This window comes from Myotis daubentonii, chromosome 19 (assembly GCF_963259705.1).
Source record: "Myotis daubentonii chromosome 19, mMyoDau2.1, whole genome shotgun sequence".
In the NCBI taxonomy this organism is placed as follows: Eukaryota; Metazoa; Chordata; class Mammalia; order Chiroptera; family Vespertilionidae; genus Myotis; species Myotis daubentonii.
Window position 1 is genome coordinate 10677243 of NC_081858.1, and position 60948 is coordinate 10738190.

General features: G+C 41.3%; 2 protein-coding genes and 2 pseudogenes across 2 annotated transcripts; all 4 read right to left on the bottom strand.

The window, feature by feature from the left end:
- Window positions 1-623, bottom strand: part of LOC132221751 (disintegrin and metalloproteinase domain-containing protein 1a-like) — a 2466-nt pseudogene extending 1843 nt beyond the window's left edge.
- Window positions 624-19829: 19206 nt separating this feature from the next.
- On the bottom strand, window positions 19830-22273 carry LOC132221850 (disintegrin and metalloproteinase domain-containing protein 1a-like). The gene is given in 3 exon segments (XM_059676358.1): window positions 19830-19960; window positions 20084-22225; window positions 22228-22273. Coding segments are annotated over 3 exon segments (2319 nt in total).
- A 4837-nt stretch (window positions 22274-27110) lies between these two features.
- On the bottom strand, window positions 27111-29610 carry LOC132221822 (disintegrin and metalloproteinase domain-containing protein 1a-like; annotated as a pseudogene).
- A 25519-nt stretch (window positions 29611-55129) lies between these two features.
- On the bottom strand, window positions 55130-58006 carry LOC132221795 (disintegrin and metalloproteinase domain-containing protein 1a-like). The gene has a single exon (XM_059676212.1). It carries the CDS (start codon window positions 57638-57640, stop codon window positions 55130-55132), a length of 2511 nt encoding a protein of 836 aa, XP_059532195.1. The 5' UTR covers window positions 57641-58006.
- Between the last annotated feature and the right edge of the window lie 2942 nt (window positions 58007-60948).

Sequence of the window (60948 nt, forward strand, 5' to 3'; positions counted from 1 at the left end):
ACACTGCAGGAGACTGGTGCTTGATGAGCCATGGTGTACAACACATGTTCAAACCGTCTTGAAGAGCCCATGGGCTCAATGCCATAGGATTTTCCCTCCTTAATCAGGATGCCCCTGAGGCCTGAACACGTGTTGACAGAAACGAAAGAACCTGGGAGTCCTTCTATGTAGCCTTCATAGTGACAGTCATGTGAGATGAAAGGCATTTCTTGTCCCAGAATGCCATTGTGGTAGCTGAAGACTGGAAAGTTCTTGATAAAATAGTCTGTCTTCACTTTCAGGTGAATCAGCTGTTTCTGGCCCTGCATAGATATCACATAAGATGCCTCTTCCCCTGGGTCTTGCCTTCCCTCAACTGTCAGAGCCTTGGGGATGACTATTTCATAGGATGAATAATATACTGATCCCAGGTCACTGCACAAACTTGGCAGGAAAGTCAGTACCAACACCAGCACAATCCCCAACCTGACACGTGAAGATCCTGGCACTAGTACCAGCACCAGGCCCTTCATCTGGGCAGCCCAAGTCTGAAGCACTCTGCTAGTCTCATACATAACCACTTGGTTCTTCTGTAGAGAAGGCAAGGAGGAGGCAGTCTCTCTCACAAAGGCAGCCACTTACATGGCCCCAGTGAATCAGTGGCTGATGTAGGGCCTCTGTCCTTGAGCAGCAGCGCTCCTTGAGGTGCAGACCCTTAGCCACTGGGATTAGTTCCAGGTATATGCTGGCTGCATAAAGGCTGGATACTACTCCTTCTGATAGCAACTGCCTACCTCTGGCTGTGTCTTTTCTAATCTCTCTGACCTCTCTGTGGTCCTTCAGATAGTGTCCATATTGCAGCTTCCTTCCACAATATTAGCTTCAGTGATCCTTGGCTATAGTCCTTTGATAGTGTGGTGATGTAATCACAAAGAAGGACTACAAACTCTAAAATGCAAGATTTTACCTTAAGAAGGAAATAAAACCTTCGTGCCTTCCTCAACTGTGCCACACGGAACACACACACACTCCCCCCTCCCCCCTCCTGTGTCGGTTGCTCGGCCAACTCCTAATGTTCCAGACCAGGGGGCTTGGAGATCATTGGTGGGCACACTCCATTGCCCATTTTGCCTCATCTAAAACTCTTGCTCTGTAACACATGGGTATCAAACTCATGATGTTCTTGATTCTTCAATGAGGCTTTATAGTAATATGCACATGCCTCAGGCCAGTTGGTTAGATAGGCAAGGAGGTGGCTGTCCTGTACCCCAGGGTAGACCCAAGTGGGCTGGAGACCATGAGGCAAGGGACAAAACTCATCAAAATTTAGTCTCTCAAGTTCTGTTTATAACATTGCCAAAAAGGAGATGCCAACAGAGCAGCCTTCACTTATGTGTGATATTCATGGGTATGTTGACTGGTAACTCCAGGCCCTTCTCTGGATGACCGAGACATATCGATACCATAAAATTATGCCAGTTGAAGACTAGGTATCCCCTTTTTTAGAAAGTGACCTACATGTGTCCAGTGCCCTCTTCTGTTTAACCCTTAGATGCCCAGGTTAAAAAGTAGATGAACTAGAATTACTTATTGAATGAATAAATGATTCCCAGGTAAGGGTGCTGTCATGTATCATCTGTTGTAGTTATTTGTTTGTGCTCTCTTCATGCCTGCCCTGAAAGAATCAAAGTGTCTCTAGAAAAACCCACAACTATGTGGACAAATGGCACATTCATGATCTCAAAATGTACTTCCCTCTTCCTACATTTTGCTGGCCAGTTCACTTTCCTAATGTCTCCGTGCCTCATATTTTATTGAGGAAAAATAAAACCAATAAAGAGTACTTTCACATGGAGACGCCACTTGAGTCACTTGTATCTAAATTTTCCTCTGACTCTGGGGGATAAATTGTCCGTACTCCAATCTAAGGCCAATCCTCCTACTTGTGTGTGGGGTCTACTTCCCTTTCAATTTCTCATGGACTTCACTTTTCCAATTGTCCTTTCTTTTTTTTTTTATAAGTTTCTTTAAAATATATATATATATATTATTGATTTTTTTACAGAGAGGAAGGGAGAGGGATAGAGAGAAACATCATTGAGAGAGAAACATTGATCAGCTGCCTCCTGCACAGCCCTTACTGGGATGTGCCCGCAACCAAGGTACATGCCCTTGACTGCAATCAAACCTGGCACCCTTCAGTCCACAGGCTGACGCTCTATTCACTGAGCCAAACTGGTTACGCTTCTGTCTTTTATTTCTGAAACATCTATTTGTCCCTTGGATCCAATCTCATTATATGCAGTAATGTTTCATCTTCATCAAACCATAACTCAGCCCATGTCACTCTCCAGTCACCATCCAAAATCTCCTCTCTGTTTCATATACAATGAAACTCTGGATATATATTCATTCTTATATACATTTCACCCATACTTATTTCTTTTCTGAAATTTAAACTTTGAATCATAGCACAGTCACAAAATGTGAGTAAAACATATTTTTCAATAAATTATTTGGAAGAGAACAGCTCAATCACACACAAAAGGACACATGTGATATGACTAAATTTATATGAGATTCCTCAAGTAATCAAGTTCGTAGAGATAGAAAGTGAAGTGAAGGTTACAGGAGCTGGGAAAAGAGTAATAGGACTGGTTAATTAAGACAGTTTCAGTTTGAGATGATGAAAAAGTTCTGGAAGTGGATGGTGAAGAGGGTTAATTTTATCTTATAAATATTGGAGAGAGGGAAAGAGGAAAGAGAAAGCTGTGTAAGTACAACTCTGATCAAGTAACCAACAGTTTTAGCTCCATAGAAGTCACCCATGTGCCATTGCCAGTCACAAATCCTCCTGCTTCAAAGATAATCATGACCCTTTCTTTTATGGTATCTACTTTGTCACTTTTCTTTCTCAATTTGCTTCCTAAACATGCACTGCAGAATTTTGTATTTTTTTTTATTTTTATTTTTAATCACATCTTTATTGAGATACCATAATTCACATACCTTACATAATTCACATACCTTAACATTCATCCTTTAAAGCAGGGGTCCTCAAACTACGGCCCGCGGGCCACATGTAAATACAAATATTGTATTTGTTCCCGTTTTGTTTTTTTACTTCAAAATAGGATATGTGCAGTGTGCATAGGAATTTGTTCATAGTTTCTTTTTAAACTATAGCCCGGCCCTCCAACGGTCTGAGGGACAGTGAACTGGCCCCCTGTTTAAAAAGTTTGAGGACCCCTTCTTTAAAGTGTACATGTCGGTGGTTTGTACTGTGTTCAGAAACTTTTGTAACTGTCACCAAATCAATTTTAGAACATTTTCTCACCCCCAAGGAAAACTCTAGTATCTATTAGCATTCCTCCCCATTCTCCCCTCCCCACAGCTCATGGCTCCCACTACTCTACTCTCTAGCTCAATGATTTTGTTTATTCTGGACACTTCATAGCAGTGGAATCCTACATGTGGTAATTTTCCGTGACTGGCAAATTTCACCTAGCATAATGTTTCCAAGGATCAGCCATGTGGTAGATTATGTCAAAACTTCCTTTCCTTTGGCCAAATAATGTTCTTTTTGTGTGCATATACCACATTTTTTTATTAGATACATCAGCTGATGAAAATTTTGGTTATTTCTACTTCGGGATTATTGTGAATAATATTGCTATGGACGCCGAAACCGGTTTGGCTCAGTGGATAGAGCGTCGGCCTGCGGACTGAAAGGTCCCAGGTTCGATTCCGGTCAAGGGCATGTACCTGGGTTGCGGGCATATCCCCAGTAGGAGATGTGCATGCAGGAGGCAGCTGATCGATGTTTCTCTCTCATCGATGTTTCTAACTCTCTATCTCTCTCCCTTCCTCTCTGTAAAAAATCAATAAAATATATTTTTTTTAAAAAATATTGCTATGGACATTTGAGTACAAGTTTTTGCATGGACATATGTTTGCATTTCTCTTAGGTAGATACTTAGGAGTGGAATGTTTGGTCATGTGAGAACTCTACATTTATCCTCTGGAGGAATTGGCCAACTATTTCCAAAGCATCTACACAATTTCACATTCCTGCCAGCAATGAGTAAGGATTTCATTTTCTTCTCATCATCACTAATATTTGTACCCCAATCAGGTATCAAACTCGCAACCCTGGGTATGTACTCTGACTGGGAATCAAACCCGGAAGCTTTTTGGTATAAGGGATGATGTTCCAACAAATTGAGTAACCTGGCCAGAGCAAGAAGTACTTCATTTTTTCTTTTAATTTACATTACTGAATTAAATAAATTTTTATAAGATACAAAAGTTATCTATTTTTAAGTGTACACTTAGTGAGTGGCATTAAGTGCATTCATAATGTTGTGCTACCTTCACTGCTAGCCATCTTCAGATGCTTCTTTTTGTAAAACTCAAACTCTGTATTCATTAATCTATAAATCCCCATGGCTTCCTTCTCCCCTACCCTAGGAGCTGCCATTCTACATCTGTCTCTATAATTTTGACTACTCTGAGTACCTCATACAGTGGAATCATATAGAATTGGTCTTCATGTGACTGGCTGATTTCAGTTAGCACAGTGTCCTCAAGGTTCATTCATGTTGTTATATATTGTAAAATTTCCTTTCTTTTAAGTGGTGAAAACATTCCATTGTATGTACATACCATACTTCGCTCCATCCACTCATTTGTCTATGGATACTTTATTGTTTTTGTTTAGTTTTTAAATTAATAAATTTGATAGTTCTATGATTTGATTAATATCCATACTTCCCAAGAAGTTGATATTGACTGTACTAGTATTTGCTTCTATGGAGCAGGCAATTTTTGGAGGATGTTATTTTAACATTTTGGAAGTGATTTTCATTTTACCTCTTACCTTCCTCTGAATCCATCTGGATGTCCTGTTTACATATGACCTCTTTACTCTACCCAGTACTTACATTTACTTACTGATTTTGTGTGCTGCTACATTTCATTCCTTTCCATTGCTCTATACTGTGGATTTATCCAATTTAACATCCATTATATGTGAACACAGGGCTCTTTTCTTTTGCAGTACTTGGAAGATCAGCGATTCTCAACTGGTGGGTCGCGACCCCTTTGGGGGTCAAACGACCCTTTCACAGAGGTTGCCTAAGACCATCGGAAAACACATATATAATTACATATTGTTTTTGTGATTAATCACTATGCTTTAATTATGTTCAATTTGTAACAATGAAAATACATCCTGCATATCAGATATTTACATTATGATTCATAACAGTAGCAAAATTACAGTTATGAAGTAGCAACAAAAATAATTTTATGGTTGGGGGTCACCACAACATGAGGAACTGCATTAAAGGGTCGCGACATTAGGAAGGTTGAGAACCACTGCTGAAGAGGGCTTCAGTGACTATTATTGTCCAGTAGCATGTTACAAATAACTAGACATTTCCATGGGTTTTCTCTAAGACAGGGGTCATGTCTGCAGTATGTATACAGCCCGTGAAATCATTTGGTCTGGTCCTGCCAAAGCATTAGGGGTGAGTTGACTAAATGTTTGACCAAGTATAGCAGGCTAGTTTTAAAGTTGATAATTTTGTATGGCCCGGGATTGTTGTTATAAATATCTAAATGGCCCTTGGCAGAAATCGGGTTCCGCACCCCTGGCCTGAGAGTAAAATAGCTTAGTGATAAGGTACTTGAGACTTTAATTGAACTAGGAAATAAAAAGTGCTGTTTCAAAGTGGCATACCAGTTTGCATTATGAGAGTGCCCACTGTTCCACAGTAATACTTGGAATTATCACTTATATTGCCCATCTTGTGGGTACATAGTGATATGCCCTTGTGGCTATATAACCTTCTTTCCTCTGAATATTCATGAGGTTGAACACCTTCAGAAATGTGTTTTGACTCATCTTTTATATTTTAACTCCGCTAGAATGAGCTTTCATCCCCACCCATCCATCTAACCAGCTCCATTCCGGGTTGCCAATGAATAACCCTCTACTATGAAATCAAGTGATCAACACTTACTCCTCCCTTTATGGATCTACCAGCAACATTGAACAGATAATGGATACATTTTAATTTACCTTTTAAAAGGATCACTCTGCCTGCTGAGTTCAAAAGAGGCCATTGTGGGAGCCAGTGAGGAAGCAGAGACCCCCTTTAAAGAATTCTGCAGTTGTCTACCATGGAGTTGATGGTGACTTGCAGTGCATTGGAGAGTTGGTGGTGGTGAACAGAGGTCACATTCTAGATATATTTGGGAGGTAGAATCAAGAGAATCTGTGGATGGACTGGATTTGAAGTATATAACTCTTCTGAAAACACTTTATTCTCTTGGTTTTCAGGACAACACTCTCTTGGTGGTACTCCAACCACACCGGCCACACTCTGTCTTCCACTTCTTTCCTGAATGCTTCTCATCCCATCAACATCTACACATGGAATGCTATGGAGCTAAGTCCTCACTCCATTCTGGGATCTGTTCCCTTATCTAGCTATACTTGCTGCCTAGGCAGTCTCACCCAGTCCCATGGCTTGGAATGTCATCTATAAGCTGACAACTCTCAAATATACATCTCTAGCTGACTTCTCTCTTACTTCCAGACACAGTCATCATGCTGCATAGCTGAAGAGCCAACTTGAGTATTTAACAGGCATCTCAAACTGAACAGGTTCCATCCCTGCTCTTTCCACATGCATCCCCATCTCAGTAAATGGCAAGGGCATTCATGCAGTTACTCAGAGCATAGCTACTGCAAAGACATCCTTCTTTACTACCTTCCTCTCACACTTTACATCTGTTTCATCAGCAAATCCTTTTAGCTTGACCTCATAATATCCCCAGATCAACCCTGTCTCACCACCAGCACTTCACCTACTCTCCCACAAGCTTCCAGAACACAGCTTGACACATTTCAGGAGGTCTCTGTTTCTGTAGTTGTTCTTGCCTGTTGTTTACTTACTTAGCAGATGGAGGAGTGGTCCTTCAATCCATTTCAGCTCTGGTCACTTCACACCTATTCAGGTCAGGTTTATAATTTTTTAAATTTTCAATGGATCAGAGAGACTTTGTCTTGTTTACTACTATTTCCGTAGAACTAGAACAATTCATAGGTACATACTCATTAGCGGTGGAATGAATAGATGAACGGATGAATGGATGGATAGATGGATGGATGGATGGATGGATGGATGGATGGATGGATGGATGATGAGTGGCAAATGTATCTGTTCATTACTTCACTTAGTCGTCTATAAAAAGCATCAAGCTTAGACAGAAAGGCCTGGAATGTGCAAGACCTGCCCTGAATCATATCCACGTAAGGACTGAAGATATGGTTAGAAGATGGAGAAAGCTAGAATCCTTGATTTAGTGTCCAAAAAAGCATGATTGCTTTTAAAGGCATGGTGGTCTTGAGTCAGGCTTTGAGGAAAAGAATAAAATGCCTCCCAGTCTTACCCATAAGTGGGCCCAAGGCAGTGATTGCCACATTAACCAAATCTTGTTCCTCGTCCCCTAGAGATTTACAATTTAGTAGGAGAAATAGAATATGTTTTCAAATGACCATATGGTAGGTCAGAATGCTATAAGTATAAAGGAAATTCAGTGTTGTGACTTGATTGTAGATAATTGTTATCATCACCAACATGGGTAACATCCAACTGTGAACAAGAAAAGCCACAAGACTGCTGGCTACTGGGGAATCTGGACATAAGAGCACTACCGCAAAATGCTGCTCAGCAAAAGGCAAAAGGCTTCCTGAGCTGTGAGGTGCTGGTAGGAGAGAAACCCACAGTTTCATTGTTGTTTTGTCTTTGCTTTTATTCTCTAAATCCAGCATGCAGGACTTTTCAATTGCAAACATTCACCAGAGGCTTTGGTGCAAGGAGAGAGGCACAGACTGAGGAGAGGCTGGGCAAGGAAGCAAGGCAGGGAGATGTGGCCGGGAGCCCTGCATTGGGACATTCTTAAGCTTCCAAACCTAAGTGGCCATTTCTCCCCAGAAGAACTAGCCTCTCCCAGTAGCCTCAAGACAGGTAATACAGCCTGCCACACCCTGCAGTTTGAGCTTTCCAGAGGAAACAAACTGCAGAGGCCAAGCTTACAGGTCTGAATAGTCCCAAAGAGCCCTCAGGGACTGGATTGGAAGAGGAGCCTATCTGCCCTGTTGTTCTGGGAACCAGACTGATAAAAACTCCAGGTTGCTCCCAACCCCATTGGTCTCCATAAAAAGATCTCTGACCAACCAAGGCTAGAGTAATATTTTGGGCCACTTGCAGAGGAGTAGCTCTGGGTCAGGAAAAGAACACCCATCTTATGCCCTGAAAGCGAAACAGCACCAACTCACCTAAAGCCCTGTCGGAAACAGAGACTTGAGTAATTAAGACTGACAGCTGGCAGGCAGGAAAAGAGGGTTGATTGGCCCCACCTATTTGCAACCAATGCCTGTGGAGACACATAAGCAGAGGACCTGTAGTTCGTTTGGAGCTTCAAGCAGGGTGCCAAAAGCAAAAAGACAGTGCTTGAGAGTGGCCAGCACCTAAGTACCTAACAGGAATCCCAGGATTAGAAGACAGAACAGAGGAGTGGGGTCCTAAACCAGCTCCCATGGGGCATTAAAACTCTGCTGAAGTGAACGACACTTACCTTTTTTATTTTTAAATTTTATTATTTTAAATTTTACTATCAGTTTTTAATGTTATCTTTTTTAATTTTATTGTACCTTTTTCTTCCTCACTTTTTTTTTCTCCCATTTTTCTTATCCTTTCCTTGTCTTAGTTTTCCTCTTTTCTTCCTTTTTCTCCCTTTTCAAAAATGATTTTATCTGCTTTATTGATGTGTTATTACTCTAGTCTATGTTGGTTTATTCATATATCTAATTTCCTCTTCCCTGCTCCTATTCCATTTCCTCTTCTCTTTTTTTCTTTCTTCACTACTCATTTTTTTTCTTTTTATCTTGTTTGTTTCTTCTCCTAATTGTTAAATTTGTTTCACTTCTTAAATTTATGCCTATCTTCTCTCTCCTCTATTCTCCTTTTTTTAAAAAAAAAATTACTTTTATTTATTTATTTTTCTTCTAGTCTTCTCATTTCTTTTCTCCCCTCTATTCTAAATCATGGACCTTCCCCTAGTCTTCCAATCCACTAACCTTATTTTTTTTCTATTTAAGCTCTGCATCTACAGATTCTGTGCCCCCCTTTGTTTTCTGGGTGTTTTTTTGTTTTGTTTGTGCTTTTTATTTTATTTGTTTTTTTTGTTGTTGTTTTCTCCCCATATATTTTTTTTCTTTTTCTTTTTTTGTTTTGTTTGTTTCACTATCATTCTTACACTCCTTTCTCTTTTCTAATTCTTTTTTCTCTGGTGGTCACTTTTATTGGAGTCATAAGTGTCTTATGTACATTCATGTTCTTTTCCTTGTGTTGTGTCTTGTCATATTGTATTTTGTGCTGTCCAGTCAGTGCCTTCACAATGATTGGCACGACATGGGAGGGAGCGAGCCACATAATCAGACACCTGAGAGGAGACTCCACCCACAAATGGGATAATAACATTCAGGACCCAACTATATCAGGAGAACTCAAATATCTCAAGTAGAGGGCCTCCCTAGAACACCCAACCCAGGATACCTGAGAGACCGCACCACTGGGTCCCACAAAACATCTACTACATAAGACCAATTAAAAAAATCTGGATGCCATAGAAGTTTGATCTAATATATAGAAACAATTAAAAAGGAATAGCGAAAATGGGGAGACAAAGAAACAACCCCCAAATGAAAGAAAAGGCGGAATCGCCAGAAAAGGAATTAAATGAAATGGAGGCAAGTAATTTGTCAGAGAAAGAATTCAGAGTAATGGTTATAAGGATGGTCAAATGTCTGGATGAGAAATTCACCATGTGTAAGAATCAAGAGGAAATGAAGAATGACATAGCTGCAGAAAAGAACACAATGGGAAGTTTCAACAGTAGACTAGAAGAAGCTGAGGGGTGAATCAGTGAGTTAGAAGATAAGGCAGAAAAAATACCCAACTGGAAAATAAAATAAAAAAGCAGGATGAGAATCTAAGGGAGGTCTGGGACAACATGAAACAGAACAACATCTGCATAATAGGAGTGTCAGAAGGAGAGGGAGCTGAGCAAGGAATACAAAACCTGTTTGAAGAAATAATGACAGAAAACTTCCCTGACTTTGGGAAGAAAAAAGTCACACAAGTTCAAGGAAGAAGATGAACTCCCAAAGACCAAAACCAAGACACATTGTAATTAAATGGACAAATATCAATGACAAAGTAAGAATCTTAAAGGCTGCCAGAAAGAGACAGAAAGTTACCTACAAGGGATCTCCCATTAGACTATCAAGTGATTTCTCAATAGAAAGACATCAGACCAGAAGGAAATGGAATAAAGTACACAAAGTGATACAAAGCAACAAACTGAACCCAAGAATACTCTAATCAGCAAGGCTATCATTAAAAATTCACAGTGAAATCAGGAGCTTCACAGACAAAAAAAAAAAAAAAAAAAGGCTACTGGAGTTTATTACCACCAAGCCAGCAATGCAAGAAATGCTAAAGGGGCTGTTATAAAAGGAAGAAATAGAAAGGGAAGAAGGAACACAGGCATAAAGAATAAAAATGACAACAAACAAGTACCTATCTCTATATTCAAAAGCCTAAGCGACCATTATGACCGGTCAACCACTTGACTGGTTGCTATGATGCACACTGACCACCAGGGGGCAGAGGCTCAATGCAGGAGCTGCTTCTTGGTGGTTAGAGTGCTCCCACAGCCAACTTCCCATGGTTGCTCCCCCTGGCCGGCTGGCACCAATTGGCCTGATCACAGGCCAGGCCGAAGAACCCCACCCATGCACGAATTCATGCACTGGGCCTCTAGTCAATAATAAACTTAAATGCAAATGGATTAAATGCACCAATCAAAAGACATAGGGTAGCTGAATGGATAAGAAAACATGACCCATATATATGCTGTCTATCAGAGACCTACTTTAGAACAAAGGACTCAGACTGAAAGTGAAGGAATGGGGAAAAAATTTTCAAACAAGTGGAAATGAAACACAAAAGCAGGGACAGCAACACTTATCTCTGACAAAATAGACATCAAAGTGAAGGCCATAACAAGAGATAAAGAAGGCCACTTCATAATACTACAGGGATTAATACAACAAGAGGCTATAACTCTGGTAAACATATATGCACCCAATACAGGAGCATCTAATTATATTAGAAAACTTCTGGAGGATATCAAGGGAGAGATTGACAGCAATACAATCAGAGTAGAGGATTTAATACCCCACTGACGTCACTGGATAAACCTTCTAGACAAAAAATCAACAAAGAAACAGCAATCCTAAATGACACCCTAGAACAGATGGAACTAAATGACATCTTCAGAATATTCCACCCCAAAGCTATGGAATATACATTCTTCTCAAGTGCACATGGGACATTTTCAAAGATAGACCACATGTTAGGACACAAGCCAAGTCTCTACAATTTCAAGAAGATTGAAATGATATCAAGCATCTTCTCAGACCATAATGGCATGAAATTAGAAATCAGCTAAAATAAAAACGGTCAAATATAGGGAGGTTAAGTAGCATGCTATTAAACAATTAATGGGTTACCAAAGAGATCAAAGAAGAAATTAAAAACATCTGGAAACAAATGAAAATAAGCACACAACAATCCAAAACCTACAGGACACAGTGAAAGCAGTCCTGAGAGGGAAGTTAATAGCACTACAGGCCTACCTCAAAAAAACAAGAAAAACTGGTAGTAAGTTATCTAACATTACAACTTAAATAATTAGAAAGAGAATGATAAGAAAAACCCAGAACAGGCAGAAGGAAGGAAATAAGATCAGAGCAGAAATAAATCACATAGAGAACAAAAAGACAATACATAAGATCAGTAACACCAAGAGCTGGTTCTTCAAAAGCATAAATAAGATTGATGGACCTCTAGCCAGGCTCACCAGGAAATAAAAAGAGAGGACCCAAATAAACAAAATCAGCAACAAAAGAGGTGAAGTAACAATGTACCCCATAGAAATACAAAGGATTGTAATAAAATACTATGAATGACTTTATTCCAACAAACGGGACAATCTGGAGGAAATGGACATATTCCTAGAAAAATACAACCTTCCAAAACTCAATCAGGAAGAATCAGAAAACCTACATAGGCTGATAACTACTGATGAAATTGAAGCACTAATAAAACAAAAACAAAAAAACTCCCAACAAACAAAAGCCCTGGTCCAGATGGATTCACAGGGCAGTTTTACCAAATATTCAAAGAAGAACTAACACATCTACTCCTGAAACTATTCCAAAATAATTCAAGAGGAAGGAACTCTTTCTATAAGGCCACTATCATCGTAATTCCAAAACCAGATAAAGACATGACAAAGAAAGGGAACTACAGGCCAATATCCCTGATGAACATAGATGCCAAAATCCTCAACAAAATTTTAGCAAACTGGATCCAGCAATACATTAAAAAGATCATACATCATGACCAAATGGGATTTATTCCAGGGATGCAAGGCTGATACAATATTCACAAATCAATAAATGTGATACAGCACATAAACAGATTGCAAGACAAAAATCACATAATCATATCAATTGACGCAGAAAAAGCATTTGAAAAAATTCAACATCCTTTTTAATAAAAACTCTCAGCAAAGCAGGAATAGGGGGAACATACCTCAACATAATAAAGGCCATATATGACAAAACTACAGCCAACATCATACTCAATGGGCAAAAACTAAAACCATTTCACCTAGAATAGGAACAAGACAGGAATGCCCTTTTTCACCACTCTTGTTCACCATAGTTCTAGAAGTCCTGGCCATAGCAATCAGACAACAAGAAGAAATAAAAGGTATCCGAATTGGAAAGGAGGAAGTAAAACTCTCATTATTCACAGATGACATGATATTGTACATAGAAAACACTAAAGACTCCCTAAAAAAACTACTAAATTGAATAAATGAATTTGGAAACATAGCATGATACAAAATTAACACCCAAAATCCATACATTTTTATACACCAATAGTGAACTCTCAGGAAGAAAAACTTAAAAACAACCCTATTTGTGATTGCAACAAAAAAATTAAAATACTTAGGAATAAACTTAACCAAGATTGTAAAAGACCTGTCCTTGGAAACCTAAAGGACATTGAAAAAAGATAGAGGAAAATATAAACAAGTGGAAGAATATACCATGTCCATAGATTGGTAGAATCAACATCATTAAAATGTCCATGCTACCCAAAGCAATTTATAGATTCAATTTAATCCCTATTAAAATACCAATGGCATATTTCACAGACCTAGAACAAATACTCCAAAAATTGATTTGAAACCAAAAAAGACCCCGAAGAGCTGCAGCAATCTTGAGAAAGAAGAACAAGGTTGGAGGAATCAAAATACCAGATATCAAGTTATACTACAAAGCCACAGTACTCAAAACAGCCTGGTACTGGCACAAGAACAGGCATATGGAACAGAACAGAGAACACAGTAATCAACCCAAGCCACTATACTCAATAAATATTTGATAAAGGAGGCAAGAGCATACATTAGAGCAGAGACGGTCTCTTTAATAAATGGTTTTGGGAAAATTGGACAGATACATGCAAAAAAATGAAACTAGACCACCAAATTACACCATACACAAGAATAAACTCAAAATGGATAAAAGATGTAAATGTAAGACGTGAAACCATAAAAGTCCTAGAAGAAACCATAGACACCACAATTTCAGACATATCTCATAGCAATATGTTTACTGATACATCTCCTAGAACAGTGGTCGGCAAACTGCAGCTCATGAGCCACATGCGGCTCTTTGGCCCCTTGAGTGTGGCTCTTCCACAAAATACCACATGCGGGCACACACGTACAGTGCGATTAAAACTTCGTGGCCCATGTGCAGAAGTCGGTGTTTTGTGGAAGAGCCACACTCAAGGGGCCAAAGAGCCGCATGTGGCTCGTGAGCCGCAGTTTGCCTACCACTGTCCTAGAACAATGGAAATTTAGGAGAAAATGAACAAATGGGACTACATGAAAATAAAAAGCTTCTGCACAGCAGAAGAAACCATCATCAAAATAACAAGAGATCCCACTACATGGGAGAACATATTTGCCAACGATACATCTGATAAGGGGTTAATCTCCAAAATATATAGGAAACTCATACAGTTTAACAAAAGGAAGACACAATCCAATTAAAAAATGGACAAAGAGCCCTAACGGGTTTGGCTCAGTGGATAGAGCGTCGGCCTGCGGACTGAAAGTTCCCGGGTTCGATTCCGGTCAAGGGCATGTACCTGGGTTGCGGGCACATCCCCGGTGGGGGGTGTGCAGGAGGCAGCTGATCGATGTTTCTCTCTCATTGATGTTTCTAACTCTCTATCTCTCTCCCTTTCTCTCTGTAAAAAAATCAATAAAATATATTAAAAAAAATATATATATATTAAAATGTTTAAATAAGGGGACTCTTTCCCCTCCCCACGTGGGAGTCTATACGTTTTCAATAAATTTTCACCTTTGCTATACCAAAAAAAATTAAAAATTAAATGTTTAAATAATAGTAGTAACTAATATTTGTGCTATGCATTACAATGTTTTTTTTTAAAAATGGACTGCTAAAACTGGTTTGGCTCAGTGGATAGAGCGTCGGCCTGAGGACTGAAGGTTCCCGGGTTCGATTCCGGTCGAGGGTGTGTGCCTTGGTTGCCAGCACATCACCAGTGGGGGCGGGGGGGGAGGTGTGCAGGAGGCAGCTGATTGATGTTTCTCTCTCATCGATGTTTCTAACTCTCTGTCCCTCTCCCTTCCTCTCTGTAAAAAATCAATAAAATATATATATATTTTTTAAATGGACAAAGGACCTAAATAGACACTTCTCTAAAGTGGTCATACAGAAAGCCAAGAGACATATGAAAAAATGCTCAAAGTTACTAATCATCCGAGAGATGCAAATCAAAATGGCGATGAGATATCACCTCACACCTGTCAGAGTGGCTATCATCAGCAAATCAACCAATGACAAGTGTTGGCAAGGATGTAGAGAAAAGGGAACCCTGCTACACTGCTGGTGGGAATGCAGACTGGTGCAGCCACTGTGGAAAACAGTATGGAGTTTCCTCAAGAAATTGAAAATGGAACTCCCATTTGACCCAGTCATCCCACTTCTAAGAATATATCCTAAGAAACCTGACACACATCAGAAAGAATATATGCACCCTTATGTTCATAGCAGTGCAATTTTGCAATAGCTAAGACTTGGAAACAGCCTAACTGCCCATCAGCAGATGAGTGGATAAAAAAACTATGGTACATTTACACAATGGAATACTACTCAGCAATAAAAAAGAAAGAACTCTTACCATTTGCAACAGCATGGATGGATCTGGAGAATATTATGCTGAACGAAATAAGCAAGTCAGAGAAAAGTACCACATGATCTCACTTATTGTGGAATTTATGAACCAAATTAACTGATGATCAAAAATAGACCCAGAGCCATAGAAACATGAACAGACTGTTGAACCTCAGAGGGAAGGCAGGGGAAGGTGGGTGGGAAGAGATCAACCAATGAACTTGTATGCATATATGCGTAACAATGGGGTGATGAGGGTCTGGGATGGGGGGAGGATGGGAGAGGATTGGAAGAGGTTAATAGGGGGAAAAGGAGGACCTATGTAAACAATAAAGATTAAAAGAAAAAAGTCAATATTTTTTATTGAATAATTCTTAAAATAAATATTTTATAGGAAAAAATTTATCGTCGCTGAACAACATATGATTATTAATGTAACATTATTTTATACCAATCATTGCATTTGATTTTAGATCTTCTCAGCATTTATTTGACCACACACTTCATGCCTGGTACTGCACTAGAAACGGCACACATGTTATCTAATTTTATCTCTCATCCACTCTATGAAAGCATCCTTTGTGTGGCCATCTTACTAAAAAGAAAACCCAGGCCCAGAAAGTGAAATTCCATGTGTAAGACCAATCAGCCAGAAAGTAACACCTGGGATTAAGGGAGATGAATACGAAAGCCACGTCAATCAGAAGAAAGCTGACTTACTTCTTTTAAACGGGTTTGGTTTTTTTTTTCCTCTTAGGAAATTCTTCCTGGTTGGATCTAGTAGACTGGAAAAATACAAGACTCAAAGCATATACAGCACTCATTTGTTTAGCATCCAAGGAAAAGAAAAGGGCTCTCACAGTGCTTAGGAGAGAGAAATACTCTTATTTTCTCTTAGGCCTGAATTGTTTTGTAAAATGTTTTAATATATTTATAGTGCTTATAAAAACACCTAAAATGACAACAGAGAGGAATAAAAATAGGATCTCTTCTGGAAAATTTTATGAATAAACCACAGGTTCTTATTTTAGGTGCCTTATATAAAATTTGAATACTTTAGTGTAGACTCTCAATAGTTGGAAGGTATCAGTACATCAACAGCTTGATGTACTGATACCATTTTGTTGCAATTTTCCTATAAAGAGATTCTTGTCTGTGCGCTTTTATTAAATCAAGACATATCAGTAACCTGAAAGCTGAGATCCATCATAATTTTTAAAAGCAAAGGATTAATTGGTAGCCTTTGCTTTGTTTGGCATATTTATGTGATTTTCTTTAGTTCTACAATGACCTACTTTATCCCAGAACTATGAAGGATGGCTTTGAGGGCATAAGTTGTCAGTGGAGGGCACCAGGAGAGGCTTTTCTTCTGTTCCCTGGCTCTGGTACTGTCTTTCTATTTTTCCATTTCTATTTTTCCTGTGAAATTGTCTGCACTGCCACCCAGCTCATGATTATTAGGTGACAGAATGCATTACTGGAAGAAATGTTGTGGTTTCAGAGCTTACTCCTTTTATCTCCTGCAAGATTTCTTTCCATTTATCCACTAATCCATGAGTACCTCCAGAATTTGGTATTCTAAGAACATGTTCCATGAATAAACAAACACATTCCTCACTCTCACCATACCAATTAGGCATCTCACTCAACGCAACAATGCTTACATATCCCTGTTCTGTAGAAAACAACTGTTTGATGGTCTGTTTCAGACTATTTTCTCCATTGGTTTTCTTCATGAGTATCCTCAAAGAGAGCTCATGCTTCGTTCAATAGAGTAGAGGATGCTGTGTTGGATCAATTTCAAGATCCTCATTGGAGCTGTGAGAGCTGAACTAAATAGGCATATGGAAGAGCAAGGTCATTCAGTAGAAACAAGACTATGATGAAGAGCCCAGAGTCCAAAGTGGCCATGATGTATAATGAGCACAGAGATTCTTCCTGTTAGACATACAGATATGAGGAAATGCTTATTTTCAAAAGTCATAGGAGACAATGGTTGAAATGGATAGGACCACCCAATTGTCACAGGGTATTAATGCCACAACAAGTTTACATTGTCTACTCTAGATAACGGGGGAAGCAATGGAAGTTCCTAGACTCCAGACTGTGGGAACAAAATCAGTGTTTGGGGTATGTTAGTAAGGATGTGAGAGAGCCTATTTGGATTACAGCAATGAAATAGCATGAGATTGCAAACACTTGGTCAGTCATGATTCTGCCTCTGATGTTCTCTTCTTACATAAATTTAAACATGTTTTTTAACTATGAGAAGACACATCTTGGCAGTGTCAGTTACAAATTTATTTAAGAACTCCATATCCTCATTTATTTCACTCTAGCACAGCGGTTCTCAACCTGTGGGTCGCAACCCCTTTGGGAGTTGAATGACCCTTTCATAGGGGTCGCCTAAGACCATCGGAAAAACACATATATAATTACATATTGTTTTGTGATTAATCACTATGCTTTAATTATGTTCAATTTGTAACAATGAAATTGGGGGTCACCAATGAGGAACTGTATTAAAGGGTTGCGGCATTAGGAAGGTTGAGAACCACTGCTCTAGCACAACCTCATGTAGGACTTCCATAATTAATTAAATAACAAAAGTGGTATTGGATCTTTCTTAGAAATTCTTCCATAGTTCAAAAAAATGTAAATCTTAATGTCCAGAGTGGAATACTATTAATGTTAAAGAGTCAGCATATTGCAAACCTTCTGTGCGGTAGTATGATCTTGTTTTTGACAAAACACGTCAGTGAGAAATTTGCCCAATGGAACACCAAAATTCTATTCTGAAATTAAGTTTGTAAACATGACAAGTTAAAAAATGTAAAATTTTTTATAAAAAAATTGGTAACCTTTTAATGTAAAACTTTAGCAAAATTGCATCCTATTCTAAGGTTGGCTCTGGTTAAATCCTTCCCTTGGTCAGCATTTACTGAGCACTTACGATCAGCAGGGCCCTCAGAGCTGAACAAGATACAGACTTGCCACTCCGTGATGTCAGAATGGAATGGGGAAAGAACACTTTCACCAATAATGACTACACAGTGTGATAGGTTCATAATAGAGAACAGCATCCATTTCTAAGGCTTTTGTTCCATTAGAGTCAATGAGGGAAAAGCCATGTTCTGGACAAGTCAGTTGTCTTGGTCACTTTTTTTTTTTTCTTTTTAAAAAATATATTTATTTTTTTACAGAGAGGAAGGGAGAAGGATAGAGAGTTAGAAACATCGATGAGAGAGAAACATCGATTAGCTGCCTCCTGCTCACCCCCTACTGGGGATGTGCCAGCAACCAAGGTACATGCCCTTGACAGGAATCGAACCTGGGACCCCTCAGTCCTCAGGCCAATGCTCTAGCCACTGAGCCAAACCGGTCAGGGCGTCACTTTTCATCTTTTTTTTTTTTTTTCTACTGATGGTAAAGCTCATGAGGCAGCTGGGATGGGATGCAGGTTCCACCTTTTACTAGCTCTAGAGCAAAACTCTTGTCTTTCTTTCCTCATGTGGAAGAAGATGGTCTAAAAGTGAATGGGAGGGTTAAGACAATGAACATACTAGTAAAGTTTTTAGAATAGCGTCTTGCACAGAATTGATAATGTTATTATTTTACAAGCTTTGTGCTCTCCCACAGACAACAACCCTCCAATGCTTTGTACCTTTGGGTTGTAGGGAATAATATAACTTAATAATGGAAATAAGAAATAAATATAAGATGTAAAGAAGAAAAAAATAGAAAAAAGTAAAACTGAATACTTCCAACCAGACTTAGCACTGGACAAGCTTGCCTCTTGCCTAAGTTGCTTACTCTCTCACATGTACTCAGACACAGGGTGATCACACCAACCTGGATCAGATAGAGCCCTTCCAGAGAGTCCCAAATCTAAGGTTTATAGGCCACAGAAAGCCTAACTGATGCCTTATGTGAACACTGTTGTTTACATTTTAATTTAAAATCAATTTATTTCATGAGTATACGTCTCCAGTTCAAATAGAACAACAAATCAAACAACCTCCCTAATATAATGTGAAGTTGTGATTGGGATGAAAAACCTGGCACAGATATATATGTCAAACGAAGAGGATGGAAGGTAGCATTCTCTGAAAAACTGGCAACTCAAAAATTGGCTCTACTAATGACAATACATTGATAGGAATTATTCATAAGAAAAGTTTATTTAAATGGTTTCATAAAATGTGAAAATGTAAAATGTTTTATAAGTGCTTTTTCAAATGCATATATAATTAATTACTAAAAGACAGAAGGATAAAATTCCTCCCCCGACGTTAGTATATTTTTATAGTCTTTAGAGTCCCAATCAGAGCCACTGCCACTCTCAACTTTGTTTCAGATTTGTTCTACTGAGCCCCCTTCTGACCAAGTGTATGAAATGTTTGTTATAGAAGACTTGTCCCTATCACTACTCATTCTCTGTCTTTGGGGTTTGCTCTCCTATTACTTTCTCCTCTTCTTGTGCAACTGCTTCTTCACTTTCTTCTGGGGCCTCTTGTGAGCACTGTGAAAAATCATTTCCAGCCCCAAGACTGGCACCTATAATAAGACATAAAAATATTGCTAAAAGAAACAAGGGGAATACGTACACTAACTGTCCTATGGTTTTGCTTTCATCTCTATTCTCTCCTCTGCCAAAACTACCATGAGCAACACTATGACTTTTCCTTTCATAGTCACGTAGATTTTCATCCTCTGTTTTGCCAGGAGAACCACTGTCCACACTACCCCCATTTCCTGGAGTTCTGCAGTCAGGGGGTGCATAGCCAGCCTCACAGTGGCAGTGCCTTACATTGTTACAGACTCCTCTCCCATTGCACATTTCTGCTGGTCTGCAGTCATAGTTGAGCACAGTATGATCTGTGCAGGAGTAATTCATGCAGACTTTGTTTGGGGCACAAGCATTGCCAGAGTACACATCCCCCTCATCAGGGATATCAGTAATGTTATAGACATCCAAGCTCCAGCAGAAGTTATCTTCATAAGGAATCTGGATCAGTGTGTGATGGGGTTTGATGGATGGGACCCACCTAATATTTGTACATATAATTTTTCCACAAAATATATTATCATCAAAACACTTAACAAATCTTGACATTGCCGAGGTGGGACAGCCACAGTTTCCAAACCGGTCCCCTTTGCTGTTCATTGAAATGTAACAGTTTTCTGGAGCAGACCATGGAGTGTACCCATACATAGCCATGCATTGATTATCAGGGTTCCTGCATTGACCCCCAACACAGTAGTGCAGTCTACCACACGACGTCCCATCTTGCTTATAGGTGTCTGTGGGGCACTCTGCAGAGGTACCATCACAATACTCTGGGAGGTCACACTCTCCCAAAGCAGAACGGCACATGAATCCCTTATTCTTCAGTCGGCAACCAAAACAGCAGAGTCCATCACTACATTCTGCACTCCCCTTCAGGCTACATGTTTGGTCACAGCACGGGTCAGTGTAACAGGCAGAACCACAGTCACACTGCTCCTCACCCTCCACCACACCGTTTCCACAGTAGGAATCCCTACGCAAGCGGCCTTTGTGCCGCTGAGGGTTGTTAAATAGGCAGGCCCCTCTGTGTTCCTGGAGGAACTGGTAGAAGTCCTCAGAGCTACAGTTGCTGAAGCCACTTTCTTTAGTGATATTGTCACGCATGAGGCAGAGGGGTTTGTCTTTACAAATGCAGGCTGAGTGGTCGTGCCGAATACCCAAGTTGTGCCCAAGCTCATGGACCATGAGCGCTGCAAACAGCAGGACATCTTCATGATGGAAGGATTCAACAGCTGCTGCAAACCCACTTGAGCAGGCACCATTGAGAAATGCCTGTCCCATACCTTGTGCAGGATGCTGTCCGACAATCATGTGGGCAACATCATGCTTCACACGATGGAGGAGCTTCTCTTGTCTCCAGCTGTTGAAATTCCCGAGTGTAACTTGCAGGTCCACTGGGACCTCTATGAGGTCCCCCTCGGTCCAAATCTCCATTCCAGCCAGCACCACCTCTGTGTTTATTCCCCTAGTGAAGCTGTTGGCCAGGGCAATGATGTGCATCACTCTCTGGACCGTCTCATTGACGTTACTGCCCCACATTTGGAACCGCTGGTTGTTGACCACAACAAACATCTCCACATACTTGGTGAGTGACCACAAGTAGGACAGCTCCTGTAGACCGGCAGGCTTCCTGCTCCCTTGTTGTCTGCTGGTGGACACCACTGGGCTGTCTTTGGAAGTGACACTGCAGGAGACTGGTGCTTGATGAGCCATGGTGTACAACACATGTTCAAACCGTCTTGAAGAGCCCATGGGCTCAATGCCATAGGATTTTCCCTCCTTAATCAGGATGCCCCTGAGGCCTGAACAGGTGTTGACAGAAACGAAAGAACCCGGGAGTCCTTCTATGTAGCCTTCATAGTGACAGTCATGTGAGATGGAAGGCATTTCTTGTCCCAGGGTGCCATTGTGGTAGCTGAAGACTGGAAAGTTCTTGATAAAATAGTCTGTCTTCACTTTCAGATGAATCAGCTGTTTCTGGCCCTGCATAGATATCACATAAGATGCCTCTTCCCCTGGGTTTTGTCTTCCCTCAACTGTCAGAGCCTTGGGGATGACTGTCTCATAGGATGAGTAATATGCTGATCCCAGGTCACTGCACAAACTTGGCAGGAAAGTCAGTACCAACACCAGCACAATCCCCAACCTGACACATGAACATCCTGGCACCAGTACCAGCACCAGGCCCTTCATCTGGGCAGCCCAGGTCTGAAACATTCTGTTAGCCTCATACATAACCTCTTTGTTCTTCTGTAAGAAGGCAAGGAGACAGAGTCCCTCACAAAGGTGGCCACCTACATGGCCCCAGTGAATCAGTGGGTGATGCAGGGCCTGTGGCCTTGAGCAGAAGTGCTCCTTGACATGCAGACTGTTAGGCACTGGGATTAGGTCCAGGTTTATGATGGCTGCATAAAGGATATGTCCTGCCTCCTGATAGCAACTGCCTGCCTCCGACTGTGTCCTTTCTATTCTCTCTGATCTCGCTGTTATCCTCCGGATATTGTCTTCTCTGTGGCTTCCTTCCACAGCATTAGCTTCAGTGATCCTAGGCTTCAGTCCTTTTTATATTGTTGTGATGTAATAAAAAAGAACTGCAGAATCTAAATTGCGAGATTGTACCCTGAGAGAGGAAACCAAACCTCCGGGCCTTCTTCAACTGTGCCACACGGAACACCCCCTCCCCCCCAACACACACACCACTCCTCCTGTGTCAGTTGCTTGGCCAACTCCTCATGTTCTAGACCAGGGGCTTGAAGATCATTGGTGGGCACACTCCATTGCCCATTTCCCCTCTTCTAAAACTTACTCTGTAACACATGGGCGTCGTACTCAAGATGTTCTTGATCCCTCAGTGAGGCTTTATGTTGTTAAACACATCTCTCAGGCCAGACTGTTAGAAAGGGAGCAGGAAGCCTGGCGGTCTACAGGAGCTGTCCTACTTGTGGTCACTCACCAAGTATGTGGAGATTTGTTGTGGTCAACAACCAGCGGTTCCAAATGTGGGGCAGTAACGTCAATGAGACGGTCCAGAGAGTGATAGACATCATTGCCCTGGCCAACAGCTTCACTAGGGGAATAAACACAGAGGTGGTGCTGGCTAGAATGGAGATTTGGAACAAGAGGGACTTCATAGAGGTGGACCTGCAAGTTACACTCGGGAATTTCAACAGCTGGATCCAATCTCATTATATGCAGTAATGTTTCTTCTTTATCAAACCATCGCTCTCAGCCCACGTCACTCTCCAGTCACCATCTAAAATCTCTGTTTTATACATAATGACAATCTTTGGAAATATACATATATACATTCTGTTCCAGTTTGCACCACTAATTTTCTCGTTTCTGAAATTTAAATTGTATATCATAGCACAGTGACAAAATGTGAATAAAACATAAATATATTTTTTCAGTAAATTATTTGAAAGAGAACAGTCACACACAAAAGGACACGTGTTATGATTTAAATTATATGAGGTTCCTCAAGTAGTCAAGTTCATAGACACAGAAAGTGAAGTGGGGGTTATAGGAGCTGGGAAAAATGTAATAGGACTGGTTAATGAAGACTTTCAGTTTGAGATGATGAAAAAGTTCTGAAAGTGGATGTTGATATTGGTTGCACAACAATGTAAATGTACTTAATGCCACTGAGCTGTACACTTAGAAATGGTGAAGAGGGTTAATTTTATGAATATTGGAGAGAGCAAGAGAGGAGAGAGAAAGCTGTGTAAGTACAACTCTGATCATGTAATCAATAGTTTTAGCTCCATTGAAGTTACCCATGTGCCTTTACCAATCACAAGTCCTCCTGCTTCAGAGGTTATCATCACTCTTTCTTTTATGGTATCTACTTTGTCACTTTTCTTTCTCAATTTGCTTCCTAAACATGCTTCGCAGAATTCTGTAATTTTATTTTACTTGCCTTTTAATCACAGCTTCGTTGAGATATAATTCACATAGCGTGACATTTACCCTTTAAAGTATACACACCAGAGGTTTGTAGTATATTCAGAAATTTATGCCACTGTCACCAAATCAATTTTCTCACCCCCAAGCAAACTCCAGTATCTATTAGCAGTCACTCCCCATTCTCTCCTCCCTGTAGCTCATGGCTACCACTACTCTACTCTCTAGCTCAATGATTGTGTCTATTCTGGACACTTCATAGCAATGGAATCCTACATGTAGTAGTCTTCTGTGCTGGCAAATTTCACCTAGCATAATGTTTCCAAGGATTAGCCATGTGGAAAATTGCAGGACCACCCAATTGTCATAGGACATTAATGCCACAGCAAGTTTCCATTGTCTACTCCAGATAACGGGAAAGCAATGGAAGTACCTGAACTCCAGACTGTGGGGACAAAACTAGTGCCTGGGGTATGTCAGTAAGGATGTGAGAGAGCCCAATTGGATTATAACAATGAAACAGGCTTGAGGTTGCAAAACTTGGTCAGTCATTAATCCACCTCTGATGTTCTCTTTTAAATAATTTAATAATTAATAATAATTAATCTCTTAATATAAAACTTTAGCAGAATTGCATCCTATCCTAAGGTTGGCTCTGGTTAAATCCTTCCCTTGGTCAAGATTTACTGGGCACTTAAAATCAGCAGGGCCTCAGAGCTGAACAAGATACAAACCTGCCCCTCCATGATGTCAGAATGGAATGGGGAAAGGACACTTTGACTGATAATGACACAGTGCGGTAGGTTCATAATAGAGAGCAGCATCCATTTCTAAGGCTTTTGTTTCATTAGAGTCAATGAGGGAAAAGCCATGTTCTGGGCAAGTAAGGACATGTCAATTGTCTTCCTGGTCACTTTTTTCTTTTTTTTTTTTTACTGAAGGAAAAGGCTCATGAGGAAGTGGAGAAGGTACATTCAGTCATAGCTGAGTGGGATGCAGGTTCCACCTTTTACTAGCTCTAGAGCAAGCATGTCAAACTCAAAGGCTAACACGGGCCAAATATACAAGGTTTAAGTTTATGTGGGCTGCAAAAAAACAGAAGGTTCAATTTTCATAGAAATGTATGTTTATTTCTATAGAGACATGCTGAATACAAAGGGCTGAAATAAATGAGTAATCATTAACATAAAATAATAGAACATTTTAATAAAAAAATTAATATTTTTCTTGAACATTAACTTACCAGACACTGAATAACTAACTGCACAAACTAATAATCCAAATAAACCTATTTTTCTTGTTCTCCGAAAGTGAAATATTTCCTGTTGTGCACACCAAACAAGTCAGTACAAGACTAATTACCTGACAGTCGGCTGCTAAAATATTCGCTGCTAGTATTAGTGGAGAGAAATGGCGCACCTGTGAATAAGGTGCATAAGGGAAATGAATGCAACACGATTATAGTAATCAGTCATTAACAAACATTGTAAATCGTTATTAATAATTATGTACAATAGGATATTGTAAAAATTAAGTTACAAATTTTTATTAAGATGTTCCTTACATACCATTATATAGGCTGGGCCACAAAAATACTCATTGCGTGCCATGCAGCGTAGGCCGTGAGTTTGACATGCTTGCTCTAGAACAGTGGTTCTCAACCTTCTGGCCCTTTATTTTTTTTATTTTTTTTTTAAATATATTTTATTGATTTTTTACAGAGAAGAAGGGAGAGGGATAGAGAGTTAGAAACATCAATGAGAGAAATCGATCAGCTGCCTCCTGCACGCCCCTTACGGGGGATGTGCCCGCAACCAAGGTACATGCCCTTGATCGGAATCGAACCTGGGACCCTTCAGTCCGCAGGCCGACGCTCTATCCATTGAGCCAAACCCTTTAAATACAGTTCCTCATGTTGTGACCCAACCAGAAAATGATTTTCGTTGCTACTTCATAACTGTAATGTTGCTACTGTTATGAATCGTAATGTAAATATCTGATATGCAGGATGGTCTTAGGCGACCCCTGTGAAAGGGTCATTCAACCGCCAAAGGGGTCGCGACCCACAGGTTGAGAACTGCTCTAGAGTAAAACTCTGTCTTTGTTTCCTCGTGTGGAAGAAGATGGTCTAATAGCATGAATGGGAGGGTTAAATTAAGACAATGAATGCTATAGCTGGTTTGGCTTAGTAGATAGAGCATCAACCTGTGGACTGAAGGGTCCCAGGTTCGATTCTGGTCAAGGGCAGATTTCTGGGATCCCCAATAAGGGATGTGCAAGAGGCAGCTGATCAAATATTTTCTCATCATTGATGTTTCTATGTCTCCCTTCCTCTCTGAAATCAATAAAACAAGAATATTTTTAAAAAGACAATGACTGTAAAGTGTTTAGAATTATGTCTTCCACAGAGTTGATAATGTTATTATTTTACATGCTTTGTGCTCTCCTACAGATAATTAACAACACTCCATTGCTCTGTCCCTTTGGATTGTCAGGCAATATTAATTTAATAATGCGAATGAGAAATAAATATAATAAGAAAAGTAGAAATAGGAAAAAGGAATATTTCCAACCAGACTTAGCACTGGACAAGCTTGCCACTTGCCTAGGTTGCTTACTCTTTCCCATGTACTCAGCAGACACAGGGTGATCACACCAACCTGGATCAGATAGAGCCCTTCTAGAGAGTCCCAAATCTAAGGTTTATAGGCCCCAGAAAACCTAAATGATGCCTTATGTGAACACTGTTACTTACTTTTTAATTTAAAATCTTTTTATTTCATGAGTATACTCCTCCAGTTCAAATAGAACAACAAATGAATTAACAACCTTCCTAATATAATGTGTAGTTGTGATTGGGATGAAAAAACCTGGCACAGATATATATGTCAAACAAAGAGGATGGAAGGTGGCATTCTGTGAAAAACTGGTAATTAAGAAATTGTCCCAACTAAGATAAGAAATTGATGAGAATGATCCATGAGAAAAGTTTATTTAAATGGTTTCATGAAATGGAAAATACAGTAAAATGTTTTATAAGTGCTTTTACATAAGCATATATAATTAATTAGTAAAAGACAGAACAAAATCCCTCCTTTACGTTGTACACTTCTATAGTCTTTACAACCCTGATAAGAGCCACTTCTACTGCCAATGCCCACTTCACATTTCCTCTACTGAGCCTCCTTCTACCAAGTGTATGAAGTACTTGCTATAGAAGACTTCTTCCTAACACTAATCATTTTCTTCCTTTGGGTTTTCCTCACTTAATGCCTTTTTCCTCTTTTGTGTCACTGATTCTTCACTTTCTTCTGGGGCCTCTTTTGAGCGCTGTGTTAAAGCCATTCCAGCTTTAAAACCAACACCAATAACTAGACCACAGAGAAATGATAAGAGAAAACAAACAATGCAGAGGTAAAAAAAAGGAATAAGAAGTATTGCTAAAATAAGCAAGGGGATTATGAACAGTAATTGGCTTCTCATTTTGCTTTCATCTGTATTCACACCACCTCTGCCAATATTTTCATGATCAACACTGTAACTGATTCCTTCATCCTCACTTGGATTTTCATCCTCTGTTTTGCCAGGAGAACCACTGTCAACACTACCCCCATTTCCTGGAGTCGTGCAGTCAGGGGGTGCATAGCCAGCCTCACAGTGGCAGTGCCTTACATTGTTACAGACTCCTCTCCCATTGCACATTTCTGCTGGTCTGCAGTCATAGTTGAGCACAGCATGATCAGTGCAGGAGTAATTCATGCAGACTTTGTTTGGGGCACAAGCAGTGCCAGAGTGCACATCTCCCTCATCAGGGATATCAGTAATGTTATAGACATCCAAGCTCCAGCAGAAGTCACCTTCATAAGGAATCTGGATCAGTGTGTGATGGGGTTTGATGGATGGGACCAGTCTAATATTTGTACATATAATTTTCCCACAAAATATATTATCATCAAAACACTTAACATATCTTGACATTGCTGAGGTGGGACGGCCACAGTTTCCAAACCGGTCCCCTTTGCTGTTCATTGAAATGTAACAGTTTTCTGGGGCTGACCGTGCAGTGTCCCCATACATAGCCATGCATTGATTATCAGGGTTTCTGCATTGACCCCCAACACAATAATGCAGTCTACCGCACGACGTCCCATCTTGCTTATAGGTGTCTGTGGGGCACTCTGCAGAGGTACCATCACAATACTCTGGGAGGTCACACTCTCCCAAAGCAGAACGGCACATGAATCCCTTATTCTTCAGTCGGCAACCAAAACAGCAGAGTCCATCACTACATTCTGCACTCCCCTTCAGGCTACATGTTTGGTCACAGCACGGGTCAGTGTAACAGGCAGAACCACAGTCACACTGCTCCTCACCCTCCACCACACCGTTTCCACAGTAGGAATCCCTATGCAAGCGGCCTATGTGCCGCTGAGGGTTGTTAAATAGGCAGGCCCCTCTGTGTTCCTGGAGGAACTGGTAGAAGTCCTCAGAGCTACAGTTGCTGAAGCCACTTTCTTTAGTGATATTGTCACGCATGAGGCAGAGGGGTTTGTCTTTACAAATGCAGGCTGAGTGGTCGTGCCGAATACCCAAGTTGTGCCCAAGCTCATGGACCATGAGCGCTGCAAACAGCAGGACATCTTCATGATGGAAGGATTCAACAGCTGCTGCAAACCCACTTGAGCAGGCACCATTGAGAAATGCCTGTCCCATACCCTGTGCAGGATGCTGTCCGACAATCATGTGGGCAACATCATGCTTCACACGATGGAGGAGCTTCTCTTGTCTCCAGCTGTTGAAATTCCCGAGTGTAACTTGCAGGTCCACTGGGACCTCTATGAGGTCCCCCTCGGTCCAAATCTCCATTCCAGCCAGCACCACCTCTGTGCTTATTCCCCTAGTGAAGCTGTTGGCCAGGGCAATGATGTGCATCACTCTCTGGACCGTCTCATTGACGTTACTGCCCCACATTTGGAACCGCTGGTTGTTGACCACAACAAACATCTCCACATACTTGGTGAGTGACCACAAGTAGGACAGCTCCTGTAGACCGGCAGGCTTCCTGCTCCCTTGTTGTTGGCTGGTGGACACCACTGGGCTGTCTTTGGAAGTGACACTGCAGGAGACTGGTGCTTGATGGGCCATGGTGTACAACACATGTTCAAACCGTCTTGAAGAGCCCATGGGCTCAATGCCATAGGATTTTCCCTCCTTAATCAGGATGCCCCTGAGGCCTGAACAGGTGTTGACAGAAACGAAAGAACCCGGGAGTCCTTCTATGTAGCCTTCATAGTGACAGTCATGTGAGATGGAAGGCATTTCTTGTCCCAGGATGCCATTGTGGTAGCTGAAGACTGGAAAGTTCTTGATAAAATAGTCTGTCTTCACTTTCAGGTGAATCAGCTGTTTCTGGCCCTGCATAGATATCACATAAGATGCCTTTTGCCTTGGCTCTTGCCTTCCCTCAACTGTCAGAGCCTTGGGGAGGATTACCTCATAGGATGAGTAATATGCTGATCCCAGGTCACTACAGAAGCTTGGCAGGAAAGTCAGTACCAACACCAGCACAATCCCCAACCTGACACATGGACATCCTGGCACCAGTACCAGCACCAGGCCCTTCATCTGGGCAGCCCAGTTCTGAAGCACTCTGCTAGTCTTATACATAACCACTTGGTTCTTCTGTAGAGAAGGCAAGGAGGAGGCAGAGTCCCACAAAGGCAGCCACTGACATGGCCCCAGTGAATCAGGGGCTGATGCAGGGCTTGTGTCCTTGAGCAGAAACACTCCTTTACGTGCAGACCCTTAGGCACTGGGATTAGCTGCAGGTGTTTGCTGGCTGCATAAAGGGTGAGTACTGCCTACCTCTGCCTGTGTCCTTTCTAGTCTCTCTGACCTCTTTTATGCTTCAGATAGTGTCCTCTGTGGCTTCGTTCCACAGCTTTAACATCTGTGATTCTTGGCTATAGTCCTTTAATATTATGGTGATGTAATCACAAAGGACTGCAAACTACAATGCAAGATTGTACTTTGAGAAGGAAATAAAACCTCTGTGCCTTCTCAACTGTACCACACGGAACACCCTCAACTCCTGTGTCCGTTGCTTGGCCAATTCTTAATGTTCCAGACCAGAGGATTTAGAGATCGTTGGTGGGCACACTCCATTGCCCATTTCCCCTTTTCTAAAACTCTTGCTCTGTAACACATGGACATCATACTCAGGATTTATTGATTCCTCAATGAGGCTTTATAGTGATATGCACAGCTCTCATGCCAGACTGATAAGGCAAGTGGGTGGCTACCCTGTGCCCAGGATATATCCAAAAGGGCTGGTGATTATGGGGCAAGGGGCAAGACTCCCATTTTTTATAATTATCAAAATTCCGTTTCTTGAGTTTATTTATAACACTGCCAATAAATGTGTATGGGAGTTGCCAACAGAGCTGTCTTCGCATATGTGTGATTTTCCTGGGTACAATTGCTGGTAACTCTAGGTCCACTGCCTTCTCTGGATGGCTTGGATCAGGGGTCCTCAAACTACGGCCCGCGGGCCACATGCAAATACAAATACTGTATTTGTTCCCGTTTTGTTTTTTTTTACTTCAAAATAAGATATATGCAGTGTGCATAGGAAGTTGTTCATAGTTTTTTTTAAAACTATAGTCCGGCCCTCCAACGGTCTGAGGGACAGTGAACTGGCCCCCTGTTTAAAAAGTTTGAGAACCACTGGCTTGAATATTTTGGTACCCTAAAGTTATATCAGCTGAAGATTAGGTAGCCCAAAAGTCTTCCCTGTGTTAGAAAATGACCTACATGTATCCAGTGCCCACTTCTGTTTTCATCCTTATTTGAAAGGATGAACTACCCGGCCACTGTGGCTCAGTGGTTGAGCAGTGATGTATGTAACAGGAGGTCACTGGTTGGATTCTATATCAGGGCACATACGTAGGTTTTTGGCTTGGTCTTCAGCAGGGATCATGCTGGAGGCAACCCATCGATGTTGATGTTTCTCTCTCAGTTGTTTCTATCTCCCTCTTCTTTCATCTCTTCTCAAAAATCAGTAGAAACATTTTTTAAAAAGAGTAGAGGAATTAGAGTAACTTATTGAAAGAATAAATGACTCCCAGGTAAGAGTGCTGTCATGTCTCATCTGTTATATGTTATTTGTTGTGCTTGTGTCATGCCTGCCCTGAAAGAATCAAAGTATCTCTAGAAAAACCCACAACTATTCTGAGGAATGGCATATTCCTGACCTCAAAATGTTCCTCCCTCTTCCTACATTTTGCTGGTCAGTTCAGTTCCCTAATGTCTTTGTGCCTCATATTTCACTGAGAAAAATAAAAGCAATCAAAGTATTTTCACATGGAGACACCACTTGAGTCGCCTGTATCTAAATTTTCCTCCAACTCTGGTGGATAAATTATCCATATTCCAATCTAAGGCCAATCCTCCTACTTGTGTGTGGGGTCTATTTCCCTTTCAATTTCTCATGGACTTCACTTTTCCAACTGTCCCTTCTGTCTCTTATATATAAAATACCTGTCTATCCATTATATCCCATCTTACTATATGCAAACCATCACTCTTAGCCCACATCACTCTCCAGTTGACATCCTGTATCTCCTCTGTTTCATACTGAAACTCTTCAGGAATATATATACATTCTGTTCCAGTTTGCACCACTACTTTTTTCTTTTCTGAAATTTAAATTTTGAATCATAGCACAGTCACAAAATGTGAATAAAACAAATATATTTTTCAGTAAATCGTTTGAAAAGAGAACAGCTCAGTCTCACACAAAAGGACACATATGTTATGACTTAATTTATAGAGGTTCCTCAAGTAATCAAGTTCATAGAGATAGAAAGTGAAGTGGAGGTTACAGGAGCTGGGAAATAAGTAATAGGACTGGTTAATGAAGACAGTTTCAGTTTGAGATGATGAAAAAGTTCTGGAAGTGGATGTTGATGATGGTTGCACAACAATGTAAATGTACTTAATGCCACTGAACTATACACTTAGAAATGGTAAGGAGCGTTAATTTTATCTTATGAATATTGGAGAGAGAGACAGAGGGGGAGGCTGTGTAAGTACAACTCTGATCAAGTAATCAACAGTTTTAGCTCCATAGAAGTCACCCATGTGCCATTGTCAAGTACTCATGACCCCTTTCTTTTATGGTATCTACTTTGTCACTTTTCTTTCTCCATTTGCTTCCTAAACATGCATCACAGAATTATGTAATTTTATTTTATTTGCCTTTTATCACACCTTTATTGAGATATAATTCACATACCATAACATTCATTATTTCAAGTGTACATGGCAGTGGTTTGTAGTGTGTTCAGAAAATTATGCAACTGTCATCAAATCAATTTTCTCACCCCCAAGGAAAACTCTAGTATCTATTAGCGGTCACTCCTATTTACCTCTCTCATCAGCTCATGGCTACCACTACTCTACTTTCTAGCTCAATGATTGTGTCTATTCTGGACACTTCATAGCAGTGGAATCCTACATGTTGTAATCTTCTATGAATGGCATATTTCACCTAGCATAATGTTTTCAAAGTTTAGTCATGTGGTAGATTGAGTCAATACTTCCTTTCCTTTTGACTAAATAATGTCCATTTTGTGTGGACATACCACATTTTATTTTTAGATTGATATGTTGATGAATGTTTTGGTTGTTTCTACTTTGGAACTGTTATGAATACTAGTGCTATGGGCATTTGAGTACAAGTTTTTGCATGGACATATGTCTTCATTCCTCCTGGGTAGATACTTAAGAGTGGAATTGTTTGGTCATGTGAGAACTCTATGTTTATCCTCTTGAGGAACTGCTCAACTATTTCCAAAGAAGCTGCACAATCTCACATTCCTGCCAGCAATGAGTGAGGCTTCCAATTTCTCCTGATCATCACTGACATTTGTTATTGTCTACTTTTTTTATTATAGCCATTCTAGTGAACATGAAGTGGTATCTCATTGTAGTTTTGATCTGCAATTCCATAAAAATGATGTAACACACATTTTCATATTCTTTTTGGTCATTTTTATCTTCTTTGTAAAAATTTCTATTCACATCCTTTGCCCTTATAAAACGGGGTGTCCTTTTCTTGTTGAGTTATAAAACTCATTAATATTTGCTGGTTACTAGTTCCTATCAGATATGAGTTGCAAATATTTTCTCTCATTCTGGGGGCTGTCTTTTCACTTCCTAAATGTGTCTCTTACAATAAAGAAGTATTTCAGTTTTTTTAAAACCTCACTTGAGAGTGTGTTTTTGTTTAAACTATATATATATTTTTTAAATATATATTTTTATTGATTTTAGAGAGGAGGGGAGAGGGAGAGATAGAAACATTAGTGATGAGAGAGAATCATTTGAGACCTTTCAGTCCACAGGCCTCTATCCACAGAGCCAAATATATGGGCTAAAATATATTTTTATTAATTTTTTAGAGAGAAGAAGGGAGAGGGATAGAGAGAAAGAAACTTCATTGAGAGAGAAACATCAATGGCTGCCTCCTGTATGTCCCCTACTGTGGATTGAGCTTGCAACCTGTGCATATGCCGTGATGAGAAATCTCACTTGTGACTTCTTGGTTCATGGGCCGAAGCTCAACCACTGAGCATTATTGGCCAGGCCCAGGAATATGTTTTATTGATTTTAGAGAGAGGAAAGAAAAATGGATGTGGGAGAGAAACATTGATTGTTTGCCTCCCACACGCACCCCAGGCAGGAAACAAACTTCCAACCTGGGTATGTGCCCTGACAGACATTCCAACCCTAATTTGTTTTTTAAAATATATTTTATTGATTTTTTACAGAGAGGAAGGGAGAGAGATAGAGAGTCAGAAACATCGATCAGCTGCCTCCTGCGCACCTCCTACTGGGGATGTGCCCGCAACCAAGGTACATGCCCTTGACTGGAATCGAACCTGAGACCCTTCAGTCCGCAGGCCGACGCTCTATCCACTGAGCCAAACCAGTCAGGGCTGATACCTAAATTTTTATGGTATATGGGATGATGCTCCAATCAACTGAGCAGCTGGGCCAGAGCCAGAAGTATTCTATTTTTTTTCAACTTATTTGATTGTATTAAATAAATTTATATAAGATATTAAGTTATAGCTTATCCATTGTTAAGTGTACGCTTAGTCGTATTAAATACATACCATCACTGCTAGCCATCTTCTTTTTTATTTTTTCCTCCTATATCTTTGAACAGTCAATAATGTTTTTGTATTTTCATTTAGGGTTAATAATCCATTGTACCTATTGTGTACATTTAGGCTATCAGGTATTTCTGTACATTTTTAAGTTATATGTACCAACATTTTTTTCATTTTTTTATTTCAAGAAAAATGATTTTAAATATAATAATGTTACATGTAATAAACCTTAATATTTCAAGAAAAATGATCTTAAATATGATAATGTTACATGCAACAACATATCAAGAAAAATGATTTTAAATATGATAATGCTACATGCAATAAACACCAATTATTCAAGAAAAATGATCTTACATGTAATATTACATGCAATAAACATTAACATTTCAAGAATAAGAGGATTTTAAGTATAATAATATTACCAAAATTGTACTAACATAGTATGATATCACAAAAGTTGTAGGAAATATTAAAAATTTGCAAATAACAGGATTACTTCTATTATATTCTAATATATATTTCCCCCTCTGGCTTGATTTTTGTGCATCAGTTTATGTTGTTCATTATATTCCACAAATGAGTTAGATCATATGATATTTACCTTTCTCTGACTGGGTTATTTTGCTTAGCATGATGCTTTTTTCTTTTTTTCCATTTATTTTATTTATTTATTTTTAATCTTTATTGTTCAGGTTATTACAGATGTTCCTCTTTTTCCCCTCATAGCTCCCCTCTACCCGGTTCCCATCCCACAGTAGGCTTTCACCACCCCACTGTCCGCATCCATAGGTACTGCATACATGCATATAAGATCTTTGCTCAGTCTCTTCCCGCACCCTCCCTATACCCCTTTCCCCGCTGAGAATTGTCAGTCCGCTCCATTTCCATGCCCCTGATTCTATTACATTCACCAGTTTATTCTGTTCCTCAGATTTTTTATTCATTTGATTTTTAGATTCACTTGTTGATAGTTATGTATTTGTTGTCACTTTGTTGTTCATAATTTTTTATCTTTACCTTTTTCTTCTTAAAGAATACCCTTCAGCATTTCATGTAATACTGGTTTGGTTGTGATGAACTCCTTTAGCTTTTTCTTGTCTGTGAAGCTCTTTATCTGACCTTCAATTCTAAATGATAGCTTTGCTGGGTAGAGTAATCTTGGTTGTAGGTTCTTGCTATTCATCACTTTGAATATGTTTTGCCACTCCCTTCTGGCCTGCATGATTTCTGTTGAGAAATCAGTTGACAGTTGTATGGGTACTTCCTTGTAGGTAACTAACTGTTTTTCTCTTGCTGCTTTTAATATTCTCTCATTGTCTTTTGCCCTTGGCATTTTAATTATGATGTGTCTTGGTGTGGTCCTCTTTGTTTTTTTTGTTTTTTCTTCTTAATTAAATCTTTATTGTTCAGATTATTAGAGTTGTTCCTCTTTTTTCCCCCCATAGCTCCCCTCCACCCGGTTCCCACCCCACCCTCTGTCCTTACCACTCTGAAACTGTCCTCATCCATAGGTATACGATTTTTGTCCAGTCTCTTCCCGCACCCCCCACACCTCTTCTCCCCCTCCCCGAGAATAGTCAGTCCACTCCCTTTCTATGCCCCTGATTCTATTATATTCACCAGTTTATTCTGTTCATCAGATTATTTATTCACTTGATTTTTAGATTCACTTGTTGATAGATGTGTATTTGTTGTTCATAATTTGTATCTTTACCTTTTTCTTCTTCCTCCTCTTCTTAAAGAATACCTTTCAGCATTTCATATAATCCTGGTTTGGTGGTGATGAACTCCTTTAACTTTTTCTTATCTGTGAAGCTCTTTATCTGACCTTCAATTCTGAATGATAGCTTTGCTGGGTAAATTAATCTTGGTTGTAGGTTCTTGCTATTCATCACTTTGAATATTTCTTGCCATTCCCTTCTGGCCTGCATAGTTTCTGTTGAGAAATCAACTGATAATCGTATGGGTACTCCCTTGTAGGTAACTGACTTTTTTTTCTCTTGCTGCTTTTAAGATTCTCTCTTTGTCTTTTGCTCTTGACATTTTAATTATGATGTTTCTTCGTGTGGTCCTCTTTGGATTCCTCTTGTTTGGGGTTCTCTATGCTTCCTGGACTTGTAAGTCTAGTTCTTTCACCAGATAGGGGAAGTTTTCTGTCATTATTTCTTTTTTTCCCCCAATAATTCTTTCTTTATTTATTTTTTTATTGCTTACAGTATTACAAAGGGTATTACATATGTGTCCCTTTTTTTCCCCCCGCCCTTGACAATCCCTGGCCTCCCCTACCCCCCAGTGTCTTATGTCCATTGGTTATGCTTATATGCATGCATACAAGACCTTTGGTTGATCTCTTACCCCCCTCCCTCCTGCCCCCCAACCCTCCCCGGCCTTCCCGCTGCAGTTTGACAATCTGTTTGAGGCTGCTCTGCCTCTGTATCTATTATTGTTCAAAAGTTTATAATGTTCTCTATTATCCATGACTGAGTGAGATCATGTGGTATTTTTCCTTCACTGACTGGCTTATTTCACTTAGCATAATGCTCTCCAGTTCCATCCATGCCGTTGCAAATGGTAAGAGTTCCTTCTTTTTTATAGCAGCATAGTATTCCATCGTGTAGATGTACCACAGTTTTCTAATCCATTCATCTACTGATGGGCACTTAGGCTGTTTCCAGATCCTAGCTATGGTGAATTGTGCTGCTATGAACATATGGGTGCATATATCCTTTCTGATTGGTGTTTCAGGTTTCTTGGGATATATTCCTAGAAGTGGGATCAGAGAGTCAAATGGGAGTTCCATTTTTAGTTTTTTGAGGAAACTCCATACTGTCTTCCATAGTGGCTGCACCAGTCTGCATTCCCACCAGCAGTGCACGAGTGTTCCTTCTTCTCCACATCCTCTCCAGCACTTGTTGTTTGTTGATTTGTTGATGATAGCCAATCTGACAGGTGTGAGATGGTACCTCATTGTTGTTTTGATTTGCATCTCTCGGATGATTAGTGACTTTGTGCATGTTTTCATATGTCTGTTGGCTTTCTGAATGTCCTCTTTTGAAAGGTGTCTATTTAGGTCCTTTGCCCATTTTTTGATTGGATTGTTTATCTTCCTTTTGTTAAGTTGTATGAGTTCCCTATAAATTTTGGAGATTAGGCCCTTATCAGATATGACATTGGCAAATATGTTTTCCTACGCAGTGGGTTTTCTCGTTGTTTTGTTGATGGTTTCTTTTGCTGTGCAGAAGCTCTTTATTTTGATGTAGTCCCATTTGTTCATTTTCTCTTTAGTTTCAAGTGCCCTAGGAGCTGTATCAGTGAAGAAATTGCTTCGGCATATGTCTGAGATTTTGTTGCCTTTGGATTCTTCTAGAATTTTTATGGTTTCCTGTCGTACATTTAAGTCCTTTATCCATTTTGAGCTTATTTTTGTGTATGGTGTAAGTTGGTGATCTAGTTTCATTTTCTTGCATATATCTGTCCAATTTTCCCAACACCATTTATTGAAGAAACTATCTTGGCTCCATTGTATGTTCTTGCCTCCTTTGTCAAATATTAATTGAGCATATTGATTCGGGCTGATTTCTGGGCTCTCTATTCTATTCCATTGATCTATATGCCTGTTCTTGTGCCGGTACCAGGCAGTTTTGAGAACAGTGGCTTTGTAATACATCTTGATATCTGGTATTGAGATCCCACCTACTTTGTTCTTTTTCAGGATTGCTGCAGCTATTCGGGGTCTTTTTTTATTCCAGATGAATTTTTGGAGAGTTCGTTCTAGATCTGTGAAGTATGCCATTGGTATTTTAATAGGAAGTGCGTTGAATTTATAGATTGCTTTGGGTAGTATGGACATTTTAATGATGTTGATTCTACCAATCCATGAACACGGTATGTTCTTCCATCTGTTTATGTCTTCCTCTATATCTTTTTTCAACGTCCTGTAGTTTTCTGAGTAGAGGTCTTTTACCTCTTTAGTTAAGTTTATTCCTAGGTAGCTTAATTTTTTTGGTGCGATGGTGAATGGGATTGTTTTTATAATCTCTCTTTCTGAAAGTTCACTATTGGTGTATAGAAATGCCTCAGATTTCTTGGGGTTAATTTTGTATCCTGCTACATTGCCAAATTCATGTATTAAGTCTAGTAGCTTTTTGATGGATCTGTCATTATTTCTTCAAATAGGTTTTTAATGTCTTGCCCTCTCTCTTCTTCTGGCACCCCCATAATTCAGATGTTGGTATGCTTGAAGTATCCCAGAGGCTCCTTACACTATCTTCATATTTTTGGATTCTTTTTGCTTTTCTGGTTGGGTGTTTTTTGCTTCTTCGTATTTCAAATCTTGGACTTGATTCCTGTGATCCTCTAGTCTGCTGTTGGATCTCTGTATATTATTCTTTATTTCAGTCAGTGTATGCTTAATTTCTGACTGGCCCTTTTTCATTTTTGGGGGCATTCTCACTAAGATCCTTGAAGGTCTCACTAAGTTCCTCAGAGATTTCTTGAAGATTCTTGAGTAACCTTATAACTGTGGTTTTGAACTTTATATCCAGTAGTTTGTTTTCTTCCATTTCTTTCATTTGGGACATGTTTCTTTGTCTCCACATTTTGGCTGCTTCCCTGTGTTTGTTTCTATGTATTGGGTAGCTGCTAAGTCTCCTTGAGTTGATAGAGTGGCCTTGTGTAGTAGGTGTCCTATAGGGCCCAGTGGCTCAGCCTCCCCAGTCACCTGAGGTGGACACTCTTGGTGCAACCCTTTGTCGGCTGTGTGCACAGTCTTGTTGTAGTTGAGCCTTAATTGCTGTTGGTATCACTGGGAGAAATTGACCTCCAGGCCAATTGGCTGTAAGGACCAGCTATGTCTACAATGGAAGAGCTGCTGTGCAGTGTTTGCTTCATCGGGGCTTTGGTGCTACAGAGTCTGCCTCTTGAGTGTGTCACTTATGGATGTGAAGAGTTGTAATCTGGTGTGGTCTCACACTGACCACTGGGTACACTGGCTCTTGGATCTCCAAGGAGGTGCAGAGTCGGCCACTACTTGGGGCCACCCAGCAGTAGCTACAGAGAGATCTGCAAATTCCTCCTCTTTGCATCGGGTTTGGAAATGCCCAGACGAGGCCCAGCTGTGAAGCAAGGCAGGCTGGTGCTGGTGTGGCCTTGGGCCTTCTTTTGATAGCTTTGGGCCTCCCTGACCCAGCTGCAGTTTGTTTGACAGGTTTTAGGCTGAGAAAGGACAGGCCCTTCATATGCAAAAGCCCCTGCACACAGCTTGGGTGGGATTGTAAATTGGGTAGGTCAGGGTCTCAGGGAATCTCCAGGGCAGAGCACACAGCAATGGCTGCTGGTCAGCCCTGCACCGGGAAAGTCCCAGCACAGGAACAATAACCCTTGTGAGCACCTCCATCTGGAAGAAAGCCGCTCCCATGTTCTTGCCCCAGTGCCGGACAGTCCAGTTCTCCCCATATGTGTCTGGTCCCCCCGAGTCTCACCCCGCACTGGAGCTCAGAGCAAGCAGGAGCTTGTATCTCCCTCCCGATTAAAAAAGCAGCACACCCAGGTGCCAGCTCATTCTGCACCTCTGCACCTCCTACCAGTCTCAGTGCGCTTTCTTCTTTACCTCTCTAGTTGTAGTACTTCCACTCAGCCAGCTTTCCTGCTGTTCTGGATTATAGTTATTATGTATTTTAGTTGTAATTTTGATGTGGTTGTGGGAGGCAGCAAGTACAGGTGTTTACCTATGCTGCCATCTTGGTTCTCCGTAGCATGATGCTTTTAAAGTCTAGTTTGTCAGATGTGAGTATTGCTACTCCAGCTTTTTTTTTTCTTTTCCATTTGCATGGAAATTTTTTTTCCATCCCTTCACTTTCATCCTGTGTATGTCTTTCATTTTGAGGTGGGTCTCTTGTAGACAGCATATAGTTGGGTCATGTTTTTGTATCCGTTCAGCTACCCTACACCTTTTGATTGTAGCATTTAATCTGTTTACATTTAAGGTTATTATTAAGTGGTACTTATTTTATAGCCATTTAAATTCTGTATGGCTAGGTTTCTCTCTGTGTTTCTTCTCAGCAATCCCTTACAACAATCCCTTTAGCATTTCTTGTAATGCTGGCTTGGTGGTGATGAATTTCTTTAGCCTTTTTTGGTCTGAAAAGCTCTTTATTTGACCATCTATTTTGAATGATAGCCTTGTTGGATATAGTAATCTTAGTCTCAGATCCTTGCTTTTCATTACCTTGAGTACTTCATGCCATTCCCTTCTGGCCTGTAGAGTTTCTGATGAGAAATCAGTTGTTAGCCTTATGGGAACTCCTTTGTAGGTAACAGTTTTGTTTTCTCTTGCTGCCTTTAAGATTCTCTCTTTGTCTTTAATTTGGGGCATTTTAATTATGATGTGTTTGGGCATGGGTCTGTTTGGGTTCTTCTTGTTTGGGTTTCTCTGTGCCTCCTAGACTTGTCTAACTTTTTCCTTTACCAGGTTAGGGAAGTTTTCTACCATTATTTCTTCAAACAACTTCTCTATTCCTTTCTCCCTTTCTGCCTCTTCTGGTACACCTACTATTCTAATATTGTTATGTTTCACATTGTCCCATAGCTCCCTTAAGTTGTCCTCCTGTTTTTAAATTGCTTTTTCTTTTTGATTCTCTAATTGAGTGATATCTTCAATTCTGTCTTCTAATTCACTGATTCAGTCCTCAGCTTCCCCTAATCTGCTGGGTATTCCTTCCAGTGTGTTATTTGTGTTATGTCATTCTTTATCTCAGACTGTTCTTTTTTCATAGTTACTATATCTTTTTTCATACTGTTGAGCATTTTTAACATCATTACTCTGAATTCTGTTTCAGATAAATTTCTTATCTCTGCTTCACTTACCGCTTCTTCTGGAGAATTTGCTAGTTCTTTCATTTGGGGGTTGTTTCTTTGTTTCCTCATTCTGGTTGTCTGTTTGGGTTTGTGACTATGTTTTAGGTAGATCTCTATACCTCTCAATCTCTAGTGCAGGACAGTGTTAAAGGCTGTTTCTGACTAATTAGATCAGGCAAGGACTCAAAGCCTCCAGAGACCTCTGTCTACAGACTAATAGGATTCCAACTTGAATTGCACCCAGGCAGTCGTCCTCAGGTGTGATGGGAGTTTTTCAGCAGGGTGGGGCAGTTGCTTCTGCCTGGAGGCTAATTGTTACTTTTAATCTTTTAAGTGGCCTCAGGGCAAGGTGTTTTCCACCTTGTGTGTAGACTGTTCCCCCCCCCCCCCCCAGGCAAGGCAGATGTCTGTGGGAAAGATGTCCTCCACTGTGTGAGGGAATGACTCAGCTCTATCCTTTGAGTCCCCAGTCCTGGGTTCTGCTCTCACTTCACCCTCCCTCTGCCAGAGCACAAGGTGGGTGGTTCCACAGGGAATTTTTGTATGCTGGCCCTTTAAGAGGGTACCCAAACTTTCAGCTGCCACTCCCTGGCAGACAGCACCCCACTGCTTTTCACAGCTAGATGTTCTGTGGGTACCCTCCTCAGGTTGATGCTCTCTGCTGCGGAGCCCAGATTCGGGATTAGATCCCGTAGTTCTCAGTTGAGATACCTCTCCAGGACTTCAGTTGCTGACTGTGGGTGCCTGGCCAGCCCTTTTGTGCCTTTTGTGCCTCCACCCCTCCTACCAGTCTCTATGCGGTCTCCACCTTCAGTCCTTGGGTATCAGGGTTCTCTCCTGTGAATTTTCCATTGATGATTCAGGAAGCATTTCTGTATTTCAGTTGTAATTCCATCTTGTTCCTGGGAACATGTCCATGCAGCATCCTCCTACTCTGCCACCCTTTATATATATATATAATTGATTTTTTACAGAGAAGAAGGGAGAGGGATAGAGAGTTAGAAACATTGATGAAAGAGAAACATCGATCAGCTGCCTCCTGCACCCCCCCCACTGGGGGTGTGCCCACAACCAAGGTACATGCCCTTGACTGGAATCGAACCTGGGACCCTTCAGTCCACAGGCCGACGCTCTATCCACTGAGCCAAACCGGTTCAGCTCTGCCACCATTTTTTATCTCCTCTGCTAACCATCTTCTGACTTCATCTTGTAAAACTCAAACTCTGTATTCATTCATCTATAAATCACCATTGCCTTCTTCTCCCCTGCCTTAGCAGCTGCCATTCTACTTTCTGTCTCTAAAATTTAGATTATCTGAGTACCTCATACATTGTAATCATACTGTATCTGTCTTTCTGTGTTGGCTTATATCACTTAACATAATGTCCTCAAGGTTCATTCATGATTTAGTATATTTCAGAATTTCCTTTCTTTTTCATGATGAATACATTCCATTGCATGTACATAGCATACTTTATTCATCCATTTGTTTTTCAATGGGTACTTATGTTGCTTTATATTTTAGCTGTTGTAAATAATGCTGCTATAAAAATGGGCATACAAATATAATTTTAGGCCCCTACTTTAGATTCTTTTGGGTACATACCCAGAAGTTGATGTTGAGTATCTTTTCCTGTGCTTATAGGCCATTTGTGTATCTTTATTGAAGAAACTGGAGACCCGATGCACAAAATACATGCAAGGGGCTTGGCCCTTGCAGCCATGGTGACTTGCCTGGGTTCTCACACCCTGGCTTCGTCCAGAAGGTCGTCTGGAAGGACATCCAGAAGGTTGTTCGGTTGACTGGTCTAATTAGCATATTATACTTTTATTATTATAGATATTCATTTGAGTCCTTTGCCCATTTTCTGAGTCAGGCTGTTGTTTTTTCTGTTGTTGAGGCTTAGGATTTCTCTGTATATTCTGGACATTAATGTCTTCCCTGCTATGTGATTTTCAAATATTTTCTCATTCTTTGTGTTACTTTTTTACTCTGTTCACAGTGGTTTTTGACCCATGATTTTTTTTTCCATGGACTCCATTTTGTCTATTTTGTCTTTTGTTGCCTGTGCTTTTGGTTTTATATGTGAGAAATCTTTGCCAAATCCAATGCCAGGAAACTGTGCTTGTTTTTTACTACAGTTTTCTAGCAAGCCAAGCCCTGTGAATGAGGATTTTTCTAGAGAACTGCCAGACATGTAAATTAGTAGCAACTCTATGGCCATAGGGCTTTGGTGGGAGCTCCAAACTTTTGTGCCATTCCACTGGCAACTAGCTGCCTGCACAGCTACTGTAGTTGTGATGATGGGGTTTTTCAAGGATAGGGGGCCTGAGTAGAAGGTATGGGAATATGGCAGTAAAAACTTCATATAGTTTGCTACCCTTACCATATTCAGCTGTTTTGTTGTTTTTGTTTAGTTTTTAAATGAACAAACTATGATGTAATATCCATACTTTCCAAGAAGTTGATATTGACTGTATTTGCTTCTATAGAGCAGGCGATTTTTGGAGGATGTTATTTTAACATTTTGGAAGTGATTTTCATTTTATCATTTACCTTCCTCTGAATCCATATGGATGTCATGTTTATATATGAACTCTTTACTCTACCTACTACTTAAATTTACTTACTGATTTTTCGTGCTGCTATAGTTCATTCCTTTCCATTGCTCTACACTTATAATTCTTTTTGTGGATTTATTTCGTTTAACATCCATTATATGTGAACACAGGAATCTCTTCTTTTGCAGTACTTTGAAGAGGGCTCCTATGAACATTATTGTTTGTAACATGTCGCTAATAACTAGACATTTCCAGGGGTTTTACCTAAGACAGAGGTGGGGAACATCATGCCCTTAGTTTATATAAGGCCTCGAAATCATTTGGTCTGGCCCAGCCAAAGCCTTAATGTGAGTTAACCAAATGTTTGACCAAATACAGCAGGCTAGTTTTAAAGTTGATAATTTTGTATGGCCCATGAATGATGTTATAAATATCCAAATGGCCCTTGGCAAAAAAAAAAAAAAAAAAAGGTTCCCCACCCGTGGCCTAAGAATAAAATTGCCTAGTGATAAGGTACTGTAGCCTTCAATTTGACTAGGACATAAAGAGTACTATTTCGGAGTGGCATACCAGTTTGCATTATGAGAGTGCCCACTGTTCCACAGTAATAATTGGAATTTTCAGTCTTCTATAGCCCATCTTGTGGGTGCATAGTGATATATCTTTGTGGCTATATAATCTTCATTCCTCTGAATACTGAGGAGGTTGAACACCTTCAGAAGTGTGTTTTGACTCATCCTTTATATTTTGACTCCATTAGAATGAGCTTTCATCCCTGTTAGGTTAGGTGGCTCAGGAGGCGGCGCAAGAAATAGAGTCCAGTGAATCAGAAAAGAAAGGAAAGGAAAAGGTTTATTCTGCGTCCCCGGGAGACCCACGTACCCCCAGGACAGGGCACGTGAATTCACGCCAACAGGGAGGGGGGCGCTTTTTTTATACTGCAGTTGGGTGAGGGGCGGGGACATGAGCTGAGGAATTCTCTGCCGCAGGGGATGGGCGGGGGTATTCAGAAGAAGTCCCTATCTGTGTGGGGGTATGTGGATTCAGGGAGAAGAAGCTGGTATCTGTGTCTGGCACGTTGATCTGTGAGAATTCCCAGGGGAAGTCCATTGTCTCATCACATGTCTGCATGTATCTGATCCTGGGCTCTCTCCGACCTAACAATCCCCATGCATCCATCTAAACAGCTCCAATGAATAACTCTACTGTGAAATCAAATGATCAACACTCACTCCTCTCCTTAGGGACCTACAGTTACAGAGAACCAGAATAAATCACTTTATTCACCGCGGTGGGCTCAGAGATAATGAATTCAAATTCTAAGCAAAGCTACAAGCAGAACTTCCCTTTTTATTAAAGAGCCAGCCCTATGTGTGCTTAGTGGTTATCTCGCTGGCAGCCTTGAAAACAACACAGTTCTATCCAATTAAAAAATACACCTGGCATGGCATTGAGGGTATGCGTGTATCTAGTCTCTGGCCTACAAGGTCAGACAGCTAAGTTTATCTTCCTTATTTGCGAGAGTCCACGGCCAGCGTGGCTTTTGCGGGTTCAAAGACTTGGAGGGAGGGCTGACGCACAAATGATACACAAGACGAAATATTAATTTTTTGATTACCGGGGGAACCAGAGGACAGCCTAACCATAGCGGTCAAGCTCTCTCCGTTGCTCCATTCCCAGCTGCTTTTATTAGCTAGAATACACAATTGCCTTTAGGAATGCAAACAGACATATCAACAGTAATGTTTAGTAAACAGTCAGGTTTTTGGGGAGTTTGCTTTAGGCAATTGAGTCAGCAGCAGGTAATAAAATGTAGATATTCACCCTGTGAATATCAAAAGGAGTCCTGGTCAGCCTTCTGCCAGACTCCTCACATATATATCAATTACTGTTGATCTTGGTCTCCAGCACTTATTATTCAAGCAGGCTAAAACAGGCTAGAAATCTGACTAAAACAGGCTAGAAATCAAAGTTACTATTTTTATTTTTATTTTTAGAATGAGAGTCCATCTAAAAAAATAGCAGAGAATTCCAAACAGTAGTTTTATAAAATAGGGGTTAGCCTTCTCACTACCAGCAACATTGAACAGATAATGGATACATTTTAATTTACCTTTTAAAAGTATCACTCTGCCTGCTGAGTTCAAAAGAGGCCATTGAGGGAGCCAGTGAGGAAGCAGAGAAACCCTTTAAAAAATTTTGCAGTTGGCTACCATGGAGTTGATGGTGACTTGCAGTGCATTGGAGAGTTGTTGGTGGTGAACAGAGAGATCATTTTCTGGATATATTTGGAAGGTAGAGTCAAGAGAATCTGTGAATGGACTGGATTTGAAGTATATAACTCTTCTGAAAACACTTTATTCTCTTGGTTTTCAGGACAACACTCTTGATGGTACTCCAACCACATTGGCCACTCTGAATCCCACTTCTTTCCTGAATACTTCTCATCCCATCAACAACTTCTACACATGGAATGCCATGGGCTAAGTCCTCACCCCATTCTGGGATCTGTTCCCTTACCTAGCTATACTTGCTGCCTAGGCAGTCTCACCCAGTCCCATGGCTTGGAATGTCATCTATAAGCTGACAACTCTCAAATATACATCTCTAGCTGACTTCTCTCCTACTTCCAGACACAGTCATCATGCTGCATAGCTGAAGAGCCAACTTGGGTGTTTAACAGGCATCTCAAACTGAACAGGTTCAAACCTTGCTCTTTCCACATGCATCCCCATCTCAGTAAATAGCAAGTGTATTCATGCAGTTGCTCAGGGCAAAGCTACTGAAGAGACATCCTTCAGTGCTCCCTTCCTCGCACACTTTACATCTGCTCCATCAGCAAATGCTTTTAGCTCAACCTCATAATATTCCCAGATCAACCCCTTCTCACCACCAGCACTTCAACCACTCTCCCACAAGCTTCTAGAACTCAGCTTGGCACATTTAAGGAGTCTATGTTTCTGTGGTTGCCCATTGCTTTGCCCCTGCCTATTCCTTGCTTACATAGCAGATGGAGTGGTCCTTCAGTCCATCTCAGCTATGATTACTGCACACCTACTCAGGGCAGGTTTGTAATTTTTTAAATGGATCAGAGAGACTTTGTCTTGTTTACTACTGTTTTCATAGGATTAGAACATTTCATAGGTACAGACTCATTATTGGTGGTTTGGAAGGATGAGTGAATGAATGAATGATAAGTGGCAATATGTATCAGTCCCTTAAAACACTTTGATGTCTGTAGAAAGCATCAAGCTTAGACAGCAAGGCCTAAAATATGCAAAACCTGTACTTAATCATTTGCGCATAAGGTCTGAGGATATGGTCAAAACAGGGAGAAAGCTAGAATCATTGATTTAATTTCCAAAAAGCATGATTGCTTTTAAAGTCATGGTGGTATTGAGTGGGGCTCTGAGGAAAAAGAATAAAATCCCTACCAGTCTTACCCATAACTGGGCCCAAGCAGTGATTGCCATATTAACCAAAACTTGTTTCTCATCCCCTGGAGATTTACAATTTAGTAGAGGAACTAGAATATGTTTGCAAATGACCAAATGGTAGGTCAGAATGCCTTAAGTATAAAGGAAATTCAGTGTTGTGACTTGATTGTGGATTAATTTTACTGTCACCATTAATATATGATCCTATATATAAAAGAGAAACATGCAAATTAGCCATCCCCCTGCTATGCTCAAGCCACACCCACAAGCCACTCCCACAAGCCGATCAGGAGTGAGTATGCAAATTAACCCAACTAAGATGGCAGCAGCCACAGAGCTGGGGCAAGCAGGAGGCTTGGGTTGCCCCTGGCAATGGAGGAAGCCAAGCTTCCCACCTGCCCTGGCTGGCTCTTGGCTCTGCTCAAGGCTGCAAAGTTTCAATTATAGAAGATAAATAAATCCCAGGGGAAGAAAAAGAAGAAATAAAGGAGAGGCTGGGAGCTTGGGTCACCAGGGGTGTGGCCAGCCTGAAAATAGCCATCAGCCCCTCACCCAGGCTGGCCAGGCACCCCAGCAGGACTCCCCAACCCTGAAGGGGCTGTGGGCAGCTTGAAAACGGCCCTCAGCCCCTCACCCAGACTGGCCAGGCACCCCAGTGGGACCCCCCACTCTGATTCGGGACACCCTTCAGGGCAAACCAGCCGGCCCCCACCCGTGCACCAAGCCTCTATCCTATATGATAAAAGGATAATATGCCAATTGACCCTAACAGCAGAACGACTGGGAATGACTGGTCACTATGACACACATTGACCACCAGGGAGCAGATGCTCAATGTAGGAGCTGCCCCCTGGTGGTCAGTGCACTCCCACAGGGGGAGCTCTGCTTAGCCACAAGCCAGGCTGCCAGCTGCCAGCACAGCAGTGGTGGCGGGAGCCTCTCCCATCTCCTCAGCAGCTAAGGATGTCCGACTGCAGCTTAGGCCTGCTCCCTGCTGGCAAGTGAACATCCCCCAAGGGCTCCCAGGCTGCCAGAGGAATGTCTGGCTGCCAGCTTAGGCCCGGTCCCCGAGGGGACGGGCCTAAGCTAGCAGGTTGACATCCCCCCAGGGGTCCCAGACTGTGAGAGGGCACAGGCCGGGCTGAGGGACCCCCAAGTGCACAAATTTTTGTGCACCGGGCCTCTAGTTAATAACATACTCTTACACCAAACATCGCATTTGATTTTAGATCTTCTCAGCATTTATTTGACCACCCACCAGCCCAGTACTGCACTAGAGACAGCACACATGTTATCTAATTCAATCTCCCATCCACTCTATGAGAGTATACTTTGTGTAGTCATCTTACTGAAAATGAAACCCAGACCAAGGAAGTGAAGTTCCATGTGTAAGACCAATCAGCCAGAAAGTAACACCTGGGATTAAGGGAGATAATTATGAAAACCATGTCAATCAGAAGAAAGATAACTTTCTTCCTTTAAAAGGGTTACTTTTCCAGCTCTCGGGAAGTCCTTCCTGTTTGGGTCTGTTAGGCTGGAAAAACACAAGACTCAAAGCATACACCGCATTCATATGCTTAACATCCAAGGAGAAGAGGAGCTCTCACAGTGCTTAGGAGAGAGAGTGACTCTTGTTTTCTCTTAGGCCTGAGTTGTTTTAGAAAACATTTTAATACTAGAGGCCTGGGTTATGGATTCGTGCACTGGTGGGATCCCTCAGCCTGGCTTGCACCCTCTCGCAATCTAGGACCCCTCAGGGGATGTTGAACTGCCAGTTTCAACCTGATCCCTGCAGGCCTGGTTGGCCATTGAGGATCAGGCCAAAACGGGCAATCCAACATCCCCCAAAAGATGTAGTAGTGAAAGAAGCAGCAGGCAGCTGGGGAGGAACCTGAGCACGGGCCGAGTGCTGTGCCGCTACCACTCATCCTGGCTGTGCCAGCTGCCACCACTGCTCGGTACTGCTGCCTCAGAGGCAGGAGAGACTTGTGACGCCACAGCTGCGCTTGCCAGCCATGAGCCTGGTGTCTGGCGCCCATCGGTCAGCTGAGTGGCACTACCGCTGTGGGAGCACACTGACCATCAGGGTGCAGCTCCTGAATTGAGCGTCTGCCCCCTGGTGGTCAGTGCACTTCATAGCGACCGGTCGAATGGTCGACCAGTCAAATGGTCGATCAGTCGCTTAGGGTTTTATAGATAGATAGATAGATAGATATTTACTGTGCTTATAAAAACATCTAACATGACAAGAGAGAGCAATAAAAATTGTACCTGTTCTGAAAAATTTTATGAATAAACCATAGGTTTTTATTTTACGTGCCTTATTATATAAAATATGAATATTTTAATGTAAACTCTCAATAGTTGGAGGATTTGGGTTTTTTTAATTAAATCTTTATTGTTCAGATTATTACATTTGTTCCTCTTTTTTCCCCCCATAACTCCCCTCCTCCCAGTTCCCGCCCCACCATCTGCCCTCACTCCCCACCCACTGTCCTCATCCATAGGTGCACGATTTTTGTCCAGTCTCTTCCCGCATCTCCCACACCCCTTTCCCCCCCCAAGAATAGTCAGTCCATTCCCTTTCTATGTCCCTGATTCTATTAAAATCACCAGATTATTTATTCACTTGATTCTTAGATTCACTTGCTGATAGATGCATGTTTATTGTTCATAATTTGTATCTTTACCTTTTTCTTCTTCCTCCTCTTCTTAAAGGATACCTTTCAGCATTTCATATAATACTGGTTTGGTGGTGATGAACTCCTTTAGCTTTTCCTTATCTGTGAAGCTCTTTATCTGACCTTCAATTCTGAATGATAGCTTTGCTGGATAAAGTAATCTTGGTTGTAGGTTCTTGGTATTCATCACTTTGAATATTTCTTGCCATTCCCTTCTGGCCTGCAAAGTTTCTGTTGAGAAATCAGCTGACAGTCGTATGGGTATTCCCTTGTAGGTAACTGAGTTTCTTTCTCTTGCTGCTTTTAAGATTCTCTCTTTGTCTTTTGCTCTTGGCATTTTAATTATGATGTGTCTTGTTGTAGTCCTCTTTGGATTCCTTTTGTTTGGGGTTCTCTGCGCTTCCTGGACCTGTAAGTCTATTTCTTTCACCAGGTGGGGGAAGTTTTCTGTCATTATTTCTTTCTCTTTTTTTAATATATATTTTATTGATTTTTTACAGAGAGGAAGGGAGAGGGACAGAGAGTTAGAAACATCGATGAGAGAGAAACATCGATCAGCTGCCTCCTGCACACCCCCCACTGGGGATGTGCCCGCAACCAAGGCACATGCCCCCGACCAGAATCGAACCTGGGACCCTTGAGTTCGCAGGCCGACGCTCTATCCACTGAGCCATACCGGCCAGGGCTGTCATTATTTCTTCAAATAGGTTTTCAATATCTTGCTCTCTCTCATCTTCTGGCACCCCTATAATTCTGATGTTGGTACGCTTGAAGCTGTCCAAGAGGCTCCTTACACTATCTTCATATTTTCGGATTCTTTTTTCATTTTGCTTACTGGTTGAGTGTTTTTTGCTTCTTCGCATTTCAAATCTTTGCCTTGATTCTTGCGCTCCTCTGGTCTGCTGTTGGGAGTCTGTATAGTATTCGTTATTTCAGTCCGTGTATGCTTAATTTCTAGTTGGTTCTTTATCATAATATCGAGGGTCTCATTAGATTTCTTGAGGATCTCACTACATTTATCAGCGGCTTCTAGACAGTTCTTAAGAGACCTTAAAAGTGTGGTTCTGAACTCAATATCCTCCATTGACAGTTTTGTCCTGTTTCTTTGTCTCCGCATTTTTTATGCTTTCTTGGTGCACCCCCTAGTGGTCTTTGTGGGCAGCCTTGTTGTAGTTAAGCCTTGATTGTTTTCAGCAATACCAGGGGTGATTTGACCTCCAGGCTAACTGGCTATGAGAGTCAGCTGTGTCTGCAGTGGAAGAGCTTCTGTGCTGGATCTCAAGGCGGTGCTAATCTAGCGTTTGCCTGAGGCTATCCGGCAAATGGCTCTGTGCAGGGCTTGGGCGGGGCGGGTCCCCAGGGATCTACAGGGAGGGCCGGAGCAAGCAGTTATGGCTGCTCTCAGTTCCGTCCCTAGGGGCTCTGCCTCACAGAGTCCCAGCAACCGCTGCAAACCTCGGAGAGAAAGCTGCCTTGAGTTCCGACCGAAGCCAGACAGTCCCGCTTCTCCCGTTTGAGTCTGGGTCCCTAGAGACTCGCCCGGATCTGGAGCTCAGAGTCTGAAACTCCCTCCTGATTGAAAACAACAACCGCGCCCTCTGCCACCAGCCCGCTCCGCGCGCACTCCGCACCTGAGTATTTCACTTCAGCACTGCGCCTCCTCTGAGTCTGGGTATGATATTCTCTTTCCTCCTAGTTGTAGAATTTCCACTCAGCCAGCCTTCCTGTGGTTCTGGGTGATGTCCGTTCCATCGTTTAGTTGTTTTTTGAAGTGGTTGTTCGAGGCAGCAATCTCCGACGTTAACCTATGCCGCCATCTTGGTTTCTCCTAGTTGGAGGATTTGATGTACTGATATCATTTTGTTTCAGCTGTTTTAGTTTTCCTGTAAGGAGATTCTTATCTGTGAGCTTTTGTTAAATCAAGACACATCAGTTACCTGAAAGTTGGGATCCCTTCCAATTTTTTTTATTTTTTAAATATATTTTTATTGATCTCAGAGAGGGAGGGAGAGGAAGAGAGAGACAGAAACATCAATAATGAGAGAAAATCATTGATCGGCTGCCTCTTCCATGCCCCACACTGGGAATTGAGCCCATAACCTGGGCATGTGCCCTGACCTGGAATGGAACTATACCTCCTCGTTCATAGGGGAGTGCTCAACCACTGAGCCATGCTGGCCTGATCATTCTAATTTTTAAAAGGAAAGGATTCATTGGTAGCCTTTGCTTTGTTTGGCATATGTATGTGATTTTCTTTAGTTCTACAATGACCTAAATTAGCCACAGAACTATGAAGGATGGCTGAGTGAATAAGTGGTCAGTGGAGGTCACCAGGAGAGCCTTTTCTCCTCTTCCCTGGCACTGATACCCTGTCTTTTTTTCAGTCCTATGAAATTATTTGCACTACCACCCAATGCATGATTATTGACTGAAAATGCATTACTAGAAGAAAGGTTGTGGTTTCAGAGTTTACTCCTTTTATCTCCTACAAGATTTCTTTCCATTTTTCCACTAATGCATGAGTACCTCCAGAATTTGATATTCTGAGAACATGTTCCATGAATAAACAAACACATTTGTAACTCTCAGAGTACCAATTAGAAATTTCACTCAATGCAACGATGCTTACATATCCCTGTTCTATAGAAAACAACTGCTTGATGGTTCGTTTCAGACTGAGTTTCCCCATAGGTTTTCTTCATTAGTATCATCAAAGAGAACCCATGTTTCATTCAGTAGAGTAGAGAATGCTGTGCTGGATCAATTTCAAGATCCTCACTGGAGCTGTGAGAGCTGAACTAAATAGGCATATGGAAGAGCAAGGTTATTCAATGGAAACAAAAGACTATGATGAAAAACCTAGAGTCTGATGTGGCCATGGTATGAAATTAACAGAGAGCGTCTTTCTGTTAGGTGGACTGATATGAGGAAATGCTTATTTTCAAAAGTCATAGGAAACAATGGTTGAAATGGATAAGACCACCCAATTGTCACAGGACATTAATGCAACAGCATGTTTACATTGTCTACTCTAGAAAACGAACGTTAGAGAGCCCAATTGGATGATAGCAATAGAAGAGGCATGAGGTTGTAATCGCTTGGTCAGTCAAGATTCAACCTCTGTTGTTCTCTTCTTAAATAATTTTAAATATGTTTTCTAACTGGTAAAGGAGCCACCATGGCTTTGTCATTTACAAATTGATTCAAGAACTTCATATCGTAATTTATTTCATTCTAGCACAACCTTATGCAAGACTTCCATAATTTTATTAAATAACAAAAGCGATATTGAATCTTTCTTAGAAATTGTTTGGAGTCAGCATTTTGCAAACATTCTTGGCCAAAGTCTGCTCTTGCTTTTGAGAAAACATGTCAATTTTTTTGCCCAGTGGAATACCAAAATTCTACTCTGAAATTAAGCTTGTAAACATAACAAGTTTAAATAATGTAAATTTTGCTCTAACCACTTTGGATCAGTGGTTAGAGCATCAGCCCAAGGACTGAACCCAGAGGGCCGGTACCTCCGGCTGTGATCCAGGGGCATATGCAGGCAGGGAGGCAACCAATGTCTTTCTTTCTCTCTGTCTGTTTCTCCTCCTTCCTTCCAAACTCTCTAAATATCACTGGAAAAAATATCCTTGGATGAGGATTAACAACAATAAAAAAGTAATTTTTTAAATAAAAGTGTTTGTAACCTTATAAGGTAAAACTTTAGCAGAAGTGCATCCTATCCTAAGGTTGGCTCTGGTTAAATCCTTCCCTTGGTCAACATTTACTGAGCACTTACAATCAGCGGGGCCCTCAGAGCTGAACAAGATACAAACCTGCCCCTCCCTGATGTCAGAATGGAATGGGGAAAGGACACTTTCACTGATAATCACTACACAATGCGGTAGGTTCATAATAGAGAGCAACATCCATTTCTAAGGCTTTTGTTTCATTAGAGTCAATGAGGGAAAAGCCATGTTCTGGGCAAGTAAGGACATATCAGTTGTCTTCCTGGTTACTTTTTTTTTTTTTTTTTACTGAAAGAAAAGGCTCATGAGGCAGTCAGTGGTGAAGGTACATTCAGTCATAGCTGAGGTGGGATGCAGGTTCCACCTTTTACTAGCTCTAGAGCAAAACTCTTGTCTTTGTTTCCTCATGTGGAAGAAGATGGTGTAATAGGGTGAATGGGAGGGTTAAGATAATGAATGTAAAATGTTTAGAATAGTGTGTTGCACAGAATTAATAATGTTATTATTTTACATGCTTTGTGCTCTCCTTAAAGACAATTAATTACCCTCCAATGCTCTGTTCCTTTAGATTGTCAGTCAATAATATATAAACTTAATAATGGAAATGAGAAATAGCCAGTTTGGCTCAATGAATAGAGCATCAGCCTACAGACTGAAGGATGGCAGGTTGGATTCCATTCAAGGGAAAATACCTCGGTTGTAGGCCCAATTCCCGATCCTGGTCTCCCCATAATAGGCATGTCTCTCTCACATCGATGTTTCTCACTCTGTCCCCATTCCTTCCACTCTCTAAAAATCAATGGAAAAATTACTTCAGGTGAGGATTAACAAACATAAAATTAAATAATGGAAATCAGAAGTAAATATAATACATAAACTAGAAAATCAGAAAAAAAGGAAAAATGAATACTTCCAACTAGACTTAGCACTGGACAAGCTTGCCTCTTGCCTAGGTTGCTTACTCTCTCCCATGTACTCAGACACAGGGTGATCACACCACCCTGGATCAGATAGAGCCCTTCCAGAGAGTCCCAAATCTAAAGGAGACCTAGTTCATAGGCCACAAAAAAGAGACCTAGTTTATGTGCCTTATCTGAACACTGTTATTTATTTTTTTAAAGTATTTTTTATTGATTCAGAGAGGAAGGCAAAGGGAAAGAAAGAGAGAGAACCATTGGCTGACTGCCTCCTGTATGCCTCCCACTGGGGATCAAGCTCCAACTCTAGCATATGCCCCAACCTAGAATCCAGCCGAGAACTCGTGATTCATAGATTCACACTCAACCACTAAGCCACATGGACCAGACTTCTTTTCAATTTAAAATCTTTTCATTTAATGAGTATATTTCACCAGTTAAATAAGAACAACAAACCAAATAAACAACCTTCCTAATATAATGTGTAGTTGTGATTGGGATGAAAAACCTGAAACAGAAACATATGTCAAACAAAGATGATTAGAAGGTAACATTCACTGAAAAGCTGGTAACTCAAAAATGTCCCAATTAAGACAAGACATTGATAAGAATGGTCCATGAGAAAAGTTTATTTAAATGGTTTCATGAAATGTGAAAACGGGAAAAAGTAGTAAAAGTCTTGAAATGATTTCACATATGCATATGTAATTAATTAGTAAAAGAAGAAGAAAATCATCTCTCCTCCCATATCAGTACATTTCTACAGTCTTTAGAGCCCTGATCAGAGCCACTGCTGCTGTCAATGCCCACTTCACATTTGCTCTACTGAGCCTCCTTCCACCAAGTGTATGAAGAGTTTGCTATAAAAGACTTCTTCCTATCACTACTTATTTTCTGCTTTTGGTTTTTCGTGTTTTAATTCCTTCTTCTCTTCTTGTGTAACTGCTTCCCCACTTTCTTCTGGAAATTCACGTGAACGTGGAAATAAATTCTTTCCAGTCCCAATACCAGCACCAAAAAGTAGACCAAACATCATTGCAAAAAGACAACAACAGCAACAGCAAATTGTAAATGAAAAAAGTACTGCAAAAATTAAAAAGGGGATTATCAACCCAACCTCTTCGCTGGCTTTCCTTTCATTTCTATTCTCACCACCTTTGCCAAAATTACCATGATCAACACTATGACTTTTCCTTTCTTCCTCACTTAGATTTTCATCCTCAATTTTGCCAGGAGAACCACTGTCCACACTCCCCCCATTTCCTGGAGTCGTGCAGTCAGGGGGTGCATAGCCAGCCTCACAGTGGCAGTGCCTTACATTGTTACAGACTCCTCTCCCATTGCACATTTCTGCTGGTCTGCAGTCATAGTTGAGCACAGTATGATCAGTGCAGGAGTAATTCATGCAGACTTTGTTTGGGGCACAAGCAGTGCCAGAGTGCACATCTCCCTCATCAGGGATATCAGTAATGTTATAGACATCCAAGCTCCAGCAGAAGTCACCTTCATAAGGAATCTGGATCAGTGTGTGATGGGGTTTGATGGATGGGATGATGGATGGGACCCGTCTAATATTTGTACATATAATTTTCCCACAAAATACATTATCATCAAAGCACTTAACAAATCTTGACATTGCTGAGGGGGGACGGCCACAGTTTCCAAACCGGTCCCCTTTGCTGTTTATTGAAATGTAACAGTTTTCTGGGGCTGACCGTGCAGTGTCCCCATACATAGCCATGCATTGATTATCAGGGTTTCTGCATTGACCCCCAACACAATAATGCAGTCTACCGCACGACGTCCCATCTTGCTTATAGGTGTCTGTGGGGCACTCTGCAGAGGTACCATCACAATACTCTGGGAGGTCACACTCTCCCAAAGCAGAACGGCACATGAATCCCTTACTCTTCAGTCGGCAACCAAAACAGCAGAGTCCATCACTACATTCTGCACTCCCCTTCAGGCTACATGTTTGGTCACAGCACGGGTCAGTGTAACAGGCAGAACCACAGTCACACTGCTCCTCACCCTCCACCACACCATTTCCACAGTAGGAATCCCTATGCAAGCGGCCTTTGTGCCACTGAGGGTTGTTAAATAGGCAGGCCCCTCTGTGTTCCTGGAGGAACTGGTAGAAGTCCTCAGAGCTACAGTTGCTGAAGCCACTTTCTTTAGTGATATTGTCACGCATGAGGCAGAGGGGTTTGTCTTTACAAATGCAGGCTGAGTGGTCGTGCCGAATACCCAAGTTGTGCCCAAGCTCATGGACCATGAGCGCTGCAAACAGCAGGACATCTTCATGATGGAAGGATTCAACAGCTGCTGCAAACCCACTTGAGCAGGCACCATTGAGAAATGCCTGTCCCATACCCTGTGCAGGATGCTGTCCGACAATCATGTGGGCAACATCATGCTTCACACGATGGAGGAGCTTCTCTTGTCTCCAGCTGTTGAAATTCCCGAGTGTAACTTGCAGGTCCACTGGGACCTCTATGAGGTCCCCCTCGGTCCAAATCTCCATTCCAGCCAGCACCACCTCTGTGTTTATTCCCCTAGTGAAGCTGTTGGCCAGGGCAATGATGTGCATCACTCTCTGGACCGTCTCATTGACGTTACTGCCCCACATTTGGAACCGCTGGTTGTTGACCACAACAAACATCTCCACATACTTGGTGAGTGACCACAAGTAGGACAGCTCCTGTAGACCGCCAGGCTTCCTGCTCCCTTGTTGTCTGCTGGTGGACACCACTGGGCTGTCTTTGGAAGTGACACTGCAGGAGACTGGTGCTTGATGAGCCATGGTGTACAACACATGTTCAAACCGTCTTGAAGAGCCCATGGGCTCAATGCCATAGGATTTTCCCTCCTTAATCAGGATGCCCCTGAGGCCTGAACAGGTGTTGACAGAAACGAAAGAACCCGGGAGTCCTTCTATGTAGCCTTCATAGTGACAGTCATGTGAGATGGAAGGCATTTCTTGTCCCAGGGTGCCATTGTGGTAGCTGAAGACTGGAAAGTTCTTGATAAAATAGTCTGTCTTCACTTTCAGATGAATCAGCTGTTTCTGGCCCTGCATAGATATCACATAAGATGCCTCTTCCCCTGGGTTTTGTCTTCCCTCAACTGTCAGAGCCTTGGGGATGACTATCTCATAGGATGAGTAATATGCTGATCCCAGGTCACTGCACAAACTTGGCAGGAAAGTCAGTACCAACACCAGCACAATCCCCAACCTGACACGTGAAGATCCAGGCACCAGTACCAGCACCAGGCCCTTCATCTGGGCAGCCCAGGTCTGAAGCACTCTGCTTGTCTCATACATAACCTCTTGGTTCTTCTGTAGAGAAGGCAAGGAGGAGGCAGAGTCCCTCACATAGGCAGCCACTGACATGGCCCCAGTGAATCAGTGGCTGATGTAGTGCCTGGGTCCATGAGCAGCAGCTTTCCTTGACATGCAGACCCTTAGGGTCTGGGATTAGCTTCAGGTGTTTGCTGGCTGTGTAAAGGGTGAGTACTGCCTACTTATGGCTGTGTCCTTTCTAGTCTCTCTGACCTCTGTGTTATCCTTCAGATAGTGTCCTTTCTGTGGTTTAGTTCCATATCATTAGCTTCAGTGATCCTTGGCTACAGTCCTTTTGATACTGTGATGTAATAAGAAAGACTGCAAACTGTAAAGTGCAAGATTGTACCTGGAGAGAGGAAACAAAACCTCCGTGCCTTCTTCAACTGTGCCACACGGAACACCCCCAACTACTGTGTCCGTTGCTCAGCCAACTCCTAATGTTCCAGACCAGGGGGCTTGGAGATCATTGGTGGGCAGAGTGCCCCATTGCCCCTTTCCCCTCATCTCAAACTCTTGCTCTCTAACACATGGTCATCAAACTGAAGTTGTTCTTGATCCCTCAATGATGCTTTTATAGTAATATGCACATCTCTCAGGCCAGTCTGTTAGATAGGCAAGGGACTGGCTTCCCTGTGCCCTAGGATAGACCTAAATGGGCTGGTGACCATGGGGCAAGGGACAATACTCTAATTTTTTAACATCATCAAAATTCAGCCTCTCAAATTTTGTTTATAACATTGCCAAAAAATGTGTATGGGAGAAGCCAACAGAGCAGCCTTATTTTATGTATGATTTTCATGGGCACGTTGGCTGGTAACTCCAGGCCCACACCATTCTTTGGATGGCTTAGACATGTTGGTACCCTAAAATTAAGCCAATTAAAGACTAGGTATCCCCAAAGTCTCCCTGTGTTAGAAAATGTTCTACAATAGCCTAGCCGGTTTTGCTCAGTGGTTAGAGCAGGGGTGGGCAAACTTTTTGACTCGAGGGCCACAATGGGTTCTTAAACTGGACCGGAGGGCCGGAACAAAAGCATGGATGGAGTGTTTGTGTGAACTAATATAAATTCAAAGTAAACATCATTACATAAAAGGGTACGGTCTTTTTTTTCAATAGTTTTATTCATTTCAAACGGGCCGGATCGCCGTAGTTTGCCCACGGCTGGGTTAGAGGGTCGGCCTGCAGACCCAAGGTCCCAGCTTCGATTCTAGTCAGGAGTACCTACCTCAGTTACAGGCTCCTTCCCGGCTCAGGCCTTGGTCGGAGCTTGTGCAGGAGGCAACTAATCGATGTGTTTCTCTCACATCAATATTTCTGTCTTTCCATATCTCTTCCACTCTCTGTAAAAAAATCAATGGAAAAATATCCTCGGGTGAGGATTAAAAAAAGAAAGAAGGTTACCTACATGTATCCAGTGCCCAGTTCTGTTTTCATCCTTATTCACCCAGGTTCAAGAGTAGATAAATTAACCAGGCCAATATGGTTCAGGGATTGAGCATTGACCTAGGCTCCATGAGGTCACTGGTTAGATTCTGGATCAGGGCACATGCCTGCGTGTCATGCTGGATCCTCACGTTGATGTTTCCTTCTCAGATGTTTCTATCTCTCTCCTCCTTCCTCTCTTTCAAAAAATTAGTAAGAACATATTGTTAATAAAAGAGTAGATTAACTAGAATTACTTTTTGAAGGAATAAATGACTCCCAGGTAAAAGCGCGGTCATGTCTCATCTGTTGTATGTTATTTGTTTGCGCTTGCATCAGACCTGCCCTGAAAGAATGAAAATGTCTCTAGAAAAACTATGTGGACAAATGGTACATTCGTGAACTCAAAATGTACCTCCCTCTTCCTACATTTTGCTGGTCAGTTCACTTCCCTAATGTCTTCGTGCCTCATATTTCCCTGAGAAAAATAAAAGCAATCAAGAGCACTTTCACATGGAGACACCACATGAGTCACATGTATCTAAATTTTCCTCCAACTCTGGTGGATAAATTGTCCATATTCCAACTAAGGCCAGTTCTCCTACTTGTGAGTGGGGTCTACTTCCCTTTCAATTTCTCATGAACTTCACTTTTTGAACTGTCCCTTCTGTCTTTTATTTCCAAAACATCTGTTTGTCCGTTGGATTCAATCTCTTTATATGCAGTAATGTTTCATCTTTATCAAACCATCACTCTCAACCCACATCACTCTCCAGTCACCATCCAAAATCTCCTCTAGACCACAAACTTACACGATACACAAAAATAAACTCAAAATGGATAAAGGATTTAAACGTAAGATGGGAAACCATAAAAATCTTAGAGAAATCCACAAGCTGCAAAAATCTGACATATGTCAAAGCAATATCTTCAGCCTAGGACAGTGGTCGGCAAACCACGGCTTGCGAGCCACATGCAGCTCTTTGGCCCCTTGAGTGTGGCTCTCCCACAAAATGCCACGTGCGGGTGCGCATGCAGTGCGATTGAAACTTCGTGGCCTATGCGCAGAAGTCAGTTTTTGGCCTGGGCGAGTCTATTTTGAAGAAGTACTGTTGATATTTGGCTCTGTTGACTGAGTTTGCCGACCATTGGCCTAGGGCAATGGAAACTAAAGAGAAAATAAACAAATGGGACTACATCAAAATAAAAAGCTTCTGCACAGAAAGGAAGCCATCAACAAAACAACAAGAAAGCCCACTGCATGATAGAACATGTTTGCAGTGTTATCTCTGATAAGAGTTTAATCTCCAACATTTACAGGGAACTCATACAACTTAAAAGGAAGATAAACACCCAGTCAAAAAAATGGGTTGCCCTAACCTAGTGATGGCGAACCTCTGACACGCGAACTCATTTTTTGGGTTGATTTTTCTTTGTTAAATGGTATTTAAATATATAAAATAAATATCAAAAATATGTCTTTGTTTTACTATGGTTGCAAATATCAAAAAATTTCTATATATGATACAGCACCAGAGTTAAGTTAGGGTTTTTCAAAATGCTGACACACCGAGCTCAAAAGGTTTGCCATCACTGCCCTAACCGGTTTGTCTCAGTGAATAGAGCGTCGGACTGCAGACTCAAGGGTTCCAGGTTTGATTCTGGTCAAGGGCATGTACCTTGGTTGCAGGCACATACCCAGTACGGACTGTGCAGGAGGCAGCTGATTGATGTTTCTCTTTCATCGATGTTTCTAACTCTCTATCCCTCTCTTTCCTCTCTGTAAAAAAAATCAATAAAATATATATATATTTTTTAAATGGGCAACGGACCTAAATAGATACTTTTCGAAAGAGGACATAAGGAAGGCCAAGAGACATATGAAACATGCTCAAAGTCACTAATCATCTGAGAGATGCAAATCAAAAAGACAA

Bases quoted from the DNA above. Each gene is read 5' to 3' on its own strand.
- LOC132221795 (XM_059676212.1), bottom strand. From the start codon at position 57,640: ATGTCAGTGGCTGCCTATGTGAGGGACTCTGCCTCCTCCTTGCCTTCT.